This window comes from Macaca thibetana, chromosome 2 (genome assembly GCF_024542745.1).
Source record: "Macaca thibetana thibetana isolate TM-01 chromosome 2, ASM2454274v1, whole genome shotgun sequence".
Classification (NCBI taxonomy): domain Eukaryota; kingdom Metazoa; phylum Chordata; class Mammalia; order Primates; family Cercopithecidae; genus Macaca; species Macaca thibetana.
The window spans coordinates 86,809,500-86,862,588 of record NC_065579.1 but is presented as its reverse complement, the minus strand read 5'-3'; the positions used below and the strand labels follow the sequence as shown (position 1 = coordinate 86,862,588).

General features: G+C 39.5%; 1 protein-coding gene across 5 annotated transcripts; it reads left to right on the top strand.

Annotated features, from left to right (window-relative positions):
* Positions 1-2,690: 2,690 nt before the first annotated feature.
* DCUN1D1 (defective in cullin neddylation 1 domain containing 1) lies at positions 2,691-51,092 on the top strand. 5 transcript variants are annotated; one of them, XM_050780137.1, is made up of 8 exons: positions 2,691-2,814; positions 23,241-23,457; positions 25,094-25,262; positions 27,819-27,949; positions 30,974-31,060; positions 41,689-41,771; positions 41,989-42,085; positions 44,118-51,092. In XM_050780137.1, exons 2-8 carry the CDS (start codon positions 23,283-23,285, stop codon positions 44,195-44,197), a joined length of 822 nt encoding a protein of 273 aa, XP_050636094.1. In that variant the 5' UTR covers positions 2,691-2,814; positions 23,241-23,282; the 3' UTR covers positions 44,198-51,092. The 5 variants fall into 5 exon arrangements, with proteins under 5 accessions (XP_050636094.1, XP_050636096.1, XP_050636093.1 ...); XM_050780139.1 differs by lacking the exon at positions 2,691-2,814 and adding an exon at positions 7,950-8,115; XM_050780136.1 differs by lacking the exon at positions 2,691-2,814 and adding an exon at positions 8,250-8,457.
* The last annotated feature ends 1,997 nt before the right edge of the window (positions 51,093-53,089 follow it).

The following is a 53,089-nucleotide window of genomic DNA, read 5'->3' as shown; positions in this document are numbered from 1 at the left end:
TTTTTTTTTTTTGAGACAGAGTCTCACACCGTTGCCCAGGCTGGAGTGCAGTGGCGTGATCTCGGCTCACTGCAACCTCTCCCTCCCAGGTTCAAGCGATTCTCCTGCCTCAGGCTCCCAAGTAGCTGGGATTACAGGTGCCTGCCATCACACCCAGCTAATTGTTTTAAATTTTTATTTCTAGTAGAGATGGTGTTTCACTATGTTGTCCAGGCTGGTCTCGAACTCCTGACCTCATGATCCACCCGCCTCGGCCTCCCAAAGTGCCGAGATTACAGGCTTGAGCCACCATGCCCGGCCCCTTCATTGATTTCTTTTGGTGCATACATTCTCAGAATGCTCATGTCACAATATTAGCATTGTATTATTTTTATTGTTTTCTTTTTTTTTTCTTAATTCTCTTTCACAGTGCTATAGGCTAACCTGACCCTGATACTAACCTTTTTTGGTTTTATTATATTTGTACAAAAACCTTCCCTTTCTCCAAACTCTTCTCTCTTCATCCAGCCCAAATAATTTCTTTTATAAGTGTGACATATCACGAAGGCAATGGAGAAAACGACATTTATTTACTGTATAACCCCACAAAAAACACCTCGAAACTCTAAAGTGCTTGTGAAATGTGTTTCTGAGTTTCATATGTCTTATTTTGATTGAAAAATCCCTGTGCAGAAACCACATTGAACAGGATGACATGCTCAGGGTCAAGCAAATTATAGGTGCTTGGAAGATTTTATAAATGTGTATGTGGTTTTCCTAGTTTGCTATCTACACTGAAAACATTCATCCAAGAGATATTTATTTTTTAAGAATAATTATTATTTCCCCTTACCACATGCTTTTTTGCAGTTGAACTATGCTAACTTTCCAAATACTAAATATTTCTGTGCTTACTCTTGGTTATATATAAATATTTCAGGTTTGTTTCGGTTTTCACTTATTTCTTGAAGTTAAGAGTACTTATTACTCTCAATTGTTGAGCATCTACTCCAGCACAGCCACTGCTGAGGCACATGCTGGTCAATATAGTAGCCACTACCAACTGAGGCAACACTTGAAATATGGCTCGTCCAAATTAAGATATACGTTAGGCATAATAATATACACATCAAATTTCAAAGACATACTTGCAAAAAGGATATATGTCATTGATATTTTATATTAAGCACATGTTGAAATGCTGATATTTTGGAGATCTTGGGTCAAATAAGATGCTATAAACAGGCCGGGTGCAGTGGCTCATGCTTGTAATCCCAGCACTTTGGGAGGCCAAGGTGGACAGATCACTTGAGGTCAGGAGTTCGAGAACAGCCTGGCCAACGTGGCAAAACTCCTTCTCTACTAAGAATACAGAAATTAGCCGGGCGTGTTGGTGGGCACCTGTAATCCCAGCTACTTGGGAGACTGAGGCGGGAGAATCACTTGAACCTGAGAGGCAGAGGTTGCAGTGAGCTGAGACCGAACCACTGCACTCCAGCCTGGGCAACAGAGAGAGACACTGTCTCAAATATTAAAAAAATTAAAAAAAAAAAAAAGAGAGATGCTAGAAACAAAATAGGTGAAGCCTGTTGTTTCTTTTTACATTTATTTTACATTTGCTAGTTTATTTATTTATTTTTTTGAAACCAAGTTTCGCTCTTTCACCCAGGCTGGAGCGAATTGGCATGATCTCGGCTCACTGCAACCTCCACCCTCCGGGTTCAAGCAATTCTTTTGCCTCAGCCTCCTGAGTAGCTGGGATTATAGGCACCTGCCACCATGCCTGGCTCATTTGTATATTTTTAGTAGAGACAGCATTTTGCCATGTTGGCCAGGCTGGTCTCAAACTCCTGACCTCCGGTGATCCACCAGCCTCGGCCTCCCAAAGTGCTGGGATTACAGGCGTGAGCCACTGCGCCCGGCCCATTTGCTAGTTTATTTAAAGTACATAATAAAGGATACAGAAGACAATTTAGATGAAGAGAAGCACAGGGCAAGGCGTTGTGGGAGAAGGTGCAGAGCTTTCATGCTCTCTCCGGGGTGACGCTCTGCAGGCACCTCCACGTGTTCAGCAATCAGGATGCTCCTCACTTTGTAAAATGACACTACAAGGAAAGGTAAACTTTATTTGCCCGGTATTTGTGGCTTACATCATATTTGTCAGACAGTGCTGGTCTCAGCACTTCATATATTTATAGTGAATGAATGAGTGAAAAAATGCAACTGGCTATACTTTTCTGATCTTTGAGGGCAGCTCACAATAGTCTACCAGGAAGGAATCAAACAAAGTTACGGTTTGACGGAAATTTATTGTAATTCAACTCCATCTCATTTTGTAATTGAGAATGCTGAGGCTCAGAGATATGTTCATGCTTTATATACTATCCATGGAATAGACAGGAAAGCGGGGGGTGATTCAATACCACCATCCCTCTGTCATCATCGGTGGAAAACGTCTCAGTGAGGATTTCCAAAAGTATCCAGGGACAAATGTCCAGGATTCTAGAGGACCCTCTAGCTTGCTACCTGTGGAACTGTTTCACTCATTATGGTTTCAATGAATTCATTCTCTGCAACTGACTGGAGCTGTCAAGGACAAACACCCCAGGCTGAGCCTTGGTCTCATCTAGGAGTGGCCAAGCTGGGGCAGGGAGGTCCAGGGTAGACGCTCTGGGACAGTGGGACATTGTGACATCATCATTGGTGGTCTTGGACAGTTTCTCATTGCTGGGTCTCCAGTCCTAGCTGTTACTGTAAGCCCATGCCTCTACCATGAGGGTGGAGGAGTTAAAATCCACAGATCCACATGTACCTTGAGGCGACAGACTGGCTCTGGTGAATATTCCCATTTTCCTATTTAGAAGTTGACCCACTGAAATACTGCTTTTGTTGGTTCTTTTTTTTTTTTTTTTTTTTTTTGAGACGGAGTCTTGCTCTGTCACCCAGGCTGGAGTGCAGTGGCCGGATCTCAGCTCACTGCAAGCTCCGCCTCCCGGGTTCCCGCCATTCTCCTGCCTCAGCCTCCCGAGTAGCTGGGACTACAGGCGCCCGCCACCGCGCCCGGCTAGTTTTTTGTATTTTTAGTAGAGACGGGGTTTCACCGTGTTAGCCAGGATGGTCTCGATCTCCTGACCTCGTGATCCGCCCGCCTCGGCCTCCCAAAGTGCTGGGATTACAGGTTTGAGCCACCGCGCCCGGCCTTGTTGGTTCTTTTGTATGAAAGGAGTAATGGTGCCCAATTTCCTAGGGGCAGTTCCTGAGGTGTACCCCTTCATCCTGATTAAGAATCCCTTTTATAATGGTTCTTATTTATTTACTTTTAATTTTATTTTTTATTTTCTGAGACAAAGTTTTGCTCTTGTTGACCAGGCTGAAGTGCAATGGTGCAATCTTGGCTCACTGCAACCTCTGCCTCCCGTGTTCAAGCGATTCTCCTGCCTCAGCCTCCCAAGTAGCTGGGATTACAGGCATGTGCCACCATACCCAGCTAAATTTGTATTTTTAGTAGAGACAGGGTTTCTCCATGTTGGTCAGGCTGGTCTCGAACTCCCGACCTCAGGTGATCCGCCCATCTCGGCCTCCGAAAGTGCTGGGATTACAGGTGTGAGCCACCGCGTCTGGCCTTAGAATGGTTCTTAACATGGAGGAAAGAGGCTCATGCAGTCATTCCTTTGGCATCACCAGTAACACTGGCGGGTGAGCCAAAAGGTTCTTCTGCTTCTAGCCTCCACTGATAAGTTTGGTATGAGCTTTGAAACCGTGGCTTTCATGTTAGACTTCCTGTGGCTTCACTAGGGCCCACTCTGACTGAGGCCTAGTCCTGTCTGCTTTACCCTTTAAAACATGGTTATAATTCTGAATTCATAAGATCTAAATGCCATGTTTTACTGAAAACAAAATAGGCTCCATCAGTCAATCGCATTTACCCTTAGGTATTTATAAATCAGCAAGCTTGAATCCAATAAGGACATTAGTGTAAATGTTGGGCAAAATTGAGAGCACCCAAGTTAAGTGTGGGAGGGTGGTGGCTGTGTATCTCAGACTAGTGGCTTTGAACTGTGTCTGTGTATAGTCACCCTGCAGGCTTAATTTTAGCTAGATGAACTACCAGAAATGTTAGCAATCTGTCTTTTCAGATTACTTCTGCTCTTTCTGCTAAAGACAGATTCTAGAAGTATGAAATCCTCACTTTTACATGTTTCCTTGAGCAGAACTGCAACTATTTTATCAGTGAATATTATGTCTTAATATGAAATTTTAAGCTTCTGTGGCAACAAGTATTTACATATTTATGAGTGCTGTATTAATTTTTTCATCGTTCTAGGTATACAGTGAGAGGGCGTGTGTGTGTATGTGTTGGGGGTGGGAGGGGGTAGAGAGAAGAGGAGAGATAGAGAGACAAGATAGTCAATTTTGGCTAGATGTTTCCATCTTATTTCTTATTATTGTACTGAGATTGTTACTATGGAAAAGTCATTAGAACTCCTGTACTTGAAAAAACTCAAAGCCTTAATTTAAATATCTGAAACATGACAAACAAGTAATATGAGCATATTAGTTAATATTATTTTGTTAAATATTGTAATTTATGCTTTATCTTCAGGATGCTTTTCCACTTAAAAAATAATCAGGACAATTTTAACAAATATGTTTATCTCACCCAATCACGACGATTGAGTAATAATTCTCCATTTCATATTCAGTACTGAGCCAGGAAGTACAGTAATGGATACAGTTGCTACTACATTTACCATCTGACCATATGGTATAACATACATCTGCCAAGGAGGACAAGCATTCCTTTACAATAACAAACAATATAGGCACTGTCTTAAGACAGACATCAGTTACATAACTCTTTCTTTTCATTAATTTATCCCACTCTGACTATGCAGCACATATATGTCGGGCACTCACTTTGACACTGAAAACCCAAAGAATTGTGCAACCAGGCCTCTGACCTTAAGCAGTGCAGTCCGGCAGGGGAGATGGTCATGTAGGCAAATGCTTATCATATGATATCATAAGTATAACAGAAGTACATGTAAGGTGTCAAGAGAAATGCAGGGAGAGAAACTTGCCTAACTGCTGGAATCCAAGGATCAGGTCAGGAGACAATCATAGAGAAGATGGTCTTTGAGTTGAGTACTGACATCTTGGTGGGAAATATAATGTGGCAGTCAAGAGAACAGACTCTGTAGCCAGATTCCGGGATTTCAAATCCCAGCTCTACTACTTGCTAATTATGGAATCTATTTTTTTTTTTTTTTCTTTGAGGCGGAGTCTCACTCTTGTTGCCCAGGCTGGAGTGCAGTGGCGCGATCTCAGCTCATTACAACCTCCGCCTCCAGGGTTCAAACAATTCTCCTGCCTCAGCCTCCTGAGTAGCTGGAATTACAGGCATGCATAACCATGCCCGGTTAATTTTTGTACTTTTAGTAGAGACGGGGTTTCGCCATGTTGGCCACGCTGGTCTTGAACTCCTGAACTTAAGTTATCTGCCCGCCTTGGCCTCCCAAAGTGCTGGGATTACAGGCATGAGCCACTGCGCCTGGCCTAGCTAGGGAATCTTAGGCATATTGTTGAATCTCTCTGTGCTTCCATTTTCCCCTTTGTAGGATGGGCATAATAACTGGGCATGCTCATAGGGTAGAAGTGAGAATTATATGAGTTAGTATGTGTCGCAGTGAGGATTACATAAATTAGTATGTGTCATGGGCTTTCCATGTATCAGACACATGGAAAGCCCTCAGTCAGTATTAGCTAGGAAGCCAGGGATAGGAGAATCGGAGAAAGCAAGGAAACATGCAGAGGTATGGCAGTCTTGGTTTGTGAAAACTGAAATATAAGGTGCATTTGGGTGGAGGGTGGTGGAAAATGGCAATGGGAGCAGATAGATTAGAGAGAACTTCAATGCCATGCCAAAGAGGCTTATGCTTATGCAGCCCTTGGAGAATTTTAAGGACAAATTCAAATTTGCATTATAGAAAGACAACCATGGAGCAGTGGAGAAGTAGAGGCTGGAACATTAGCTAAGAAGTTATTGATAAGATGAGGAGAGATGATAAAGAAAAATCTCAGTACTTTGGGAGACTGAGGTGGGCAGATCATGAGGTCAGGAGTTCGAGACCAGCCTGACAGACATGGTGAAACCCTGTCTCTACTAAATATGCAAAAATTAGCTGGATGTGGTGGCACGCACCTGTAATCCCAGCTACTCAGGAGGCTGAGGCAGGAGAACTGCTTGAACCTGGGAGGCGGAGGTTGCAGTGAGCCAAGATTACACCATTGTACTCCAGCCTGGGTGACAGAGCTAGACTCCATGTCAAACAACAACAAAAAGAATTGGCTAAGAAATAGTAGGGTGCAGATTTAAAAGTCATTTAGGAGGGAAAATTGATGAGATGTGGAGTAAGGGGATGAGGCAGGAAGAGTGGTGGATGACTCTTAGATTTCTAGTTTGGATGATTTGATGAAAAGCCAGGAGGAAAAGTGGGTTTGGGGATAAGGTTTTAGATTTGGTGAGCTTGATGGACCTGTGGAATGACCAGAATGAGTGTTTAGGCCTGCCACTTGGGGACTGGAAGTCAAGATTTGGGATTCCTCTGGATATGGGCAGTACTTGACATCGTGGGAATGTGACAGCGTGACACAGGTTGTATACAGAAGGATGTTCAGGAATGGTCAGGAAAGCCCAAAGAGAGTACAGCCAGCAAAGGAGAGTGGTCACAGAGCAAAGAGGAGATGCAGGAGAAGGTGGAGTCATGGAAAATGAACAGGAAATTCAAGGAGGAAGTGTTCAAATGCAGGTGAGAGGTCAATTAGAATAACTAAGGCCTGTACCTTGGTAGAGCTTAGGAAAACTCACAAACGATTATTTCAATGGAGTAGAACAGAGTGGAGCAAGAGACACATGAATCCTCTTCATTAACACCCTAGGTGTTATGTTAATACTTTAGGTCAAAAGCTAGGTAATCATGGAGAACATCCGCGGACATAGTCCAGTTTCAGGCTTGCTGCATGAGGCAGATCTGGCTTGTCCCTGCAGGACTGTTTACTCAGAGCCCAGCAAGGAGCTTGGCACATTCACATGCACCCATTAAATATTGGGGGAAAGAATGGATGAATGGTTTGTGGCGGCCAGAAACCTGCCTTGGTACAGCGGTGGGAGCTGCCAGTACATGGCTAGCTCCAGAAATTCAGGAGGCCTTTGGGAGTTACTACAGAAGTTCTGTTGTTTTGATGAGAACAAATTCGTTAGTTATAGGGTTGATCTGGTCTTTTAATGCCTGTGCTGGTGATGATGGTGATAACGGGTCTACTCAGGTGGGTCTTGCTCTGAAACATAGGTAAGCTCTTGGTCCAGTTTCAGATGTGATTTTCTGAGTGGGTTTGCTTTCTTAGCTGTTTTATTTCCTTCCTGTGTGAATGTGTCTTACCTCTCCAATTGGATACTACATTTCTGAAGGGTAAGGACCACTCACTCCACAGGAGTCTTCTGTCCACTTGCAGCACGAATTTGTCCACTTGATCCTCAGCTCAGAATCCTAGTGCTCCTCAGCCTCGGCCGACTTAGCGCCCAGGGCAGGTCACACCTGGACTGTCCGCCCTGCCTGACTCGACCCTCAGTGAAAAAATGTGTAGTTGCTTCCCGAATCTCACCCTGGACAGGCCGAACTGAGGGGATACTGAGAGCTAGCAGTAGGCAGGCCACCTGGACTCCCGCAGCCGGGCCTTGGGTCCCAGTGCACCCCACCCCATCCCACTGTAGGGTTGCCCCACTGTCTCCCAGCTGACACAGGTTTGGGGAGAGCCTGGGCCTCACTAACAGAGTGACAGCTACCGCAGGGCTGGACTAAGGTCTCCCCTGGGATGCCCACGCGAGGGAACGGATCTAAGTATGATACTGAGATGGGGGGGAAAAAGAAGAAAACACGGGGCGGGGGTAGGTGTTTCCACTATCTTCTCTCTTTTTTTGGTACTGATGGGGAGGGGAGGTCTGGGATGGATGAAGCTCCTCAACCATCCGTTTCAGCCGCCCCCAGCCGCTCAACTTATCGGCCGCCGCTCGTCCCCGCTTCCAGCCCGCGTAGACCCGGCCGTGACCGTCCGGAAGGAACCGCGTAGGAAACGGAGGTGGGGTGTCCCCCGGCGCCCCCACTAGAGACCGCCCGGCGCGGCAGGAGGATGTCGGCGCGCGGAGGGCTTGCGTCGCCCGCCCCTCCCCCGCCGCGCCCCCCGCCCCCGCCCCGGGGGACCCCCGCGCCCGGGGGAAGCCCCGCGCGGGGTGCCCTGCGCCCGCCTCCGTCCCTCCGCCTCCCCGAGGCCCGGGGCTGCCTCCTCGGGCCGCGCCGGGCCGCCCCGCACTGCGCATGAGCGGGAGCCCGGCAAGCCCGTGAGAGGAGCCGCCGCCGCCGCCGCCGTCCATTCGCTGCGGAGCCGGAGGAGGAGGGGAGAGGCCTGGAGGACACCAACATGGTGAGGCACTGCGGCCGCCCGCCCGCCCTGCCGGCTGGGGGCCGGCGCTGCCGCGCACCCCCGCCCCGGCCGCCCTCCGCCCCCCGCCCCGCGGTGACCCTGCAGCCCCGAGCCTCGGCCCGCGGCCTCCGTCCCGCTCCCAGGCGGGGGCTCTCCTGCCTGCCTCTCCCTTCCTCCTTCGCCCCTTCCCGCCCGGGCGCCGCCGCTACGCGAGAGCCGAGGAGGCGGAGCGGAGCCGGGCCTAGTCGGGAGCCCCGGGGAGTTTGGGGCGCGGGGAGCGGCCCCGGTGCTTCTCTTCGGGGCCCGGCACGGGTGGGGGAGGCGTTGGGGCGGGGGGAGGGGATGGGGCAACGGCCCTGCCCCTGCCCCTCTGCCGGCTCCATTGTGTCTGGCCGGGGACTGGGGTCTGGGGTTCCGGGTGAGTAGCCTCCCCCCGCCCCGAAGCCGGGGCTTCCCTCTTCGCCCGGCCGGGGAGAAGGAAAGACTTTCCCGGCGCGCCTCTCCCTCCTCCGCTCCCGGCTCCAGTACCCCGCAAGTCTCCCAGGCAGTTTTGCTTGGGGCGGGGTATCAGCCCTTTTCCTTTCTCCATCACCTCTCGAGGCGTCCCATGCTTTTGGAGAAGGAGAGTTTCCCCGGCCAGTTGGTGGAGGTTATATTTACCTCTCTACTGAAAACATGGGAGACTGCTGAGCTTGGGGGAGGGGGTACGGAAGTGCAACCTGTTCTCATTTCATAAAATTAGGGAACACAGACTAGCGAGCGCCCTTTCGAGCACCTATTTTATTTGCTTGGGGGTGGGAGGAGTAATTGCTTTATTATAGTAGTTAAGGGCCATTTGTGATTTTTTTTTTTTTTTTTTTTTTTTTTTTTTAAAAACAGTTTGTCAAGTTACTCTCCTTTTTTGTTTGGGGGCGGGGGGGAAAGAAAGTCCTTGGCTTGCAGACCCTTGTGGTCGAGTTGTTTACTTTGGTAATTAAGTACCTGACTCTGCTGGAAGCTCTTCGTGTTTCAGAAGCGCTGTTTGGCATTGTACAGTCTGAGCGTGAGTTGAATTCCGTGCAGGTTACTGTATGAATAGTAAAAATGATATTGTTGTCCTTTTGCTCATGGGGAACATAAAGGCCTCTTTGAGGAGGGTGTGTGTGCGGGCCTGTGTTAAGGGAATGCCCCAGTGTCTTTGTTTTTAGTTGGTCTTATTTTTGCTGAACGACACTTCTAGTCCCATCCTCCAGCTTGGCAGTATTTTGTTGTCATGTATGAATATATGGTTTAGTCTGCCACATATTTAACATTTATGTTCTGTGGCAAGTTGTGTGGGAATTTACAGTTTGAATTTGTAAGAAAACTTTCCTGTAAAGTGCAGGTTAATGTATGGATTAGTATTACATGTTCAGAGATCCACCAGGCAGTCTGAACAGTTTCTAGTTTCTTAAGTATTTACATGGTCGCAGACATTACTCCTGAAGTTTCCAGACTCTTAGCATTTAGATGAGTATAGTAAGCTCGAAGTAATGACATTAATTCCCTGGGAAGCACTCAGCCACAGCTGAAATGTGTGCTCTTCAGGATGGTTCCAGATCCGCATCATCCCCTAGATCTGGAGTCATCACCTGTTCAGGAATTCAGGATTCAAGTGGTTCATAGGAGAGTTCAGCTTGTAAGCTGCTATTCTTTTGGTTAATATTAAAATTAGCTACTTTTGAAACTTAGCTATAACCCATGTAATTCTACCATTGGTGACAAGATATTAATTAAAAACATATCCTGTGGCTGAACTCAGTTTATGTCATGAGAATTGTGATATTCTCTGGTTTAGAAACTCACCATGGGGGCAGGGCACGGTGGCTCATGCCTGTAATCCCAGCACCCTGGGTCACCGAAGCGGGAGAATTGCTTGAGAGCCTAGGAGTTTGAGACCAGCCTGGGCAACATAGTGAGACTCCATCCCAAGGGGAAAAAAAATAATATTAGCCAAGCATACTGGTGCTAGCCTGTGGTTGCAGCTACTCCAGAGGATGAGGTGGGAGGATTACTTGAGCTGGGAGATTGAGGTTGCTGTGAGCCCTGCCACTGCACCTCTCCAACCTGGCTAACAGACCTTGTCTCTTAAAAAATATAAGAAGAAAGGAAAGAGACTCACCACTGGCCCTAATAGAAGTTAGGCAGTAAGAACTTTATAGTTAAGAAGTTGTTTCATTATAAACTTATCTTACATATAATTGTTTCTTTATACAGTTTTTGGGCTGTGAGTTTTTTGGTGTCTGTAGCTGCAGCCCATTTCTAGAGTACGTTATTGTCAGTTCTAGAGCAAACTTAAATGATGGGATATTTGAAATATTTTGTATAAGTAAAAAAGTTGTTCTGTTAACTTATTCCCTCCCCCCTGTAAATGACTCCAAAACTAGATAATATTCTGTTACTTTGGAACTTTTTTTTTTTTTTGAGATGGAGTTTTTGCTCTGTTACCCAGGCTGGAGTGCAATGGTGCAATCTTGGCTCACTGCAACCTGCGCCTTCTGGGTTCAAGCGATTCTCCAGCCTAAGCCTCCCAAGTAGCTGGGATTGCAGGCGTCCGCCAACATACCCGGTTAATTTTTGTATTTTTAGTAGAGACGAGGTTTCACTATGTTGACCAGGCTGGTCTCGAACTCTTGACTTCAGGTGAGCCACCTGCCTCGGCCTCCCAAAGTGCTAGGATTACAGGTGTGAGCCATTGTGCCCAGCCTGGAACATATTTTTAAAAAGTGTTCAAAACGTGTGGGTGGTTTTATTTATAAGATGGCAGGATTGGACTGGATGATTTCTAAAGTGTCATCCAGCATAGACATTTTGTGATTCTAATGGTTTTCTAGACTCATAGCATCATAGAATTTTTAGATCTGACATAGACTGAGATCATCTAATTTACTCCTCCCCATTTTTACACAAGAAGAAATTGAGGATCAAGGAGGTTTTGAGGTTCAAGTTTGCTGGATTGTTGGTTGCAGAACTGAAACTATTTTCTCCTCGTCTACCATTTCCCCCAGTATTTGTGGTATATATAAATCTGTTTACTCATGAAATCCAGAAAATTACATTTGAAATTAAATCATATTGATCACTTAGAGGAAACCACGTGTTATTAATGAATATGTTAAGTAACACAATTCATATTAATGGGCGATCAGTGATGTTAATGCCTATGTTTTCAATGGCTTTAAAAATATATGAACTTTGAAATTAAGATTATGTTGTCAACAAATACTAGAATTTGTAAATTCAAATGGATGTAGATTTATTCAAGGTTGTCTTTTCATAGCTTGTTGCACATTCTTTGCATATCTACAAGTAAATTAAACGAGAGTATCAATTCTTTTCAATGATTGTTATACATCTGTGTGCCAGACATAGTGTTAGGCACTGGAGGGATGTATGTATCACAGAAGAGACAAAAATTCTCACTCTGGTGAGGGTTACCTTTTAGTAGGGAGACATAAATAATAAACATGGTATATAGTTTTCTTCTTTACTGTGTTAGAAGGTGTTAAGTACTGTGGGAGAAAACAGTGTTAGGGAAGGGGATTGGGGGTGCTAGGGCATTGATGGAAGTAGGGTTACTAAGTATCTCTATCACCGGTGAGACCATTTTGAGCAGACTAGGGAATGAGGGAATAAACCATGAAGAAATATGGTAGAAATCTTGAGGAACAGTGAGACCAGTGTGGCTGGAGCAGTGTGTGTGTGTACGTGTGTACGTGTGTACATGTGTATATACAGGGGATCATTAGAGCAGATAAGGCCTAGGTGGTAAGGAGTGGGGATAGGCATGGGTCGGCACTGTAAGGGTATTGGGCTTTTATCCTAGAGAGAGGGAAAGCCATTGAAGGATTTTGAGTGGTATGATATACCTTGTTTTTTTTGTTCCGTAGTGTGCTGTAACAGTATTACAGATAATTATTTTTTAAAGCAGTTTTTTCAAAAGACCCTTACTACAGTTTTCTTTACCATGCAGCTTCTGTGTACAGAGTTTTGAATTCTGTTTAAGATGACTGTCTAATGTTCAATAAAAACTAATGGATTATCAAGTATACCTAACCACACTAGGGTTAATAAAAACACAACAAAACCTCTTTGATAGATTGTCGAATATGTTCTCGTGGTTTGTATTTCGTTCAGTGACTGTATGCAGAAAACTGGGGACAAAGAAAGGAAATTAACGTTTATTGAGAAGATACACTCTGCTAGTCAGACAATTTACAGTTGTCATTAATCTCCACTCCCACTTCTGAAATAGGCATTATTACTACCTTTTTTTTTTTTTTTTAAATTTATTTAGCATATCGGGAATGAAGGCTTAGCATTCTAAATGATTTGATGCTAGTGTGTGGCAGAGCAGCGGTTAGAACCCTGGTCTCTGGTTCCACACTTTATCTCCCCCTGACCCTTACCTACTCCCATTTTTCTGTTTTTTTTTTTTTTTTTTTTTTTTTTTTTAAACCCAGCAAGCACTCCTTCAGTGTAGATGTAGAATCTTTGTTTAGTTTTACTCTGGTTTCTTCCTTGTCATGCTGAATAATAGTGACCTAGTTGTTTCCATGTACAATCAAATGATTTGATGTAAACATTAAGCAATTGAAAAATTATAACTTTTGGTGCATATAATAAGAAAGTTGGAGGTACAATTAATTCTGTGTTAATTTTTGGCTGGGCACGGTGGCTCACGCCTGTATCCCAGCACTTTGGGTGGCCGAGGCCAGCAGATCACGAGGTCAGGAGATCGAGACTATCCTGGCTAACATGGTGAAACCCCATCTCTACTAAAAATACAAAAAATTAACTGGGTGTGTTGGTGGGCACCTGTAGTCCCAGCTACTTGGGAGGCTGAGGCAGGAGAATGGCATGAACCTGGGAGGTGGAGCTTGGAGTGAGCCGAGATCGTGCCACTGCACTCCAGCCTGGGCAACAGAGCTAGACTGTCTCAAAAACAAAAACATAACAAAACAAAAAAAATTCTGTGTTAATTAAAAAAAAATTTTTTTTTAAAAGAACAGGTCATTTGGGTCAAGTGGCTACTTTGATTGTGCTCTTATAGGTTGGGTCAAGCATAAGGAAAATCTGGGAGAAAACTCCGTTAAAATTTCAGTATTGAGTTCAAGTTATGGTAGTGTTTGCCATGAAATTTGATGAAAAGAAATAGTTCCAAATAGGATTCAGTTGCTTTGTGGACAGAAACAAGCTCTTGACCAATTTATATAGCCACTTTAGGTGTGCACCCACCCCCACAAGAAAAAGCAAAACAGAAGGAAAAAACAGTCACTGAAATACAGTCTTTTATTATTTTATTGAATTTGTTTTATGTAATTAGTACCTAGTCACTGAGAGTGATTAGGCTGCCTGTCTGTATTATAAAATTTTAAGGGATTTAGTTTTTTTTTTTTAAATCTATAGTACTTTTGAATCACTCAACACAGAGATAAGTTGCTGAAGTACACAGCCCATTCCCTCATTAGAGTAGGGTATTTTCGTTTTAATAAACGTGGAGTGTTTATTCAGAGGATTCTAATACTTCCTGATTTAGGATTTGAGAAAATATCAAACACTAGAATTAGAAGATTTTATTTTTCAAGGATCATTTATTCTCTCTAAGAAATATAGTATGTTAGATCTTAACTATGGAATTTTATAAATCTCATTTAATTTTTCATTTTTTTGGTGTTTTTTTTTCTTTCTGCCTCAGTAATCCTTTATTAACTTGAGATTACTTTAGAAAACAATGTTAGTGGAGAGAGGAAAGTAAATTTAAATTAGCTACTTGGATTTCTTGTTAGAAGTTCAAGCAATAAGTTTGAGAGAATCAATCGAGATGATGACTAATGCAAGTATTTTAAGATGGTTATTTCTTATTTATCATCAGAAATTAGCAAAAATAACGTTTTTTTGTTTGTTTGTTTTGAGACAGGGTCTCACTGTGTCGTGCAGGCTGGAGTGCAGTGGCACGATCTCGGCTCACTGCAACCTCTGCCTCCTGGGTTCAAGCGATTCTCCTGCCTCAGTCTCCCGAGTAGCTGGGATTACAGACATGTGCCACCATGCCTGGCTAATTTTTGTATTTTAGTAGAGACAGGGTTTCAGCATGTTGGCCAGGCTGGTTTCAAACTCCTGACCTTAAGTGATCTGCCCCCCTTAGCCTCCCAAAGGAGTATACCTCCTGAAAGGCCAGACGAGGCTGGCCTTTTGACTAGTAAGTTTAACTAGTAATTCTGAGGGGTGGAGAGAAAATCTTTTAAATTTTTACTAGTTGCCTACTTTTTAAAAACCTGTGAAGAAAAGTATACAAAAGTCTACAATAATCTATTTGAATCTTACAGATATACTTCTGAATATTTTCTTTTGAGCTGGAGTTTTGCTCTTGTCACCCAGGCTGGAGTGCAATGGTGCAATCTCAGCTCACTGCAGCCTCTGCCTCCAGGGTTCAAGTGATTCTCCTACCTCAGCCTCCCGAGTAGCTGGGATTACAGGCACACGCCACCGTGCCCAGCTAATTTTTGTATCTTTAGTAGAGACGGGGTTTCACCATGTTGGCCAGGAGGGTCTCAATCTCTTGACCTCATGATCCGCCCGCCTCGGCCTCCCAAAATGCTGGGATTATAGGCGTGAGCCACCATGCCCGGTCACTTCTGAATTTTTGAAAGGTAGGTTGCCATAATATATCATCGTGCACAATAATCACATAGTATGTATATCATTCCTATGGACTTAGTAGTACAGTAGTACCCTCTTGGCTGTGGCTTCACTTTGCTTGATTTCAGTTACCCATAATCACCTGGTGATCTGAAAATATTAATGAAAAGTTCCAGAAATAAACAATTCATAAGTTTTAAATTGTGCGTTGTTCTCAGTAGCATGATGAAATCTCATTGTTGTAGCCGTTGGTCATCCCTTTCTTTGTCCATCTTATTCATGCTATATTCACTGCCTACTGTTAGTCACTTAGTAGCTCTCTTAGTTATCAGGTCAAAAAAAAAAAACCAAACAAACCAGAGTGTATATATAGGGTTCTATACTATCTGTGTTTTCAGGCATCCACTGAAGTCTTGGAATGTTTCTCCCTCCCCCACGTGGATAAGAGGGGACTAATGTAATACAGAGCCTCTTTTTTTTTTTGAGACGGAGTTTCCCTCTTCTTGCCCAGACTGGAGTACAATGGTGTGGTCTTGGCTCACCACAAACTCTGCCTCCTGGATTCAAGCAATTTTCCTGCCTCAGCCTCCCAAGTAGCTGGGATTACAGGCATGTGCCACCATGCCCGGCTAATTTTGTATTCTTAGTAGAGATGGGGTTTCTACATATTGGTCAGACTGGTCTCAAACTACCAACCTCAGGTGAACCACCCCCCACTTGGCCTCCCAAAGTGCTGGGATTACAGGCGTGAGCCACTGGGTGTTGCACTGTTGTTCAGGCTAGAGTTAGTGATGTGATCATGGCTCACTGCAGCCTCAACTTTCTGTACTCAAGTGACGCTCCTACCTCAACCTCCTGAGTAGCTGGAACTACAGGTGTGCATGACCAGATATTGCTATGTTGCCCAGGCTGGTCTTGAACTCTGGGCTCAAGCAGTCCTCCTGCCTGGACCTCCCAAAGTGCTGAGATTAAGGCGTGAGCTGCCTTGCCCAGCCTCAGCACCTCTTAAGAAGGAGTTAATTTCAAGAGTTATTCAAAGCGCAGGAAATTTAAGAATGAATGAATAAGTAATTGTTATCCATAAGCAATTATTTTAAACTTCAGATTTGAGTACTATGAGGGTTTTGTTCGTTTTGCTTAGTATTTGAAATTGTACACATTTCCATATATTTTCTGGCCATAACCTATATAAGTATTTGTATTTTCTCTGAGTTTCAAGCCTTCTCTTTGGAAAAGGGAACCCTGACTTCGAGTGCCCTGTGATTTTTTTTGTTTTCAACCTCTGTACATTTAAAGCTATAGATTATAGCCATCTGTTTTTTTTTTTTTTTTTTTTTTTTTTTTTTGAGACGGAGTCTCGCTCTGCCGCCCAGGCTGGAGTGCAGTGGCCGGATCTCCGCTCACTGCAAGCTCCGCCTCCCGGGTTTACGCCATTCTCCTGCCTCAGCCTCCCCAGTAGCTGGGACTACAGGCGCCCGCCACCTCGCCCGGCTAGTTTTTTGTATTTTTTAGTAGAGACGGGGTTTCACCATGTTAGCCAGGATGGTCTCGATCTCCCGACCTCGTGATCCGCCCGTCTCGGCCTCCCAAAGTGCTGGGATTACAGGCTTGAGCCACCGCGCCCGGCCGCCATCTGTTTTTAAAATAGACTGTGACAGGACTATAAACACATTTTTCTTTCTGTTGTATTACTTGTCTTAAAAATAACTTATCCTCTTCCTTTTCTCCTTCCTACCCCCAACCAAAAAAAAAAAAAAAAAACCCTAAATAGAAGCTCAATCCCCAAATTATCTTTTTAGTTAGGTTGTGAGAGAATGCTTAATGGGGACTTTTAGTTGGAATGCAAATTGTTCACATTTGACTACTTTTCCATTAAAATAGGTGAAGAAATATTGCTCACAATTCTCCCTTCAACAGTCAGTGGTTGCACTTTTGTCCTTTTGATTTTCTTTTCACTTGAAGGCAGTATATAGTAAATGGCAAAAGTGCATGCCTTGAAACCAGGCAGCAGGGCTTCATTTCTGGCTCTGCTACTTTTTGAATAAGTAGATAAATTATGCTGGAAGTTTGGTTCCTCATTGGTAAAATGGAATCATCTTGCAGGATTAATAAGTACCTAGTGCAGTGCCTGGCACACAGTAGAAGCTCAAATGTTAGCTGCTAGTTTTATTATAGTTTACCATTTAAATTTTTTTTGTGGAGTATTTTTTTTTTTTTCTTTTTTTAAGATAGGATCGCATGCCTTCTCTTGTCCAGGCTGGAGTGCAGTGGCGCCATCATAGCTCACTGCAGCCTTTATCTCCTGGGCTCAAGTGATCCTCCCACCACAGCCTCCCAAGTAGCTAGGACTCCAGGAATACACCACCATGCGTGGCTACTTTTTTGTTGTTGCTAATTTTAATACAGACGAGGTCTTGCTATGCTGCCCAGGCTGGTCTTGAACTCCTGAGCTCAAGTGTTCCTCTTGCCTTGGCCTCCCAAAGTGCTGGGAGTACAAGCCGTGAGCCCACCACACTTGTCCATTTTTCTTCCTCTATGAACTTATGTGGAGTCCTTACCATGTGCTAGTTACAGTTCTAAGAGTTTAACCTGAATTGATTCATGTAACCTCAACACTCTGTTTACGGATGAAGAAGTTGAAGCACAGAAAGATTAATTTTCCCAAAGTGATACGGCAATTAAGTGGCACCAGTAGAGTTAAAATCCTGACAGTCTGGTTTGAAAGTCTGCACTCTTCTCTAGCGAATCATATTATATTGCCTCTCTGTACAGGTGGAAGGAAAGAGATAGAGCTACTCCTGCCTAGATTCCTATGCTGACTTTCCTGGAGTAGAACTTTGGTTTCTAGGTGAAAGTCTGCTCTAGGAGTTGTAGGTAGGCTCATTGGTTGAATTGATTTTTTCCTGCACTTTTGACTTCGGACCTATAGTCTATTGGAAGGCCTTTTGTGAGTGAGTAGTTTTGGATATTGGTAACGTTTTCCTGTGTTTGCTGAATACCATGTATTATATATGGAAAGTATGATCTTCTAAAGTTAAAACTAGCTCTTTAAATTTCAGATGAAGTTAAACTGTCAATATGATAATTACATAACAACATACAGAGCTTTTAGTGAGAATTATGGGTGATCATAAAAGTGTTTTGATTTTGAAAGCATTAACTTTTGTGAGCTAGATTCATCAAATCCTAAGTTAACAAGAATTGAGTTAGAAAATTAATTCCTCTAAAGATATAAAGGCCTAAGTGTCTGTTTCTGGAATTCAGGCAGAAATATAAACTTAAGGATGAGAAGATAAAAATTCAAGACAATAGAAATAAAATGGATCTTAATTTTTTCCTGTAAAAATATCACTTATTAAAATTATTTCTATTTTGAAATTGTTAGGACTTAGTTGACTAGAAAGTCATTTTCATGTTTGTTGTTTTTCCTTGGGGAAATACTTTTAATAGGAAGACTTTTTAAACTTTATTAATATTTTTTCTTCAGATAAGCTATTATTTTAAATGTGATTCTTAAATTTCTTTTCTTTTCTTTTTTTTAAGATAAGATTTCGCTCTGTCACCCAGGCTGTAGTGCAGTGGTGCTGTCTTAGCTCACTGCAGCCATGAACTCCTGGGCTCAAGTGATCCTCATCTTCCCACCTCAGCCTCCCATGTAGCTAGGACTACAGGTGTGCGCTACAACAACCAGTTAATTAAAAAAATTTTTTTGTAGCGATGGTCTCATTGTGTTACCCAGGCCAGACTAGTCTTGAACTCCTGGCCTCAAATAGTCCTACTGCCTCCGCCTCCGAAAGTGCTGGATTACAGGCGTGAGTTACTGCACCTGGCTGATTCTCTAATTCTTGAATTTCTTGAGTAAAAAAAAAAAAATGCAAATATGCTAGATTTAAGAATAAAACAATATGTGTTGATAACTTGGCATGTTATATTTTGGAAAGATGAGCAAATAAATTCATTTTACTCTTCAGATTATGACAGTATTTCTAATTTTGGTAATCTTTGATACCGTTGTAATTAGCTTTCTGTTACAAGAGATAGCATTTCTCTTCTCCCCCTGCTTTTTTTTTGCCAGAGTTAAAAAGCAAAATATATTTTGTTTTATGCATTTTACATCCTTTCCACTATTGCGTTTTTTTGAAAACTTCATAATATCTAGGTAGTTTAAACATTGGAATACTGAAGATTGTATTGCCTGATCTTATTTAATGATTACTCTAGTTTATTCCCTTTAAATAAGTATTTAAATAAATGGCATATATTACATTTGAGTGCTGAATCATTGTAGCTGTCACATGATTTTGCTCTTGGGAAGTTCCCCACTGTGTTTGTAGTAGAAACAGAGAAAAAATCCATCTGTTTTTTCTTCCACCTCAATTTTCTATCCACCCTCTCATCCCCTATAAAATAATTCTTCTCTGGTTAGTCACCTTTTTCTCTTCCTTATGTTGATACAAATTTAAACCTTTGGTGCCATACTGTCAACATCAGAACACTGCCTGGTACGTCTTTGTGGCTTAGGAAAAGGGGATGGGAGTGTTACAGCTCCCCTAAATTGGTCTGGTATACTCCAGCTTTATTCTAGGATAGTCTTTGAGACTACAGAATTGAATTCCCTTAGTAGGGAATTGGGTGTTACAATGTATTCTAGGAACAGAGAGCTGACAAAGAAATGGTAAGAGTGCACTGTGAGTATAAGAAGTGGAGGGTACTTATCAGACTTTATAGGAATGGGATTGTCAATATCACTTGGCTTAGCTGGAGTCCATACTGTCACTTCTTGGCCCAGTGTAACTCAGTAGCCTTTATGTTGTTGGAAATGGGTAGGTGCACCCTGTTTCTTCAGATATATTGATATTGCCCTGTATAATGGAAATTTATACCAAACCAGTTAAAATAGTTTACATTTGGCCTGGCCGGTGGCTCATGCCTGTAATCCCAGCACTTTGGGAGGCTGAGATGGTTGGATCACCTGAGGTCAGGAGTTCAAGACCAGCCTAGGCAACATGGCAAAACCCTGTCTCTACTAAAAATACAAAAATTAGCTGGGCACGGCAGCACGTGCCTGTAATCCTAGCTACTCGGGAGGCTGAGGCAGGAGAATCGCTTGAGCCTGGGAAGTGGAGGTTGCAGTGAGCCGAGATCGCACCACTGCACTCCAGCCTGGCGACAGAGTGAGACACTGTCTCAGAAAAAAAAAAAAAGTTTACATTTATATATGCGTGTATGTGTGTATGTGTGTGTATATATATAAAATTTATTACATAGACATTTTTCAAATAAGATATGACATGGAATTAATTCGTTTGTATTATTTTGTTTTTAGTTTGTGTGGGTAAGACAATTTTTTATCTTTGTTTCCCTGGTCTTCTATTATCCTGCTTTCTGATAGGAATAGAATAGTAGAATGACTAGTTCTTTTTGGCCGGTAGAAATGACTTAAGCTATGATTTTTTCCTTTCCTCCCTTCAACAAAGGTGATAGACCCTGCAGGGAACAGAGCACTGGATTTAAAACTATATGATAAAACCCCAGCTAAATCTGTTTGTTTTGCCACCTCCAACTTTTAGGAGGATGGGGGAAAAATTACGCCAATAAGTTGTATCAGGTTTAATTAAAAAGTAATTGCCAGGCCAGGCACAGTGGCTTACTCCTGTAGTCCCAGCACTTTGGGAGGCTGAGGCAGGTGGATTGCTTGAGCCCAGGCGTTTGAGACCAGCCTGGGCAACATAGCGAGACCCAGTCTCTTTAAAAAAAACAAAAAAACCTACGTATTTTCCAGGATATGGTCTGTGGTTGGCATACTTGCAGGTTAATCTCCAACACTTCCTGCACCATTATACGGTGGTCACTGATGATCACAGTGAACCTTTGGTACTTTACCTTCTTTCTCAGAGGAGAATTAAAACATATGTTAGGGTACTCTATCACTCAAGGGAGAAAGGTATACTAAGTTTTAAAATAATTTTCAGTGACAAAAGTTGGAATCAAAATGATTTCCTTGTTAACTTTCATTTAAGCAAAATTAAATTAGGACAGTTATCTTCCTTGGCATTTGATTTCATTGTGAGTTTGTTGTCATTGAACAGTAAATCTCAAGGAGGAGATGATTTTCCAAAGGGAAGAATCCTAGACACTTGAGGGATGTGTTTTGCAATGGGATATGACTTATCTGATGTCCAGATGTTGTAGAGTTATTAGTGAAGTAGCAGAAGAGTAGTGAATTTATAGTTTCTCAATTTTAGTGAAGTACAGAGGTTGAGATTTTAATCTGTAATCTTAACAGTAACATATTTGCAAAGAGAGAAGTGTGACTGACAGATCAGATTCTAGAGCATAGACATTTTTCATATTGCAAGAAATAGGGAGATAGGGTTAGTTTTCATATTTGATTTTGTATAGTGTTGTTTTTACTGTGATCGGTAGAAATATGTTGTAAAATCTCAAAAGCTTTGTAATTATGTATAGCAAGCAGTGTGATTTATGGAAAGATTACTCAGATTCATGAGACCTCTTTGTTCTTGTTTCATTTCTACTAATAACAGCCTGAGTGATATTTTTGAACAAATGCCTTAACCTTCTGGTTAGGGTTCTCTGATCTGTCTAATCTGGAAGTTGATGTTTACGATCTGTCTGTTTGGGCCAGATGAGAGCATCTGGGGCTCTCAAATGTGTTGCTTAAACCACAGGGAAAAAAAAAAAATATATATATATATATATATATATATGTGTATGTATGTGCATATATATATATTTTTTTTTCTTTGAGGTGAAGTCTTGCTCTTGTCCTCTAGGCTGGAGTGTGATGGTGTTATCTCAGCTCACTGCAACCTCTGCCTCCCGATTTCAAGCATTTCTCCTGCCTCAGCCTCCCAAATAGCTGGGATTATAGGCACCTGCCACCATGCCCAGCTAATTTTTGTATTTTTAGTAGAGACGGGGTTTCACCATGTTGGCCAGGCTGGTCTCGAACTCCTGACCTCAGGTGAACCGCCTGCCTGGGCCTCCCAGAGTGCTAGGATTACAGGCATGAGCCACTGCGCCCAGCCAACCACAGAGTATTGTGTCTATTCATGAGTATTCTACTCAAGTTTTCCCTCTTCATTTACAATAGTAACTCAGGAAGAACCCAAGTATTTTGCTAGAAGATGGTATTGGAGCTTGGGAGGAGGAAGAGTAACAGTGATGAGGCTGCAGTTGCTCGGAGGCTGGCTTGGGTGAGAGGGAAGGGAGAACATAGTCTTTGATACTGGGAGAGAGTACCCTGCCTTCTTTTCCTGTGGGTTTAGGTCAGATGAGAAATGAATCCTTGTCAGTGTGCAGCAAGTGAGAAGAGGTGATTATCTCTTCATCTCTTCCCCTCTCTGAGAAGAGGTAGAAGGGCTGTTTGGAGAGACCAAGGGTCTCTGCTAGGCTCTGGCTAAGGGAATGACGTGATTCTTCCAGGGGAAAAAGAAAAAAAAATTATTGCGGTAGGAAGGATGCTTCTCCTGATGTGAGTGAAAATATGAGGAAATTTTGTTGATAATTTTCTTGGTTTCTGAATACGACTAGGAGAAATGTCGAATCCTTCTATTTTATTACTTCCTCCTATTTGATAAAAACAGCAAGAAAACAAGGTAGGTGGTGTTGGGGAGGGAGGATCCCCGCCCCCTAGCCCCATATCCTTTATAGTGGGTATTAGGACTGCAGTAAACACCTGTTAATCTCATGGTTCCCCAGGGGCATTTGCTCACTGGTCAGATCATGTCAACTTCTTCCCCACCACTACTTGTGCATCCATCTCAGAGCACTGTGCTTGTCCAGGTTTGGAGAGTAGCACCGCTTCCCTTCTGCAGCCTTTCTGTATGCTCTCAGGACCCACTATAGGAGAAACACTGGGTGGTTGAGCTTCCTTCGCTTCTGTCCTATTTCTCTTCCAAAACTGTACCATATTTTTTGTTTCATATTTTTTAAAAGTTAGTCTTTCTGATTAATAATAGATCAAAAATAAATCTTAAGTTAAACTGTTTTAATGTTTTATGAGGAAAAAGTATTACTAAGAATGTTTTGTCAGCCATATAGAAATATTTAGTCTTACATGATTTTACATAGAGTTTCAGTTTATTTTCTGGTTTCAATAGAACAAGTTGAAATCATCGCAGAAGGATAAAGTTCGTCAGTTTATGATCTTCACACAATCTAGTGAAAAAACAGCAGTAAGTTGTCTATCTCAAAATGACTGGAAGTTAGATGTTGCAACAGATAATTTTTTCCAAAATCCTGAACTTTATATACGAGAGAGTGTAAAAGGATCATTGGACAGGAAGAAGTTAGAACAACTGTACAATAGATACAAAGGTGAGTGCTTGCTTGTGACTTTAAATAAATTTTGGACCAGATTTTCCAAAGTGATGGGCTTGTGAGAAATCAAATACTATATATAACATAAATTGGGGGGATGTGTCCAATAGAGGTCTGTAGATCTTAGGGTTATTTCAAGAACTCTGAGGAGAAATTATTTTCTTTGCACTAAAATTTCTTCTTGGCCTCTTTATTTTCCTGCCCTCCTTTTTTTTCCTCCCCCATTGTCCAAGTTGAGCATGGGGATGGGGAACTGTTTTTTCTCCCCTCATATGTATAAAACTCAGCTGAACCAGTCTTTGAGAAAACCTGCATACTAAATCTTTAAAGAATTATAAAGTAATGCATAGTTTTTAAAAAGTTCAACTGCATAATAGATGAATAAGAAAAGGTTAATAGTTTGTCTTTTCCTTATTCATTCTCCTTATTCATTCTCCTGAGTAACCAATGGTGTGGATCCTTCCATATCTTTTATGTTTTTGCAGAAATACATTTACAGAATTTCAAAGTTTTTCTGAATATGGGATGTTTTATGCATAACTTGTGCTCTAAAGTCAAATGATGTACATGTTTTTTATTGCTGGAGATACTGCCAGATTACTTTAAGAAAGGTGTTAGCAAGGCCGGGTTTGGTGGCTCACACCTATAATCCCAGCACTTTGGGAGGCCGAGGCGGGCCGATCACAAGGTCAGGAGTTCGAGACCAGCCTGTCCAATATGGTAAAACCTCATCTCTACTAAAAATACAAAAATTAGCTGGGCGTGGTGGCGTGTGCCTGTAGTCCCAGCTACTCGGGAGGCTGAGGCAGAAGAATCGCTTGAACCTGGGAGGCAGAGGTTACAGTGAGCTAAGATCATGCCACTGCACTCCAGCCTGGGCGACAGAGTAAGACTCCGTCTCAAAAATTAAAAAAAAAAAAGGTGCTAGCAAATCATATTGGATAGCAGTCTATGAGTGCCTCTTTCTCTTTGTTATTTAAAATTTTTGCCTCTTTGATAAGTATTGATTTTTTTCTTTAAACAAAAGATATTTACGTTGTTGAGATTAGGGTTGAATTACATAGTTTAGTTTACGGTTTTTCTGATACTCTTAAGAAGTGGTTGTTGTGGGAAAGTGAACTTTGTTCTAAGAAAAAAAGAATTTCTGTTCAGAATGCCTACCTAAGCAAAATATGGATATATTGAATTAGAATCCCATGTCCCTATATACGAATGTCTGATTTTCTGAATGTGTATAAGTATGGGACATATTTCACATGAATAAATGAGACTTAAAAAAATCATGTCTCATCTGCATGTATCTCTTTTGTACACTTTAAGAATGCTGTTAGAGAGGAGAATGGCTTTAAAAAATGGGAAAGTGTATGTTAGAGTAATACTGTTTCATGCCTTCCTAGAGAGGAGAATGGCTTTAAATAATGGGAAAGTGTATGTTAGAGTAATACTATTTCATGCCTTCCTAGAGAGGAGAATGGCTTTAAATAATGGGAAAGTGTATGTTAGAGTAATACTGTTTCATGCCTTCCATATATTGTGGTCATTTAAAAAATGACATATAAAGCATTATCTTTTTCAGTTTTAGTAATGTAGCATAATATGACACTACTTTAATATTGCATTATTATTTTTAAAGACCCTCAAGATGAGAATAAAATTGGAATAGATGGCATACAGCAGTTCTGTGATGACCTGGCACTCGATCCAGCCAGCATTAGTGTGTTGATTATTGCATGGAAGTTCAGAGCAGCAACACAGTGCGAGTTCTCCAAACAGGAGTTCATGGATGGCATGACAGAATTAGGGTGAGTATATAATTACAAAAGGAAATTAGATATGTTACTGTGGAACTGAATTATGTCATGAATTTTTTAGTGTAAATTTAAAGATTTGCTGGCCTACAAACATTGGTATAAATAGAAATGGGTTAACTTGCTAGTTTCCATGTTATACAGTTTTCTGGGTTTGTCAAGTTATTTGTATAGTTAGTACAGCCTATTCTATTTGGATATATTCTTATCATTTGCTTCTAAGGCAGGTTCATTAGTATTAAAATTATGCATAAATATTTACCATGGAAGAGTGAAATGACCAAGTTTTAAAGTTATTTCCTAATGTGAGACTGTGAACCCTGCGTTTATAAAATCCTAGAATTTAAAAACTGGAAGATGCCTTAGAAGTTACTACTTGTTTCACTTACACTTTGACAGGTGATTAGCTGAATGTCTTCGGGTAAATTGATTGAAAAGTCATGGGTAGAGGTTTTACCTATGACCTCTAGTTGTCCATATTTAATGAGGTTGCAGACAGAAGTAATCAGTCTGTTGGTAGGTAACAAGTTGCCCTTTCTGTTTTTAGAGGGCCACTATTAAATGATAATAGCTAACATTTATTAAACATTATTTTATTTCAGTTAACTGTGCTAAGTATTTCACCTACCTCTTTACAGCAACTTTTTGAGAATAGTGTTTCTCTCCCCATTTTAGAGATGAAGAAATTGAGGTACAGAGAAATTATAGAATTAGGTAGTATGAGAGTCATGATTTGAGCCTGATTGACATTGCAATCAGTCAGGGTCCAGTCAAGACACAAAAACCACACCAGGGGCCAGGTGCGGTGGCTCATGCCTGTAGTCTCAGCACTTTGGGAGGCCAAGGCAGGTGGATCACCTTAGGTCAGGAGTTGGAGACCAGCCTGACCAACATGGAGAAACCCCGTCTCTACTTAAAATACAAAATTAGCTGGGCATGGTGGCGCATACCTGTAATCCCAGCTACTTGGGAGGCTGAGGCAGGAGAATCGCTTGAACCCGGGAGGCAGAGGTTGTGGTGAGCCAAGATCATGCCACTGCACTCCAGCCTGGGCAGCAAGAGCGATACTCCATCTCAAAAAAACAAACAAAAACAAAAAACAAAACAAAAACAAAAACAAAAAACAAAGACCACACCTGTAATTTTAACAGGGAAAATTTAAAGACTTGCTTTACTCTATCAAATAGATAAAAGGATAAAAGGAAACTCCAAGGCATAACAGGTAGCAGTTGCAGCAAGCTGCTACCACCTCTGGGAAGTCAGGGAAGGGCACAGACAAGGAAGAAATTTAGAAGCTTAGGAGATCCCCACAAGGCTGAGATTCAGACCTGGGGGTTGAAGGGAGAGGGTGTGGCCACCTGTAATGCTGGTGAAAAAGCTGCCTAGAGGCCACTTGCTGCAGGCTGTGAGATTGCTACCACTGGTGGATACTGCTGGGACCTTCCCACACACTAAAACCCTTGCCCTCTGGAGAAAACAAACTGGGATCAGAAAAGTTCCTTCTTCCTCTTCCAGCCTTTCGTTGGCTCTTGGTAGAGCCTAACACTGAGCCAGCTGGCAAGAAAAATGACGTCTCACAGTTTGTAGTCCAATATCACAAAGTAGGGCAAAGAAGGGTAGGTTTAAAGCTGAGAGGCAGTAAAATTAACTGGCCTGGACACTATGTCCTTCAGCCAAAAAGCCAGGCCCATCCTGAACTTCCTGGGATTTTCTATGCTAGGACAGGTTTCATCAGAACTTAAGGAAGCAATGTTTTTACAAATTTGAAACTGAATTCATATAATATGTAATGAACTTTCAAATCAAAATTTTAATTTACAAACTAATGATCTGGAAGGTGTTACAAAGAATATAGAAGGAAAATAAAAGCAAAAAATGATTAGAAGGAAAAAAATGGATTTGTTTGTGGAATCTATAAGAAATAGCGTATTTCTACCATAAGGCTGTATTAGGAAACTAAAAGCTTGGTACTTAGAGCTTTTCAAACTCTTTGAAAGTTGAATGTTTTGCATGTACAGAAAAAGCTTAATATTAATTTGAGGTAATTCAGTTGGAGGTGGTAGGAGGTTCACCTGTTTACTACTATACTTTGTATATGACAAGAAGCAAGTTTCCAAAAGAAATGTTTCCTCATAAGCAAGAGACCATACTTTTAGTTAATTTAGATAGTAAACGCGATTAAGTACTGTGTCAGTAGTGTCTAATACAGTTTAAAATGATTGTTATGCTGATTACTATACATTCTTATTTATCCACTGAAGCTGACTTCTACTAGTGAAAGTGTTGATAGCCTAATGAATTATGTAATTAAAACGAATAGCCCGTTTCTTTTAAAAGTAATTATTTAGAACATTTAATCACTCTAGACTTCTTCCCGCAGCTAACCTCCATGCATGTTTGTATTTATGTAATATAAAAAGATTGAATTCCAACTATTTGATTTTTAAAAAAGTAGTTCTAGGAAATAAATGTAAGCCCTCATGGGAATAAATAAGTTATTAATTTATGGTGAAAAAGTTAATCTTTTATAAACTTAATTTTACAATGTAGATGTGACAGCATAGAAAAACTAAAGGCCCAGATACCCAAGATGGAACAAGAATTGAAAGAACCAGGACGATTTAAGGATTTTTACCAGTTTACTTTTAATTTTGCAAAGAATCCAGGACAAAAAGGATTAGGTAAGAATTTTTAAAAATTATATTTGGTGTTTCAGATATATTCAAATACATTGACAGTGTCATTTTTGTAATAGAAAGTTGTGTGTTTTGAGCATAAAGTCATGAAAATACCAATTATTGAAAAGTAATTAGAAACAGGAAACTTTTAATCAGAGAATACCATGCACACTGAATAATAAGTTTACCCTGGGTACTACATGTGAACCACTGATTTTTGTTTTATGAAAACTACAGTCAGTATAGAAGATAGTTGTTAAAATTCCACTGACATTTATTTATTTATGCATTCATTCATTTACTCATTTTTTCCATTCATGATCCTGAAGATATTTTAGGATCTTAGAATCTATAGAAATAGCACTATAAGATTTGAGTCATAGAATGCCAGATAAATTTATTCTTTTTTGTTATGATTTATTTGAAAACTATAAGGATGAAAAAGGAAATGCTTATCATTCATAATCTTATCCAGAAATAATCACTGTAAAAGTTTAGATCAATCCATTTGTATTTGTACATTTGCTTTTGGGATAGCTAAAGGATATGAGAGTAAAAGATACAGTGTAATTTGCAAATTACCTAAAAAGATTAGATAGTGCTAGTAGATAATTACAAAATAATAAAAGTGTGTAAGGGTTTTAGAGGGAGAAATGAGTAAAAGCAGGAGTGGTTGGGAAATGCTTCCTGGACAAGGTGGAATATGAACTAAAAGGTTTGGTATTTGGCTAGACAAGGGAAGATAAAAGATGTTCCAGTGAGAAGATAGTTATGAAGGTCTAAAATTTCAGCAATAAGCTTGGCTTTGTGCAAGAGAGAAGTTGTTGGTTTGATTTTAGTGGGAATGCTTGTTTGGAGATTAAATTGGTGAGACACAAGAAAGCTAAATAACCACAGACTTCTTTTGAAATCAGAAAGGGTTTTGTTTCTGTGTTTTTTGGAGACAGAAAGGTTTCAATTGGAATTTGTGGGAAATGGGGACCCAGTGAAGATTTTGGTGATGGTGGTAACTTCCATTTAATGTGAGCTTTTAGTATGCCTGGCACTGTGCTAAGTACTGTACTTTACATATACTACTTGTCTTGTATGTAAGTCCATTTCATGTTGCTGTAACAGAATACCTGAGATTGGGTAACGTATAAAGAGGTTTGTTTAGCTCATGATTCTGCAGGCTAGGAGTGGGGCATGGCCCTGGCTTCTGCAGAAGACTTTTATGCTGCATCATCATACGGCAGACAAGGTCAAAGGGGAAGTGGACTCCTGTGAAGAGAGAGACCAAACAGGAGGAGAAGCCTCGCTTTTAATAACACACTCCAGGAACGAATCTGTTCCCTCTGGCAAAAAAACGAGAATAGCACCAAGCCATTCATGAGGGACCCACCCCCATGAGTCAGACATTGCCCACCAGACCCCACCTTACAGCACCACCACACTGGGGATAAAATTTCATTATGAGTTTTGGTGGGAACAAACCAACCATATCCAAACCATACCATTGCCTCATTTAATGTTTACCAATTTTTTGAGTTATTCATCCTTTCATTCAGTAATTTACCACCTGCTATGTGCTGTGCCAAATACATAGTAATAAAGTGCTAGCCGTTTATTATCCTTAATTTGAAGATGAGGAAATTTAGGCACAGAAAGGTTGAGTAACTTACCCAGTGAAGGTAAGTGAGGTCTTTTTTTTTTGGTTTTTGAAGATACAGTAGTAGTTGGAGAGGCTAATAATTAGGGCCTTTTGCACTAATTCCTCTTTATTTTTTAAATTAGCAGTGGGAAAGTATTGAGAAACAGATTATATTAACAGAGATTAGACTGAGGAAGTGACGGAAAGGTAGAGAGGAAGGGATAAATGTATAACCTTTGTAATGTAGTATGGCCCCACGAGTTACTAAACATGACTGAATTGATCAGAGATTCATAACATATTTGTAAAGCGAAATTCTCAGTGATAAAGCCTTCTTGCCAGCTTGATTGTTCAATATAGATTGGATTTTATTCTTAAAGGAAAAATCCTCAATTTGCGGGCAAAATAAGCCAGGATACCTACAATTAGTTTCTCTGTCTGGGGCCATCAGTTAACTGGGATGTTTTTTCTATTTTTCCCTTTCCTTTCCACAAATCTGTTAAAGTCTTTGAATTTACATGTATGTGTAAAATCTTTATTTTGTCATATTTAGAAATGTAGCACAATATTTTGATAAGATTAAATATAATGTGAATGTCAAATGTTGATTTAAAGGGACATAACCTATTTCTTAGTTATATCTCTACCCTTTACTGGAGCACAAAATAAATGGTGTTTTGGGTGAATATATACTTTTGATACTGAATCTTAGTTTTTATTATATGTGGTAAAAATTGAGCAAAATTAAAATTTTATAAGTATTGGATATATTAATATGGTAAATTAGAATTTTAGATTACAGGAAAAATTATGTGAAAGCATTATATTTAAGAATTATGTATGTTTATTCTGTTATCTAATAAGTATTGTGCTTAAGAAAAAAATGTAATATTTAAAGGATGTAGAGTTTTTGTTTTGTAAGATGAGCATTCTGAAGATCGATGGCACAGCAATGTGAATGTACTTCACACCGAACTGCACATTCAAGACATTTCAGATGATAAACTTTGTTATATGTATTTAATTACAATGAAAATATTATTTAAGACCCTCCCAAACCATACAGTGTACAATACAAAGAGTGAACTCTAATGTAGAATGTGAACTTTAGTCAATGGTAATGTATTCATATTGATTCATCAGTTATAAAAAATATACCACACTAAAGCAAGATGTTAAAAATAGTAGGAACTGACTGGGGAAGAGGGTATATGGAAATCTCTACTTTCTGCTCAACTTTTCATAAACCTAAAACTAAAAAAGTCTATTAATTAAAAAAAAGAAACATGTAGTAAGAGACAAATCCTAGGTTTTTTTTGGTTTGTTTTGCTTTGGTGTTAGGTATCAGGAAATGTAATGACTTGCTTATTTGCAGAGTTTAATTAAAAAGGAAACAGTTTTTTTTAACAGCCTTTCTAAGGGTTCACAGTGCTCTTACATTACAAGAGTTGGCAGAGAGGAATTAGAAGATCATAGGAGACGAGGTAAGGCCCAAAACAAATTGGCAGAGAGTGAGTGACAACACTGTGGTTTGTTTATAAATAGCTGCGCTAATTAAAATGAGAACTGGTGTTTTCCTTTTTTTTTTTTTTAATGCAGGGTCTTGCTCTGTTGCCCAGGCTAGAGTGCAGTGGTGCGATCATGGCTCACTGCAGGCTTGACTTCCTGGGCTCAAGTGATCCTCCTGCCTCAGCCTCCCAAGTAGCTGGAACTATATAGGCAAGCACCCACCATGCCAGGCTAATTTTCTAATTTCTTGTGGAGCTGAAGACTTGCTGTATTGCCCAGGCTGATTATTTTTTCACTTTTTATAACCTTATTTCTTGTGATACCAGGATACGGTGCTTCCTCTGTTGCCATCTGCTTTAGTAATCTGACTTAAACATTTAAAAAAAAATTTTTTTTAGATACAGGATCCTGGCTCTCTTGCCTAGGTTGGACTGTAGTGCCACAATCGTAGCTCACTTCAGTCTCAAACTCCTAGGCTCAAGTGATCCTCCTGCCTCTGCCTCCGGAGTAGCCAAGACTACAGGCGTGTGCCACCACGCCTGGCTAATTTTTAAATTTTTTGTAGAGATAAGAACTCTCCGTGTTGCCTAGGCTGGCCTCAACCTCCTGGCCTCAAGTGATCACCCTGCCTTGGCCTCCCAAAATCTTGGGATTACAGGCATGAGCTGCCACACCCAGCCTGCTGTTTTCTGATAATTGCCTGAATCTTAAATTTGAAAGGGATTTCGTAAGTCCTCTATAAAATTTAGCCCACCCAAAGTAGGATCCTTACCTGGTGCTCCTTCAGCTTCTCCTTTTGCACATGCAGGGACTGGACACACATTGTTTTAGGAAGTCGTCCATTCCTATCACAGAATATCCTTAACTTGTTATTACACAGTTCTTCCTTATTAAGCTAACATCTTTGTCTTTATTACTTCTACCATTGCTCTTACTTGTCCCCCAGTGCAACACAAAGGCTAAAATTAAAGATCCGCTCTCAGTTACCTTTTGTTTTTTTTCCAGGCCAGAATTCCGGTTATTTTAACTATTCTTATAGGAGACGTTTGTTACTCCCACTACTATCACCCCAAACACATTTCCAATGTCTTTCAAAATAGAGCCCATAAAGTTGAACATCATATTTCAAAAGGAGGCTAAGTAATGTATAACACTGTGGATCTGTTAATTTTTGTGAGACTATTCATTATGTTAATTTGATCAAAGATTATATATGTTCTTTAGCAGCCATATCATTTTTAGGGCCATACTGAACTTTTATTAGGCTAAAGTCTGTGAGTCACTTTCTTGTAGGTTGTGGTTCAGCTGGAATCTTATACCTCTACAATTGATTTAAATGATTTGAACATTATTCATTAAACATTTAGTTTCATATTTAGGAACAATTTTATAGTGTTTTAAAGAGCATGATCATCTATATAATCCCATTTGGTTCTCATAACAACCCCTTTGAGCTAAGTAAAAGCATATTATCTTCTCCATCATATAGATGAGGAAACTCATAGCCAGAGAGACTGACTTGTTAATAAGGTCACCTAACTGGAGAGTGGTTGGACTGGCACTGAGACTAGATCTCAGAACTTAGGACTCCACATTCTGTGTTTTGTTGTTGTTGTTATGTTGTATTAGCTGTAGATATTTCTAAGTATATTAAGACATTGTGGCTTTTGCCTGCTCCCAGTAAGGGGCAATTGTGGTTTCGGTGATGAGCTCCCAGAAGAGCAACGTGCCTCATTCCAGGCCTCAGAAGCACCGGAATATATTTAGCTTCAAAAATGACAAGTTCAGCTGGGCACGGTGGCTCATGCCTGTAATCCTAGCACTTTGGAGGCTGAGGCGGGTGGATCACTTGAGGTCAGGAGTTCGAGACCAGCCTTACCAACATGGTGAAACCCTATCTCTACTAAAAATACAAAAATTAGCCAGGCATGGTGGTGCCTGCCTGTAATCCCAGCTACCCAGCTACCCAGGGGGCTGAGGCAGGAGAATGGCTTGAACCTGGGAGTCAAAGGTTGCAGTGAGCTGAGATCGTGCCACTGCACTTCAGCCTGGGCGACACAGCAAGACTCTGCTTCAAAAAAAAAAAAAAAGTTTGATAAGAGTGTTCAGACCAAGAAAAGTAATGCAAAACTTCATGATGCGGCCGGGCGTAGTGGCTCACGTCTGTAATCCCAGAACTTTGGGAGGCCAAGGCAGGTGGATCTCCTGAAGTCAGGAGTTGAAGACCAGCCTGACCAACATGGTGAAACCCTGTCTCTACCAAAAATACAAAAATTAGCCAGGCATGGTAGTGGGTGCCTATAATCCCAGCTACTTGGGAGGCTGAGGCAGGAGAATCACTTGAACCTGGGAGGTGGAGGTTGCAGTGAGCCGAGATCGTGCCACTGCACTCCAGCCTGTGTGAGAGAGTGAGACTCTGTCTCAAAAAAAAAAAAATAAAAACAAAAACCTCCTGATGGAGTATGTCAGCACTGTAAAACTGTAAAGAAGTTCTTGAGTGGTGTGTAAAATATAGCAAATACAAACCATTATCAGACCTAAAAAACATGTTAAATGTTTATAGAAGACAGTGGAGGATTCATATAACGTGTAGATCATGTGCCTATGAACTTGAAGTTTGCGCAAAATGTGGAAAGAAGACATTGCTATTCTGTTCCATAAAGAACCAGGAAAAACAGAAAATATTGAAAATAGAATCTAAGTTCCAACCATAGAAGAAGTGAAGAAAGTGATGATGGTTTAGATTTTGATATTGGTTTAGAAAACACAGGAGGAGACCATCAAGTGAATTAATATCACTGTATTAAAAGTCAGTTTAAGTTAGCTGGGTATGGTGGTGCATGCCTGTCATCCCAGCTACTCAGAAGGCTGAGGCAGGAGAATCGCTTGAACCCGGGAGGCAGAGGTTGCAGTGAGCCAAGATCGCACCATTGCACTCCATTCAGGGCAACAGAGCAAGACTCAGTCTCAAAAAAAAAGAAAGGTAAATTTAAGAATGTGAAATTCTGACCAACTTCTGACTGTTTCACAAAAGATACTGTGAAATCCTAATGACGAAATCAGAAAAAGCTATAGAAAAATAGATTTTAGGCATGAACAATATAAATTGTGTATGATGTATTATCTAATACTAAACTAAACCAGATTCAGAATTGATGGTTGTATAAGAAAAGAACCACCTCATGTAAAAATAAGATGACATTATTATATTGCTAGCCTCAAAAATTGGTCCTCAGTAAGGGCCTTTTGGTAAATGATCTCAAGTAAATGACTCATAGCAAAAGCCTCATCACTTGCGTTTGCATGTTACAGAGCAGAAGCAGCATTCTCAAATAATAATGTTTAACAAGTGTATAGCGATTTTTATTTGTATTTTTATATACCTCATCACATTGCTTTTACCTTTTTTCTTGTGAAATGTGCATACAGAAAAAAATGCATAGAATTTATATAGATAATAAATATAAGGAAAAGCTAATTCATTAAACAGCCAGGTGAAGAAACTACCAGCATCAGAAGATCCCAGTGAGACTCTCTCAGCAAAAGCTCATCTTTCTTCCCAGAGTTGGAAATTATTCTGAATTTTGATAATTAGAGGGACTTAATTCCTTTGCTACCCATGTTTGCGTTCCTAAACAATATAAATTAGCTTTGTCTAGTTTTTTAACTCTTTCCTCTTTTTGTTCTGAAAAATATCAATTGAAAATATCAATCAAAAAAGGTAGCAAAATAGTTCTGTGAACTTTTGCATATTCTTCACCTGGATTCCCAATTGTTAACATTTTACCACGTTTTCTTTATATATCAATGGATGGATGTACACACATATTTTATTTGCTGAACCATTTGAAATTGTTGAAGCACTGGTTTTGAACTTTATGTGAACAGACTTATACTATATATGTTATATCTCTTTTTCATTGTTATAAAATTTGTTGAAATTGATTAAAAAAAGACATTGTAAATAGGATTTTAAATCACCATTCCATCCTCCCTAGTGAGCTGGCAACATTTTGTTTCTTTTAGGGACTGTGATTGGGTCTAGTCTCAATTCATTTCCATGTTCATCCTGCATTCAGCTGATGATCTGCTGTGAAATCCCACATTATTCTTGTTGATTCTCTTTGAAAGAATAACATGGGGAGTATCTCTGTTTGCATTTTACATTTTACTGTAAGGACTTAAGGATTTATTCTGCAAGGATTCAATTTTAGGCAATAGCTTGTTATTAGGACTTGCTTATTTCTTTTTCTCTATATTTTCCTTCCATTTATTTTAACTGCTATTGCTTCTTGTTACCTTATCAATGACTTTGTTGTCTTTACCAATACTGCTTCAGAATGTAATATAATAATTCTAAATGATTTAAAATAATGGTAATAGTAAGAACTGATAGGTTATTTACCAGATACTGTTATAAATGCTTTGTGTGTATTAACTCATTTAGCCTTAGAACAACCCAGTAATGATAGGTACTATTGTTATCTTCGTTTTAAACTGAAAGAGAAGTCAGCCCAGTTGCCCAAGGTCACTTAACTGGTTGTAGACTAGGGGTTTAAGAGACGAAAACTCATACTCTAAACTACTATGTTGAACCACCTCTCTCTAGCTAAGCTGCTCTCTTCATCACTTAGAAACTTCTTTCTAAGGGCTTCTTTTCCTATACCTGTGACAATTAACGTTTTATCCTTGTTTAATCTTATGTATTTCAGCTCTTAGTTATAACTTACTAATCTTTTTGAGTTAAAGCCTTCCTTTTTTATTCAAAAACACTTGACTGCTTACACTGAGAGCGTAGAGTCAAGAGCATTTTTAGTCTGTCTGGGGTAGTTTGCAATACCTTCAAAAAGGGTATAGTTTTTGAGCCTTGAAGAATAATGCACATTTTCAAGACCAAAGGAAAAAAGCCATTTCAGGTTGAGGGGTTAGCATGTTCACTTGCTCAGAGGTGAAAGAACATTCCACCTTTGAGGAACTGCAAGTGAGTTCATTTGACTAGAAGTGCAAATTTTATCTAAAGGTAATTGGAAATCATTGAAGAATTTTAACATGGAAGTGACACCAGATTCATGCCTGAAAGGTCCATCTCAAAGCACTGTGGCCCTTTGAAAGGAGTGAAAGCTAGACTAGAAGAGAGATTGGTTATGGAGCTATCCCAGTGATTTAGTTAGAAATGAGGAATATCCTAACATAGGCCTTCCCAGTGGGGATGAAGAAGAGATAGATTTAAAAGGTACTTTGGTTGGTTGTATATGATGAGGAAGGAAGGAGCCTTTCTCAGGGATTATCAACACTTTCAGGAGACATCTGGGGAACCTGTAGGGTTTTTGTCATAATGACCTAAGGTTTCTACTGGCCATGGGAAGGGGGTGCAGGGTGGTGGGGATGGGGGCAGTGCTAATGAGAAGTGTTTCATTGAGAAATACTGTAGTGGGTGGTGACATTGAGAGAGAGAAGGAAGAGCAGGTCTGCAGAGGTAAGACAGAGTTCAGTTTGAGCCCTGCTGAGTTGAAGTTGTTCGTGGATACCAAGTTGAAGATGTCTTCAGGCAGTTAGATATCTGAGTCTAGAATATAGAGATAGGTTTCAGATTTAGGAGCTGTTAGGGGTGGTTGAATGTATAACATGAAAAATGATACAGGTTTGAGAATCTGAGGGAGATTAGAAAAGTGGTTATTGTTGACACATATTGTTAAAAAACACCAACATTTAATGGATGAATGGAGGAAGAGGAGCCCCTGGAAAAGAAAGTGAGAAGCCTAGATTGAATGGAGGAAAATCAGTAGAGTGCTTATCATTGAAGCTGAAGGAAGTGACAGTTCTATCAGGAGGTATGCTCAGTTCTCTAAGATATGGCAGAGAGGACATAAGAGTATTCATTTAGTAACCGGAGGGTCTGATGACCCTTCAGAGTTTTAATTTCATTGGGGTGGATGACAGGTTAGACATTGGTTAACAGGATTAGAATGTGTGGGAAATGGGCAAACAGGGCAATGAATGTAGACTGTAAGAAATTCCCTTCTTTTGACCAGGCGCGGTGGCTCACACCTGTAATCCCAGCACTTTGAGAGGCCGAGGTGGGCGGATCACCTGAGGTCAGAAGTTCGAGACCATCCTGACCAACATGGAGAAATCCTGTCTTTACTAAAAATAAAAAATTAACTGGGCGTGGTGGTGCATGCCTGTAATCCCAGCTACTTGGGAAGCTGAGGCAGGAGTATCACTTGAATCCGGGAGGCAGAGGTTGCAGTAAGCAGAGATTGTGCCAGCCTGGGCAACAAGAGTGAAACTCCATCTCAAAAAAAAAAAAAAAATCCCTTCTTTTACAACCTGAACTTTCTTTGTTTTGTGTGTGTGTGTTTTTTGGAGACAGGGTCTCTCTGTCACCCAGACTGGAGTGCAGTGGCACAACATGACCTACTGCAACCTCAACCTGCTGGGCTCCGTCGATCCTCCTGCCTCAGCCTCTCGAGTAGCTAGGACTGCAGGCATGTACCACCATGCTCGGCTGGTTTTTTTGATTTTTAGTAGAGACCAAGTCTCACTATGTTCAGGATTACAACCTGAACTTTTACTTTTGTCAGATTCTTATTTTGGTATATCAGCTTGACATATCGGCATTTATAGGTGCCACATGGTTAATACTTATTTGAGTATTTCATTGTCATCCTAATTTTATACAAATTAGTTGAAAAGGAAAAAAGTACACTAGCAGTACGCTTAGTTCTCATAAATTTAAAGCATTTAAAGTGAAGTGAATTAAGCACACTAATAACAGCAAATATTTAGTCTCAGCTGAACATTTTTGGCACTTAAGCCAGATAATTTTACATTGAGTTGGTAAAGAACAGAATTGAACAACCTGGAAGGAATATTGGCTTTACAGATTTTACAGATTGCAAAGATTAAAAGGGAAGTGCCATTAGAAATAGGTGTTAGGTATTTTTTTTTTTTTTTTTTTTGAGATGTAGTTTTGTTCTTGTCACCCAGGCTGGAGTGCAATGGGGCCATCTCGGCTCACTGCAACCTTTGCCTCCTGGGTTCAAGTGATTCTCCTGCCTCAGCCTCCCGAGTAGCTGGGATTACAAGTGCCCACCATAATGCCGGCCAATTTTTTTGCATTTTTAGTAGAGATGGGGTTTTGCCATGTTGGCCAGGCTGGTCTCGAGCTCCTGACCTCAGGTGATTCGCCCACCTCTGCCTCCCAAAGTGCTGGGATTACATCTATGAGCCACTGCGCCCAGCCGGTATTATGCATGTTTTAGTTCTCTTAAAACATGGGCGTCAGAATTTGATTTTCAAACAAATTATGTATAAAAGTAGGAGATTCTGAGTGCTGTTTCAGTATTACCTGTGAAGGGAAGGAGAAAAAGGGTATAGCCAGTAAAGGTGATAAGAGATCCAAGAGAGCTACAGAGCAAGACTGTCTCAAATAATAACAATAATAAAAATAAATAAATAAACCTATTTTGATTGACCAAAAAAAAAAGATCCAAGAAAGATTTTTAAAAGATAAGTGATAACTTGGCCGAGTGCGGTGGCTCATGCCTGTAATCCCAGCACTTTGGTAGACCGAGGTGGGCAGATCACAAGGTTGGGAGATCGAGACCATACTGGCCAACATAGTGAAACTCCATCTCTACTAAAAATACAAAAATTAGCAGGGCGTGGTAGTGTGTGCCTATAATCCCAGCTACTCAGGAGGCTGAAGCAGAATCGCTTGAACCGGGGAGTTGTAGGCTGCAGTGAACCGAGATCGCGCCACAGCACTCCAGCCTGGCGACACAGCGAGACTCCATCTCAAAAAAAAAAAAAAAAAAAAAAAAGATATGTTTCTGTTTCTTGATGGAGTTCAAAATGCCAGAGAACAAGGTAAAGTTGGAGATGTAGAGAAGAGGGGAAAGTGAATCAACAGACAAGATTCCTTGAAGAGGCAGGATGGTATTGGATTTAGAATAGAGGTGTAAGGGGCTTATCCTTGGATAGAAGAAAGGAGAGTTTCTTCTGTTGAGTTTGAAGGAAGATGATGATGGATTTGAAGGTAAGTACGTTTGTATGTGAAACCGTAGGAAGTTTGTCCACTTAACAGTTTCTGAATGCCTACTGTGTATTTCAGTCTGCTAGTTGAGGAATATGTAGTCTCCATCATTGAAGAAAGTTAAGGATCAGTCTTGCAGGTTTCCAGCTACTATGTGTGTATGTGGGGGTGGGGGGGTAGGTATTGTTTTTTATGTTGTGTTGTCTGTTTTTAAGAGACCTCACCTGTCACCCAGGCTGGAGTGTGGTGGCATGATCATAGCTTACTGCAGCCTTGATCTCCTGGGCTCAAAGGATTCTCCTGCTTCAGCTTCCTAGAGTAGCTGGGAATACAGGCATATACCACCACGAGCGGCTAATTTTTAAATTTTTTCTGGGGTCTTGCTATGTTGCCCAGGCTGGTCTTGAACTCCTGACCTCAAGCAGTCTTCCCTCTTCAGCTTCCCAGAGTGATGGGATTATAGGCATGTGCCACTGCATGGAGCCTATAATTGATTTCTTACAAATCATCCATTTTTGACAGCGAATTAGCATAAGTTCGCTCTTTTTTGTTTGGTTTTGAGACAGAGTCTTGTTCTGTCGCCCAGGCTGGAGTGCAGTCGTGTGATCTTGGCTCACTGCAACCTCCACCTCCCAGGTTCAAGAAATTCTCCTGTCTCAGCCTCCCAAGTAGTTGGGATTACAGGCGCCCGCTACCACACCCAGCTAATTTTTTTGTATTTTTAGTAGAGACAGGGTTTCACCATGTTGGCCAGGCCTGTTTTGAACTCCTGACCTCAAGTAATCTGCCCGCCCTGGCCTCCCAAAGTGCTAGGATTACAGGTGAGAGTCACTGCGCCTGGCCTACTCTTTGTTCTTTTTTTTCTTTTGAGACGGAGTTTTGCTTTTCTTGCCCAGACTGGAGTGGAGTGGTGTGATCTTGGCTCAGTGCAACCTCCATCTTACGGTTTCAAGCGATTCTATTGCCTCAGCCTCGCGAGTAGCTGGAATTACAGGTGCCCGCCACTATGCCCAGCTAAGTTTTGTATTTTTGGTAGAGATGGGGTTTCACAATGTTGGCCAGGCTGGTCTTAAACTCCTTACCTTGTGATCTGCCTGACTTGGCCTCCCAAAGTGCTGGGATTACACAATGTTGGCCAGGCTGGTCTTAAACTCCTTACCTTGTGATCTGCCTGACTTGGCCTCCCAAAGTGCTGGGATTACAGGTGTGAGCCACTGTGCCCGGCTCTTTGTTGCTTTTAAAAATTGGGGCAACACTTGCCCCAATTTTTGTCTTTCTTAATCTCTCATGGTTTCTCAATTATAAAGAATGATTTTGGCCAGGTGCGGTGGCTCACACCTGTAATCCCAGCACTTTGGGAGGCCGAGGCGGGCGGATCACGAGATCAGGAGATCGAGACCATCCTGGCTAACACATTGAAACCCTGTCTCCACTAAAAATACAAAAAATTAGCCGGGCGTGGTGGTGGGCGCCTGTAGTCCCAGCTACTGGGGAGGCTGAGGCAGGAGAATGGCGGGAACCCGGGAGGCGGAGCTTGCAGTGAGCCGAGATCGTGCCACTGCACTCCAGCCTGGGCGACAGAGCGACTCCGACTTAGGAAAAAAAAATGGTTTTGAGATGTCATCTATCAATAAAAGGACTTTTAAGTTACTTAGGATGTAATTTTTCTTATGCTGAAGGAGTAAATTCAGTCATAAAAACTAGATACTTTCTTAACTACTATGGTTCCTTGAAAGAGATCATAGTTCTCTGTCATGTGATAAGTGTAGTTCTCTGTCGTGTGATCAGTGTAGTTAGTCCTTTGTCATGCGGCATTATTGCCTTCTCTACCCTTCTCTGCTCCATGCCCAATTAAAAAGTCATTTATATTGTCTTTGGCAAACTTTAAGAAATTCTTAGTTTCTTACTAATTTTAAGTTTTAGATGAGTATTTTTAATGGTCTCTTTGTGGTCAGGATCAGTCAGTAAACAGTTTAGAGCATAAGGTTACTTAGAATTGAAGAGCAGTCCTTCACATTCCAACCTGTAGGTGTACCTCAGGGGTTCTCAGCTGGGTTGCCCCTCAGGTGGTCTTTGTCAATATATGGAGACATTTTTGATTGTCACCAGTGGGGGGATTGAGTGAAGCTGCTACTGGCAGCTAGTGAGTGGAGGTCAGATAGATTGCTAAGTTTCCTACAGTACACAGGACGGCACCCCTACAACAGATAATTATCTGGCCTAAAATGTTGGAAGTACCCAGGTTGAGAAATCCTGGTGTACAGTAACTAATATTTGAACACTTTTGTGAGCTACTATGTTTAACTGCATTATCTAATTTAAAATACAGAATTCCCCTGTGAAATAAGTAGTATCACTTTTTGCCCTAAAGGCCCTGGTCATTTTTGAAGAAGGAGGATATAAACTTTGGACTCATTTGTATAGGAAATTTTTAATACAAAACTATTCAGGATACAAGGTTTTTATTTTTAGACTTTCTTTGGTCTTACCTTTTATTTGTTTGTGATTTTTGCAGGGACAAATATGTATAGCATTTAAACACATAATTCTTTTTTAATATTTCAGATCTAGAAATGGCCATTGCCTACTGGAACTTAGTGCTTAATGGAAGATTTAAATTCTTAGACTTATGGAATAAATTTTTGTTGGTAAGTTCACATTTTCTGCATTTCTCTCTATTTTCTCTAAAATTCTGCTATGTTTAAAGATAAATTAACATAATGTATTGAATATAGAATGAGAAATTTGATTACCAGAATTTTGTTACACAGTTGTTTTGCATTCTTGTATTTAAAATTTTCCAAACTGTTTTTGTCCAGCTCATTTTAGTGATACAAATGTATTTTGTTTTTGTTTTTTAAATAGGAACATCATAAACGATCAATACCAAAAGACACTTGGAATCTTCTTTTAGACTTCAGTACAATGATTGCAGATGACATGTCTAATTATGATGAAGAAGGTAATGAAATTTTTTTCCACACCAATTTTTTTTGACCTGTCTTTTTATCACACACCCCTGAACTTCTTCAGTACTTTTGTTTTTCTCGGAGTTGGAATTCCCTCCTCTGAGCTTTTGTTATGATTTTTTTTTTGAGATAGAGTCTCACTGTTGCCCAGGGTGGGTGCACTGGTGCGAGCATGGCTTATTGCAAGTCTTCAAACTCCTGGGCTCAGCAGTCCTCCTGCCTCAGCCTCCCAAGTAGCTAGGACTACAGGCATGCGCCACAGTGCCTGACTAATTTCTTAACGTTTTATAGAAGTAGGGGTCTTACTGTCTTGTACTCCTGGCCTCAAGCAGTCCTCCTGCCTTGGCCTCCCAAAGTGTTGGGATTATAGGCATGAGCCACTGTGCCCAGCTCTAGGCTTTTTTTAATGCTCTTCTGAATGTATGAAATACCTTCATACATTTACCAATCTATATTTTTCTGTTTCCTTCAATTCCAACTCAGCATTCATGTCTTCCAGAAAGGCGTGAGTAATTTTCATCCGTTTTAGGTTTTCAGTTTACTTTAGGAACCTTTTTACTTGATGTGCTTTTGTACCTATTTCTATCTCTTTTTCATCTGTTAGTCTTCTGTGTAAGCTTGATTGTAAACTCCTTAAGTTCAGTGACTTTTTTTTTTTTTGAGATGGAGTCTTGCTCTGTTGCCCAGGCTGGAGTGCAATGGCGCAGTCTCGGCTCACTGCAACCTATGCCTTCTGGGTTCAAGCGATTCTCCTGCCTCAGCTTCCCAAGTAGCTGGGATTACAGGTGCCTGCCACTACGCCCAGCTAATTTTTTGTATTTTTAGTAGAGATGGGGTTTCACCATGTTGGCCAGGCTGATGTCAAACTGCTGACCTTATTGTCCACCCGCCTCGGTCTCCCAAAGTGCTGGGATTACACGCATGAGCCACTGCGCCCGGCCTATTTTTTTGTTGAAACTTACTTCAAGTGCCTAATATAGTACTGTTGGCATTCAGTAAATAGTCACTGAATACTTTTCTGCTATTTCTTCATAAATGTATAAAGATGGCGCTACCATCCACTACTAGGATGTGGACTTGTATTTTTCTATATGTGGCAGTGATTTACATTGATTTCTTCATACATATTTCCCTAGTCCACTTGAGAATTGGCAGGATGCAGGATGGAGATTTTTTTTGAAAAACCCCCTGTGATCTTGGTGTCTTTAAAAGTGTCCTGGAATCATTAAGGCTAATCAGGGATGATGTTATTTCTTTTCTTCATTTTCATTGTCGTTTATAATCTTCCCTCCAAAGTGAGAAATGTTGAATCATGCGTATACCTAATAATTGTGTCTTCTGTTACGTTTTACACAAAAATGGAGAGCTTTCTGAGTTGGAGATGGGCATGTGAATGTGTAGAGGCATGCATATATTGAATTTTACACCTCTTAGTAATGTATTAGCATGAAATAGGATGGAATTTGACACTTCCTGTTAATTTCCTTTGTGAGATGGCCACAGAATGCTTGAAAACTTGTTTCTCCTCCTATGCCTTCAGCACTGGCAGCATGCTATCATATCATAGCCCCTCCTTAGGCTGCCAGTTTTTTTTTTTTTTTTGAGAGGGAGTCCCGCTTTTTGCCCAGGCTGGAGTGCAGTCGCGTGATCTTGGCTCACTGCAAGCTCCGCCTCCCGGGTTCACGCCATTCTCCTGCTTCAGTCTGCCAGTTTTGACCAAATTACTTCCATTGCCTGACTTCAGTGGCCTTCAGAAAATCATATTATTGATTAGTTACCAGACAAGTTGTTTTTATCACTCAAGGAACAACCAAATGTTGGGAGTAATCACAAGGAATACAAGGAATATTTGGGGTAAAAACTCCAAAAAGTTTGAGTTTTGAAAGACTTAATCAGTGGGAATAGATAAGAATGATATACTTTAACACTTATGAGGAAGTCTTAAAAAAAGGATTCTGCTGAAATATTAGTCTTATTTCTTCTTTTTCTCCCTTCTCTTTCTTTCATATTTTTTCTTTTTTCCAGGAGCATGGCCTGTTCTTATTGATGACTTTGTGGAATTTGCACGCCCTCAAATTGCTGGGACAAAAAGTACAACAGTGTAGCACTAAAGGAACCTTCTAGAATGTACATAGTCTGTACAATAAATACAACAGAAAATTGCACAGTCAATTTCTGCTGGCTGGACTGAACTGAAGATCAATCCTCACAATTCAGACTGAGGGTTGAGACAAAACTTTAAGGATACATCTTGGACCATATCGTATTTCATTCTTCTAATGGTGGTTTGGGCTTGTCTTCTAGTCTGGGCCGCTCTAAACATTTATAATTCCAACATTGTGGATTTCATCTTATATCTGTGGACCATCCTAGTTTATTCTCCCATAAGTCTTAGAAGCTTTATGGTGATTATTTTGAGGTTTTCATTCTCGCATAAAGCACAATGCTGTCTTCATCAGAAAACAGTTGGCATAAGAATTAAACATATGAACATCACAAAACAATTTATAAAAACTTCTTAAATATACGCTTTGGGCTAGTTGCAAAGACTATGCTAATAGCACTTCCAATGAGAGTGATATATTTAAGTGTACTGGATCTGGAATGGTGTTTTGGTTTGGGGGGAATTTTTTTTTCCTGGCAAATCACATGTGTTGTTGATGTGAGTATCTGATGAAAAAACAATGTCAGAATAACCAACATGAAAATTTTTTAGGATAACTTGGTGCCTACCTGAAAAATGTATTGTGTTTTAGACTCTTGATTTCAAAAGGTTCCACAGAACTTGTCTGCGCTTACCTTACCCATGTTTATATATAGCTGTCCTACAGGGAGCTTTTATTTAGAAAATGTCTGCATAATGTTAGATTCTTCTCCTGTCTACATTATGCACTGCATAATTGGACTTCATTATGCTTTTGAAATGCTTATCTGCCTGTCACATAAGTTAAACTATTTAATTTGTTTTGAATGTTTTGGATTGCTACACAATACAATATTCTAAATTTAGGCATGAGGGTTTTTTTGTTTTGTTTTTACTTTTTTTTTTGTCATCGCACTATGGAACACAAATGAAATTCTCTTAATTTATAAGAAGATAGTTGCAGTTAAATTTTGAAAATGGTTGTAATGAGCCATGAAGTTCAATCTTTATAATATAGGTACTGCTCTTTCAGACAAATAGTCCATTTTCGATGACTTATTATTTTGTTGAAATTGCTTTAACTGCTAATCACTGTGGTTGCCAAATACTTACTTCAGGAGCGAAGATTTTCAAACAAGCATACACGATGCAAAATACCAATCTGGCTTCTAGTCTCTCTACTGTTTTTGTTTCACTCAGATTAGCTTAGTTTTCTCATCAAAGCAGAATGCTATCTTGTATGTATTTTTTTCATTACAAGACCCATGAGCTGCTTTTATGCTGAAAATGGTCATTTCCCTGTTCCCTTACTGACATGTGAAGAAGGGTTTCTTGCTTTCTTAAACATTTCTGTAAGGCAGGCTAGAAATGTAAACTTCAAATGTCAGATGATTATGGTCTTTTGATAGGAATACATTCTGCTTGGGATATACATCCAGGCACTCTCTAAGGTTCTAGGGTTGATATTAACAAAGGAATGTACTTTAGAATAGCAGTACATTTTATGCAAATATGGAAATTATTTTAAGAAACAATGACATATCAAAACTACTTTTTATTTACATGATTTTGAAATAGACTAGAAAGCTTTCCCTATAAACATATTAATATTCCAATCATAACTTTAATTCAAGAATGCAGTTTTACCAAAAGAAAAATTTGAAATTTCTATTCAGGCTACTGTAATTGGTTATTAAAAGAAAAAGGAAAAAGAATCCTGCTGCTTTCAGTATTTCCTGATTTCATTTTTTGTAAATATAAAGAACTTCAATTATGAAAAATTTTTAAAAGATATATATATATATCTCTATATATATGTACTGTTTTGTTTCCTGTCTTGAACATTTTGAGTTATGGTTATTGGTTTCACATTGATTAATTCACATATGCTGTGTTTTGAAATGAGATCCCATTAGCTTTTTTTTTTTTTTCCCCAATATAAAGTGTTTTCTTTAAAAGTCTGATATTGGTTTGTGGCCTAGTGCCTTGGATTTTACATATTTTTCTTTTTAAATGCAAAACCTTTTCAACAAAATAGTGTTTGTCATCAGGTTGGTACTAAACATTTATAATTACTGTGTAATTATAAACAAAAATACATAAAGCTTTGAATATAATTATGTAGCATAAAAGTTAAGGTTGTTCACTATGATGGCATCTTAGAATTAAACAAAATTTTTACTAGGGCTGAAAAGAGAAGACTGATTTAATGTGGTGTGATTATTCTGAAGATAAATGTCTGGTTACAGGGAATATTTTGTACTAAAAAATGATGACACATATGGCTGTGTGTGTTTGAGTCTGTGTCTGCGAGAGAGCCAGAGAGAGAGAGAGATTGACAGAGGAAGGGAGAGACACACACACCCCTTGAATTGCTTTAACTCCTAAGCGTTTCAGTCCTCATTCCGGTGAACTCCCCATGCTGATTCTTTGTTTTAAACTGAACCATAGGTACAGTTTCCTTTTTGCCAAATGTCAAAACAGGTACACATTTTAAAATGTAATGCTTTTTAAATAGAAAAATGTATAAAATTAGAAGTGCCCACATATAAAAAATACTTGAGATGAAGATTATCTTTAGTGAATATCATCTGCATATCTCTGTAAGTTCGATTGTGTTTCTTACAGTCCCTGTTATATTACCAACAGAGGCAATAAAAGCTTCAGTGAAATTGCCATGACTAAATCTTTTCACATATTTCAGTGTATTTTTTTTATAGATTAAAAATATCCCTGAAAACTTTTCCAGGAAGAATAATTATTCATGGAAAGAGCATTGTAATGGCATGTTTTGGGGAGAAAAGACATGTCAAGTCTTGTTTACTACATTTAAAATGTTTACAACGATACTGGGCTGCTTTATTAACAATACTGTACTTGTGTAATGTGGCATTATAAGTACATGTCCTTCCTTAGACTTTTAAAAGTTTTAGCGAGAGAAAGTAAATTTACTCAACAAAATAACATGAGAAATCTTTTACATAATATCTTTACTGGGGAATTCTTATTTAAGCAAGGTACACTATTTTTTCCTCAGACTTGAATGAAGTGTCTATTTTTTATTTGATGATAAGAAGTGAGTAGTAGTAGCTAACTTAATGTACACTTTGCTTAGGTTTTTAAACATGTTACTATTAAGACTACGTATTGTAAACCTTCTGTAATTTTCACATATGAATGACAGGAGAAAGTTAAACCTAATCGAAGGAGTTTTGGAATAAAAAGAAAGTGGTGCTGGGGAAATTTACCATGGTTCACAAAGTATGCCTTTGTAAAACTGAATCAACTTTTAGCAAGAATTAATTTATGTAGTTCTAAATGTTAAATTGTGTATATTTAACAGAAAATACTTATCTGGCACCTCAGTAGTTTTCTTTAAATGTTACCTTTTAACAATATGATTTATATTGAATACTTAGATGTTTTCATAAGATTTTATCAAATTTGATAATGTAATGATAAAATGTTTTTTAAATGTGAACTATTTAACGTATAAATGAGGACACAAAACCTGAATTGTGATTTCTACATAATGTGATAATTAGGGTTCAAATTATGACTCATCATTTAATTGATTATAAATGAGTATATTTCTGAACTCTTTATTGCCTCCATTTTTACAATCATAATATAGCAATAATTTCTATTTTTATTTCATAGAACTGTGGTGAAGTTATTTATCATGACACCTTTATCTTTGATTTCTGAGGGAAAGGGGTGTGTATTTCGTAGTTAAGATAAGTGAGAAAATTCCTAATAATACAAATGCCCTTTTCCAGGTTTATCTTTGCTAATTTGTTGCCATTTTTCTTAAATATTTGCTTTATTTGTACCTGATTTCTGGAGGCAAATAGTGCTATTTTTTCAAACTCATAATACAGTTACATAAATGATTTTATCAGAGCATTCTTGCTATCTCATTTTCTTTCCTACCTGTTAGTAAGTAGCATTTCTTGCTCACCAACTCATTTATTTGACAACTTTCCACTAGGGTCAATGTTTCCTATTAATGTGTTTTTTTATTTTCCTTTGGTTAATTTTTAAAAATCTGTCACAAATAAGGAAGTTATGATGAAAGATGCACAGCCTTTGTAGTTAGTGGAATTCTTAATAAGTAATGTCTTTATGGAGTTTTAAAGGGAAATAATTTAAAGGGAATCATGTTATAGTTGTCCATTTTTTAAATTGAGATTTGAAGTGTTTTTAAGTATAGCCCCAGTTTCTATTTACTTACAAGTGCTTCATGATTGTTTTCAGTTTAATTTTTTGCCGTTGTGCTGTGCAGAAATCATAATGTAGTTTGTAATACTTTCGAGCATTGGTCTTGAAGCTATAACTTGGGGTTGCTGTCCTTCATGAGGTAGGGCCACAGCAGGCAGGCCCCTTCCCACTTCCTTTGTGGTGGTGGACTTTTATCTGTTGTAGGCTGTTAGTGTTTCATATTTGATTTGGTTTGGGGAAAAATAGTTAAAAAAATTTTTTTTTTTAATGATTGGCTTTAGAGGGACTATTACTTCTTTGGCATATCTGTCAGAGGAATGGAAAGAAATGGAGTCTGACTAAAAATCATGCCAGCTTGGTCACTGAAGGCAGCACTGCTTTGAAAAGAAGAATTTTGAACCCACGTCGTAAAAGCAAAGCCTGATGGGAAACAGTGAAGTGTTTGAAACTTAGGGGCATCATGTAAGTGGCTTAATGAGCAAACAAACTAAAAGGAACATATTCCTTTTATATTTAAAAAGTATATATGTATTCAAATACATGTTCATATGAATATTACAATTTTATTTCCGGTTATGAAATATTCTGAGAAAACCTTATATCTGATGGAAAACTTGGGCAATATCCAATAGCAAGCAAGAGATTCTTACAAAAAGAAATACCATAGGGCACAAGGTTGGGGGAAGACAAATTAATGAAATGGCTAAGGGACAATGCTAATTCAATCGTTAACAGTGATTTTGTCACATGACTTATAGCTAAAAGAGCAATGTTTAATCAGTAAGATTTAGAGATGGGTGTACTTGGAATCCTTTGAAAGTAGTGTGTTTAGTTTTCAAGGAAATGCTAATATTCTTAATCCTAGTAGTATATTAGAGTTTGTTGTGTTGAATATATCAAATGAATGAGCTTTGAGCCAGAGCTTTAAAATAGTGATTTCTAAGACTTTGTTACAATGGTACTTAAAAAATTGCTTTGTATAATTTACACACTGTAAAATTCACCGATTGTAAATGTACAATTAATTGGTTTTAGTAAACTTAGGAATTGTACAATCCAGTTTTAGAACATTTCCATCAGCCCCCAAAAGTTACTCATGCTACTCTGCAGTTAATTCACTCCTACCTCCAGCCCCAGGCAGCCACACTGATCTGCTTTCTGTACAGATTTACCCTTTCTAGAAATTTCACAGAGTTAGAATCATGCAGTTAGTCTTTTATATCTGGCATCTTTCACTTAGCATGTTTTTGAGGTTCATCCATGTTGTAGCTTACACCTGCGTGTAGTTCCTTTAGTTGCTGATTTAGTGTTCACTGTTTGGATATACAACATTTTGTTTATCCATTCACCAGTTGATAGACATTTGACTGGCCTATTTTAAAATTGTGAATAACAATGCTATGAAGATTCATAAATACGTCTTTGTGTGGACATGTTTTCATCTCAGATTCCTAGTTGTGGAATTGTCAGGTTGTGTGGTAAATTTATATTTAACGTTTTAAAAAACTGCTAAACTTTTTCCAAACTGACTGTACTTTTAGAGCTATTCCTGCCAGGTGCATGCGGGCTGCAGTGTCTCCACATCCTTGCCAATACTTGTTGTCTTTCTGATGACAGCCATTCTGGTGGGTATATATTTTATGTGTGTAAGTTACGCCTAGGCATCCCAACTCATGTATTGATTGGATGTGCAATTTGAGTGAGTTTCAAGTGGCCTGAGGGATTGCTGTAAAATTAGTTACTGTAGACACGTACTCTCTTGAAGGTAGTATTTTCTGTAGTCAGTGAGGGTAGTAATAATACTTCCGATGGGGGTTCCAGTCCCTCAGTGATCTCTGGTGAGAAGAAATGTGTCAGTGAAGAGTGGTGCTGATGACTGGTGCTTTTGCTCTGTTACTGTTTGTACCATGGTTGATACAGCTGCTCGACTAGCCTGTGACTGGTGGTGGTAATTAAATTTTATACACATTACTGTGTGCAGATAGTTACTGTCTTAATATTAAGTTTCCCAGAGATTTTACTTTTGAGATAACTGAGAATTAATGACTCTTTGAATTTATAAAAATTTAGTTGATACCGTTCAGTTGCTGCCAGCCGCCTGTGTTCTTATACCTAGGAGACATTGGAGTGAGTGCTTTTTAAAAATTTTAATGGGGTATGTAAGATACATGTAAAAGGAGAATTGCGTAATGAACTCATTTTAACATGATCAGTTCATTCTTGATTTATCTAAATGCCATTCATCTTTGAACCCCTATTTATTTTGAAGCAAATCCCAGATAGTGAATCATTTCATTTGTAAATATTTCAATATGTATGTCTAAAAGATAAGGACTGTTAAATAAAACCACAATTCTGTTATTAGACTTAACTGTTAACAGTTTGTTAGTGTTAATAACTATCCAGCAGTGTTCAAGTTGTGCCTTTTTTTTTTTTCTAATTCAAGTCAGGATTCAAATATTTCTACATTACATAGATCTCAAATGTCCTACCCAATGGATCCCCACACTCTCCACTCTTTGGCTTCAAATTCATTTATTTGAAAAAACAATGATTGCTTTAGCACTTTAAATTTCTATGCAGTTTTCAAATTTAAGGTGAAATTTTGATGTACTTAATAAAAAATATATTCTAACTTGAATATATTTTTAAAGTTAATGTAGTATATAAGAAGTTATTATATCAACAGATTTTCCTTTAACTTAAAAATACACTGTGACTTGTATCCAGAACTCCTGCAACTTAATGAAAAAACAACCCAATTTATAATTGAGCCAAGGATTTGAATGGACATTTATCCAAAGAAGATATACAAATGGCCACTAAGGATGTGAAAAGTTGCTTAATATCATTAGCCATTAGGGAAATGTAAATCAAAACCACAATGAGATAACACTTCATGCCCACTAGGATTGCTTTAATCAGAAACAAACAGTAACAAGTGTTGCTCAGGATGTGGAGCCACTGGAACATCTGTAAGTTGCTGATAGGACTGCAAACTGGTGCAGCTGCTTTGAGAAACGGTTTGGCCATTCCTCATTTAATAAACACAGAGGATATGACCAGCAAATCTCCTAGATATATACTCAAGAGGATTGGAAACATGTTCATATAAAAATTTGTGTGTATTTACAGCATTATTCGTAATTGTTAAAAATTGTAAAACCCAAATGTCCATTAACTCATGACTGGATAAGCACAATCTTAATAGTCATTCAGTGGAATAATACTTGGCAGTAATAGGAATGAGGGAAGTACTGATACATGCTGCAACATGCATGAATCTTGAAAACATTATGCTCAGTTAAAGAAGCCAGTCACAGAAGTGCACACATTGTACTAATCCATTTGTATGACATGTCCAGAATAGGCAAATCGATAGAGAAAAAGATTAGCGGTTGCCAGGGGCTAGGGTTGGAGGTGGAGAATACAAAGTGAGAACTAATAGATACAAATTTCTTTTTGGAATGATGAAAATGTTCTAGAATTATATAGTGGTGATGATTGCACTACTTTGTGAATCTACTAAAAATTTTAGGCTTTAAGACAGTCTTACGGCATATGAATTTACATATCCATAGTGATTTTTAAAAATATAAGCATGCATCTCTAAAGACAGTACAATGGAACTTTATAATACATTCTTTGAAAGCATCAGGATAATACATAGTTCCCCATTTTATCTGATTTTGGAGAGAGAACTGATTACACATAGGATTGTTGCATTTCTGTTTCATACACATGTAGCTGTACATTTTCCCTCTTCAAAATTTCCCTCTTTAAAAACAGGAAACCCTGCACCTTCTAATAATTTTTGATGAGTGGAACTTGGTAAAAACCTGAAATAGAAAATCCAGCTAATAATACTGAAGATAAAAGTATACTTCTACTTCTGTCATATCTGGAAGGAGTGTGTAGGGAATATATTTTCAGTGGTTTTTGAAAGTAGTTTAAAGCCTAGCAGACTGTAACTTTGCAATGTTTTCTTACTAGCAGGAGTGTGTGAAGGGGCTGCTCTGCATAGCATTCATGTCTGAGAGATTTACTGCCCAGCCCATGCTCAGCTGGATACAGGCAGTTTTTGGGCCTCCTTGTACCTCTACTAAGCCGCAAGGGAGAATAGGTTGGTAGTTTCTGTGGTCTATCCTTATCAGGCGGAAATAATGACATGAAGTATTGATACCGTACCTAGTTGACAGAAGAATTTGGGAAGTCTGAATTCAGGTGGAATAGAATTGTTTCCTTTGATTTTTCGCTTTGAATACTCCCTAGCCTACTTTCTTCCCTTAACTTTTAATAGTGCTATGACTTTATTCAAGGGAGGATGTGTTCTTTAGACCAACCCTATCATAGCTGGAATAAATCTACATAACTCTCTTCCCCTGGATTTAAGTAGCTGGATCAGGTTTCCTAGCTGTAGCCAGTTCCTTGTTCATTAACTTGCTTGAGCTGATGAGCTGTGGGTTTTTCTAGAGGGAAGTAACCCTTGATATTTATATCTGTGAAAAAAAATAAATTTGAAATGTTGTTAAATGATCTAATTGGCTTTTATTTGCAATTTATGAATTGGGCATCATTATCTAAAAATCTACACTGGGCGTGGAAGAACAGTCAGTTTTTATAAGGTATCTTG

Excerpts from the sequence above, each read along its gene's own strand:
- DCUN1D1 (XM_050780136.1), top strand. Across the intron at positions 25,263-27,818 it reads GATGGCATGACAGAATTAGG|ATGTGACAGCATAGAAAAAC; the intron begins GTGAGTATATAA and ends TTTACAATGTAG. Across the intron at positions 42,086-44,117 it reads GTCTAATTATGATGAAGAAG|GAGCATGGCCTGTTCTTATT; the intron begins GTAATGAAATTT and ends TCTTTTTTCCAG.